Genomic DNA, 69,436 nt, shown 5'->3' on the forward strand with positions numbered 1-69,436 from the left:
GCACAGCAGTTTATCTCCAGCAGGACACTTCGGAGCTGTAGATCTCCACTAACTGAAGGCAGTTTGCCCAGTGATAGGTAATTTGGATTTATGGGTCTGAGCTGGGTGACTTTCCCTGACCTTCTGCACATTTCTTCCAGAAGAGGGATGATACAAGCCCCATCCTGGAAGGATTCTCAGGTGGAACTTGGAGTTTTTCAGGAGAAACCTCTTTATCCAGGTTAACAGAGGAGAGCCTGGGGACTCTTTAACTCAAGGGAGCATTTCTGAGCCCAAGTGTTGATGTCTTCAGGAATATCAAAACTCTCAGAAGTTGTTTTTTGTTTAAACAGCAGCAAAATAACTCCACAGTACTGAAGATCAAAGCCACCAGTTCTGGAATAACTCAAAAACTCTCCTCTCCCTCTGCTTGCTGAGGAGATGCAGGTGGTTGGGGAATATTCATGTGGCAGCACTCCAGGGTTAGGGAGGTTTGCAGGAGCTCACATCCTGCTCCATGGATGGCTGCAAGGAGCTGCTTGTCCTCACTGGGTGAGAGGAGCATCTCATGCCCTCATGGTCAAAAAGGTTTCCTGGAGTGAATGAAGAAGACTGTGGCCAGCAGGTTGAGGGAGGTTCTCCACCTCTACTCTGCCCTACTGAGGCCACATCTGGAGGACTGGGTCCAGTTCTGGGCTTCCCAATTGAAGAGAGACAGGCAACAACTGGAGAGAGTCCTGTGGAGGCTGTTGAAGATGCTGAGAGGCCGGGAGCATCTCTGTGAGGAGGAAAGGCTGAGAGCTCTGAGGTTGTTGAGCCTGGAGAAGAGCAGCCCCAGAGGGGATCTGCTTAATGCTCAGCAAGGGTTTGACTGGATGATCTTCAGAGCCCCCTTCCAACCCCTGCCTGTCTGAGACTCTGGCACTCTGCTCTCAGCAGGCTGCTCTCAACACATGTTGCTGCTTGGCTGGTGCACAGGATGAGGGTTGCCTGCTGGATTTCTTCCCAAAGCAAGGCACTCTGGAAGTGAGGGCAGCTCTGCAGGTCCTGGGAACTCCAGACAGCCAGTTCTCAGCTCTGGAGTTGAAGCCTTGTGCTACCAGCTGAGCAACATTGCCCCTTGCAGCCCCACCTCCCAGTCGCGTGAGAAACTCCGCTGCTGCTGCTGGTGCTGGTGCTGCTGGTGCTGGTGCTGCTGGTGCTGCTGGTGCTGCTGGTGCTGGTGCTGCTGGTGCTGGTGCTGCTGGTGCTGGTGCTGGTGCTGGTGCTGCTGGTGCTGCTGGTGGTGCTGCTGCTGCTTTAACTTTTCAGAGCAAATCTTCCCCCCAAGGCAGTGACCTGAGCAGTGATTCTTGGCCCACAGGTTTTGCTAGGAGAGAAAAGAAGCTGTGAACCAGCCCTTTGGGTAAGACAGCTGCTGGTGGCTTTGGGCTGGGTGTCCTTGGGGGGTCAGGGGGTGGAATCAGAGAATCTTGAAATGGTTTGGCTTGGAGGGACCTTCAAAGCTCATCTAGTTCAACCCTCTGCAGTCAGCAGGGACATCTGCCACCAGAGCAGGTTGCTCAGAGCCCCAAGCAACTTGACCTGCAGTGGTTCCAGGGATGGGGCAGCTCCCATCTCTCTGGGCAACCTGGGCCAGGCTGTCACCACCCTCAGTGTAAAACATTTATTCCTTCTCTCCAGTTTGATTCTACCCCTTTTAGCTTAAACTATCACCCACTCCTTGTCCTGTCTGGGCTGGGATTTTCCTGGAATCATCCCCAGCAAATCACTCCATGCTGGGAGGACTTGCCAGGCAAATCCCTTTGCAGAGGTGTCTTGCTTGCACTGCTGTTTGAGGAGGACTTGATGACAGGATCGATTTCTGAGCTTGTTAAACATGCTGTGCTTGCTGGAGAAGGTCCCCCTGTGACTATAGCATGTGCTGATTTAACCTCTTCACCACCAGGTGAAGAACAGAGACTCTGGAGCATTTGGACATTCCAAGAGTCTTGCTGTGGATTCATAGGGTAAAAGGGAGCATGGTGAGCATGGAGTGAGGTCCCCACCAACGTGCTGCTCTCAGCCCTCCAGAGTTATGTCACCAGCACCAGTACTGGGAAGGGACCTCAGCCCCAGGCATGGTGGTTCTGGATGGATGATGCTTGGTCCTGGAGCACTATAGGTTGAGATCTTGAAAGTACTGTAGAGAGTCCAGCAGAGGCTATTGAAGATGCTGAGGGGCTTGGAGCATCGCTGTGAGAGGAAAGGCTGAGAGCCCTGGGGCTGTTCAGCCTGGAGAAGAGCAGCCCCAGAGGGGATCTGAGCAATGCTCAGCAAGAGCTAAAGGAGCTGTGGGAGGCAAAAGTCTGGGGCCAGACTCCTGTCAGTGGTGCCCAGGGACAGGACGAGAGGCAATGGGCACAAACTGGAACCCAGGAGGTTCCATCTGAACAGGAGCTGAAACTTGTTTGGTGTGAGGGTGCTGGAGCCCTGGAGCAGGCTGCCCAGAGAGGTTGTGGAGTCTCCTTCTCTGGAAAGATTCCAAACCCACCTGAGCATTGTGATCCTGGACAAGCTGCTGTGGGTGACCCTGCTTGAGCAGGGGACTTGGACTGGATGATGCCCAGAGGTCCCTTCCAACCTCAACATGCTGGGATTCTGGGGGCTGTGAAGGGGCTGTGCAGCACACCCAGGGTGCGGGGAAATGATTGTCCTAAACATCAAAGGGAAGGGAAATAGTAACAAATGAACTCAAATGGGCAAGACCCAGCAGGCCCTGCCAAGGAATCCTTGGGTGGGAGAGTGACCAGGGGCCATGGTCACCACCACTGGAAAAGACCAAGAAATTGTGTACTGCTTTGATCTGTCTCAGGGAGAGTCACAGTGTGTCCTGTGTCTCAGTGAGAAGCTCTGTGGTGGCCTGGTGCTGCCATCCTCACCACCCCTTTCTTCTGCCTTTCTGCTTCCATCCTGTGGGTCTGTGTGTGATTCCCTTGTTGGGGAGGGATGGAGGAGCCACCAGCTGAAATCTGCTTCATTTTTTGGCAGGATGGGCAGATATTCTTGGAGGCAGGCTGGAAAGCCAGCAGACACCTGCAGGCTGCCATTCATTGCTGGGCTTCACTTTTCTTTCCTGGGGTAAAATTTCCATTTGGAAGCTGTTGGAGAGCGAGAGAAGAGCTGGGTGTTGCTTTTTTGACTTCAAAGCAGAGCAGCCCATTGCTCCACAGGAGAATGCTTCTAGGTTTCTGTCTCTGGCTGGAACATGCCTGCCTGCCTGCCTGGCCATCGCTCCTTGCTGGGAGCTAATGATTGTGGATTGAACAGAAACTGCTGCTGGAGGCTGCAGCTCCCAGCCTGGGCTGGGAGTTGGCATTTCTGTCTCCTTAGATAAGGCACAGGGGGGTTAACCTCACTCACCTGCTGGATCATGGAGGGTGAGACCTGGTGCCATGGGGATGGGCACCAGGTCCTTGTTGGTCCCTGCTGCACAGGGTGAGCTATATAAAGTGAAGGTTGAGAGCTGTCAGGGGGTACTGGTCCCCCAGCCCCAGAGCTGCAGCTAGGCACCCTTCTGTGGGCACCTCACAGCCCTGAGCACCATTCCCTTTGGCTTCAGAGGGACCCTTCCATGGACAAGCCATCAGCACCTCTTTGTCTTCAAAGGGGTCGAGAGATGAATAAATGGAGACTGCCCCCTAGCCCCCATGGGCACACCTTGCTGCACCCACCCCAACACCCTTGGAGTTGCTCATTTTGGGGGTGCAGTGTTGCCCCCCCCCCCCCCCGCCAAGCCCACCCTGTGTATTGCTGTGAGTGCCCAGAGGGGTGGCTATGGGGTGGGCACAGATTTGGGTTCACAGCCCCCTCCCCCCTGCCCTCCTTCCCCCTCGGCTGGCAGCTGCAGCATCCTGGGATGGCAGCCTACGGCCGTGGGAAATGGGAAGTGCAGAGACTCTATTTTAATGCACCGCTGTGGGTTGGTGACCTAGAAAAGCAGCTCGGAGAGCAAGAGTGTGAAGTCCAACCTCCCCCGCTGCCAGCGTGCCTGCCGAGCACAGCCTGACCTATATAAAGCAAGGCAAGAGGTGTCGGGGGGTGCTGGTCCCCCCAGCCCGGGGGCTGAAGCTCAGGACCCCTCTCTGGGCATCCTGTGATCCTGAGCATCCCTGCCCCGGGCTTCAAAGGGGGTGAGAGGTGGATAAATGCATAAATCCACTTGTTTGGGGAGGATGTGGCATAGCTGGGCATTGCCCCCTTCCCTGGAGCTGTTGCCCCCTTCCCTGGAGCTGTTGCCCCCTTCCCTGGAGGTTTTCAAGCCCAGGTTGGACAAGGTCTTGAGCAAGCTGGTCGGGTGGAAGTTGTCCCTGCCCATGGTTGGACCTAGATGATCTTTAAGTTGCCTTCCAGCCCAAACCATTCTAAGATAGGATTCTATGGTGGGATGCAGGAAAGTCCCTCTGACCACCAAGGGATGGAGTAGGTCCCTGGAATCAGCACCAGTGTGTGCTGGAGGATGGGACCACCAGTGACAGCTTGTGATTGGATATCTTGGGGTCTTTTCCAACCAGGCAATTCTATGATTCCAGGGTTTGAAGGGGGCTGCAGGAGAGCTGGAGAGGGACTTTATACAAGTGCATGGAGTGACAGCAGTGGGGATGGTGGCTTCAAAGTAGAAGAAGCTGGACTGAGATGAGACATGAGGAGGAAATTCTTTAACAGAAGGATGGTGAGGTACTGGAACAGGTTGCACAGAGAAGCTGTGGAGGCTCCAAGCCTGGAAGTGTTCAGAGCCAGGCTGGATGGGACCTTGAACAATCTGCTCTAGTAGGAGGGTCCCTGCCCATGGCAGGGGGTAGGAACTAGGTGATCTTTAAGTCACTCTTATGAAGGGCAACTGAAGGAGCTGGGACAGTTTAGTTTGAGGAAGAAGAGGCTGAGGGGAGACCTCCTTGCTGTCTACAACTACCTGAAAGGATGTTGTGGAGAGGCTGGTGCTGGTCTCTTCTCCCAGGTGATTAGTGATAGAACAAGAGGGAATGGTCTCAAGCTGTGACTGAGTAGGTTTAGACTGGACATTAGGAAACCTTTATTCATGGCAAGAGTGGTCAGGCATTGGAATGTGCTGCCCAGGGAGGTGGTTGGGTCACCAAGCCTGGCTGTGTTTAAAGGTAGTTTGGATGTGGTTCTTGAGGCTATGGTTTAGGGGTGAGCCTTGTAGAGCAGGGTTCTGGGCTGGACTTGTTGATCCTGAAGGTCTTTTCCAACCTGAATGTTTCTGTGGTTCTGTCCCATCCTCTGATTTTATGATTCTATCATTCTATGATTTATTGGCAATGCTGGGGCACAGCATTCATGGGTGGAAGGGCAGCTACAACTCCTTCCTCCCCTCACTCCAATGTGCCCTGTTGTAAAGAATTTCAATAATTCAGTCCTTCCAGGCAGATGCTTTTTTGCAGGCCCTGCAAAGCCCAGTTCTCCTCAGCCCAAACCAGTCAAGTCTCTGCAGCTCTGTGTTCAGCTGGCTGGAAGGCAGGGTGGTTAATTAAATCAGTAAATAAATTTCTACTAATCCCATTAACAAAAGAGGAGCTGGAGATTAAATCTTTTATGGCACTTACTGAAAAATTAATGCAGGCTGTCTTTTAGGGAAGAGATTCTTCCCCCTCACCTCACCAAGGATAATGGTGCAGTTATGTAGGACAGAGTGTTATCAGGAAGGGAAAATGGATGTAAAACCAGCACATAGCTTATTAAAAGAGTGTAATGAGCTGCCTACATCACTGAGCTGAGCCTGCTGAGCTCTGCATGGCTGCTGGGACCACAGGCTGAGCCCCCCAGCTTGGGCTGAGGGGGCAGGTCCTGCCTGTGCCACCACAAGCAATGTGAGAAGGGGAGACAGGGGTGCTGGTGAGGGATCTAGGGTCCCTGGGGGTTTTATCAGGGTTTGGGGGCTCTGGGGGTGAGGTGAGGAGTAGGTTGGGGAGAGGGATTTTCTCCTGGGGTTGCCAGTGCCTGGGATGGGTGGGATGTTGAAATGGCCTTGCTGCAGATGCTTTACTGTGTCCCCAGCAGGGATGGTGCCAGGATGGGGCTGGCACGCTGCAGAGAGGCACAGGGGATGGTGAAACATGTGCCAGCATCCTCACAAGGCACTTTTCCTCCTCTCTTTCTCTCCACTGCTTCTGCAAAAGAGAAAAATTCCCTGTTACCAGCTCCTGGAGCAGCTGGGTGTCCCTGGAACACCCCAGCACCCTAAGCAAGAGGGGAAATTTACTTTCCTTTCCCTTTTAAATTACATTTTTTCATGGCACTTGAATCAAGGGGAAGAGCATCCCCAGGGGCTTGGCTGCCCTAGACCAGCTTTTGGTAGCCCTAAACCACATCCTCTCTGCCTCAGCAGAGTCTTGGTGGAAGTGTGATCCATGGAGGTATCATCACTGTGGCACAACCATCACCTCAGGAGGGACTAGGAGCTTCTGGAGCTGCTGAAGCTTCTGGATGCTCAGCATCTTTGTAACCTCTGCTAGACTCTCTCCAGTAGTTTCTTGCCTCTCAAACTGGGGAGCCCAGGAGTGGTCCCAGTACTCCAGCTGTGGCCTCACCAGGGTAGGAGGGGAGGAGATCTCTCTTGTGTGTCAGGAAATTCAACCAGCTCTGAAGCCCTTGGGCTGAGCATGGTGTAGAGACCAAGGTTTGGTGGTTCGGGGTGAGCTCCAATGCAGGCAGTTGTGTTTCTTACCATCACATCCCAAGGAGCTCCTGGGCACATCCTTTGGGATCTGTGGCTAGGAGGGCTTGGTGGAGGAGCAGCTCAGGTTTTGGTCATTGAGAGAAGTGAAAAACACTCTCCTGGGTGTCTGAGCTGCCATCACTCAGTGTCATTGAGCTCAGGCAGCTGTGCTGGGAGGGTTTGACAGGCTTCTGGTTCATTGTTCCCAGTAGTGGAATCAGCAACACCAGCAGACTTGGGGGGGTTCAGATTTCCACTGGAATGCTTTTAATCTGAACTGAAAACAGAGAAAATCTATTATAAAGCCCACGTTCCTTTTCCCATGGAACTGCCTGACCCTGCAGATGCCTGAGGGATGGCTCCAGCAGGGCACTGTCTCACTGCTCCTGGTCTCCTTCACTAACTGGGCTGTGAAGTGAGGGGAGAGGTTTTATCCCAGAGCTTTCCTTTGCTGGTGTGGTTGTGTTTTCTGCACCCTGCCCACCAGAATGTGCTTGGGTGGCCATGCTGCCCCATGGGAAAGTGCTCCATCCTTGACTCCATTCCTGGCTCCATCCCTGCTCCATCCTTGTCTCCATCCCTGCTCCATCCACTGCTCCATCCTTGTCTCTGGCTCTGGCTGAATCCCTGTCTCCATCTTGAGCTCCATCCTTAGCTCCATCCCTGGCTCTATTCCTGGCTCCGTCCCTAGCTCCAATCCTGGTTCCACTCTTGACTCCAACCCTTGTCTCCATTCCTGGCTCCATTCCCAGTTTCATCCACAGGCTCCATCCCTGCCTCTGCACTTGAATTGAGTGTGTCTGGAGTCGTCTGAAGCCTCCTGGGACACCATCCTGGGCAGCCTGCTGTGGGTCAGTCAGGGATCATGGACTGGATGATCTCCAGAGGTCCCTTCCACCCCCCACCATGCTGGGACTGTGGGATTCTGTGAGTCTGTGTGGGCACAGTGCTGAGGTTGGATGCTCTGAGGTTGGACTGGGCAATTTTCTGGGTGCTGAGTGGGAAATCTAACAGATCCTTGAGAATCTGAGGGCTGGGGAACACCAAAATAAACCTGAGAGGAAATAAGGGAATAAACCTCCTGCTCTTTGATCTGCTGCAGGAGACACCAGCCTGCCAAAAAGTGTTTAAAATCCCCCAAGGATCCAGCCAGCTTCTTTTATTTTTAGAAGATGGGCTAAAAAAGGGGGAGCCCAAGTGCCAGGTACCCAGAGCAGAGAACTGCAGGTGTTGCTTTCTGCTCCCCCTTCTCCCCCCAGCTTCCTTCCCCTCTTCTGGAAAGGGTGGGTTTTTGTTTTTTTTTTTTTAGGTCTGATTTTTCCAATTTCTGCTCATGCTGCTGCTTTTTGTGACTCTCCAAGGAAGGTGTCAAGATACAGCAGCTTGGGAATCGCTCCTGTCTCCAGCTACTTTGCATAAGCATTCTTTCCTTAAATAAAAATGCATCCTTGAGCCTGGAAGAGGGAGAAAGTGTCCATCAAGCTTCTAAATGAATGCCAACCAACACTCAGTGGTGGAACACTTTGCTTGCTGGAGACAGGAATGTGATCTGTCCTGCCAGGATTTCTGTCTTTGGGGATTTCTTTTCTAAATCCTACCCCCCACCCCACCCCCAAAGTAGGATTTTCATGGGAGGTTTATTTGCTAGTGGTTAAAAAACTTTTCTCTAGGAATGATTAAGGACATGGAGCTGTGAGACATATTCCAGAGGAGGCCATGAAGATGATCAGGGGGCTGGAGCACTCCTGCTATGAAGACAGGCTGAGAGAGTTGGGGTTGTTCAGACTGGAGAAGAGAAGGGTCTGGGGAGATCTTAGAGCAACCTTACAATAGTTGAAAGGAACCCACAGGAGAGTTGGGGAGGGACTTTTCCCAAAGTCATGGAGTGACAGGACAAGAAGTAATGGCTTCAAACTCAAAGAAGCTTGACTGAGATTAGACATGAGGAAGAAATTCTTCCCCATGAGGGTGCTGAAGCACTGGAACAGGTTGCCTGGAGAATTTGTGGAGGCTCCAAAGCTGGAAGTGTTCACAGTCAGGCTGGATGGGTCTGGTAGGAGGTGTCCCTGCCCATGGCAGAGGGTTGGAACTAAATGATCTTTTAAAGTCCCTTCCAACCCAAACCATTCTGTGATTCTATGATGAAATCCAGCTTAAGGGATGAGAAACTCTCCTTCCTCCTGTCTCAGGTGTCACATCTTTGGCCATGGGTAAGTGTTGTTCAAAGCCTGTTGGTGTGCTGCCAGAGGCAGTTTGGAGCCATATCTCATCCCCTTGACTTCATCTCCCATCATCCTTTTATCAAACTCTCTGATTAACTTTCCCTCCTCACTGCCCATGCTGAGGTGTCAGCCCAGCTCTGATTTCCATCCCCCCTACCTCACTTCACCTGGTGAGAGATGACACAGGAGCAGCTGGCAGGAGATCTTCTGGGAAGTCATGAAAGCTGGATCCAGGGTGTCATGGTGCCCCACTGGAATATGGGAAGGGGGTAAAATGGGGGTGCTTGAGCTGCTGGACTTGACAGCAAAGCGTGGGGATGAGCTAGGCTCCATCTCAGCCTGGCTCTAGCTTGGTCCCTGACACGGGAGGAAGGACTCTGGACATCTCTGGCTGGATGTGCAAGGTCTTGGTTCAGTCTCTCCCAGGGTGTGTGTGCAAAAACCTCCTGAGTCCCCCGAGGATGGAAAGGGATGGGATGGGATGGGGGAGGAGGATGGAGATGAAAGGAGAGAGAGGGTTGGAGAGGAGAGAGAATGGGAAAGGGGGAGGCATAGAGAGGGGAAGGGAGCTGAGGATTGAGAAGGAGGAAGAATGGGAGAAGGATGGAAAGAGAATAGGAGAGGATTGGGGAGGAGGAAGAATGGGAGAGGGAGGGGGGGGAGGGATGGAGAAGGGCTAGGAGCTGGGGATGGGAGAGGGCTGAGGAGGAGGAGGATGAATGGGAGCGGGGGAGGGCCCGGGCTGTGCCCGGGGCGGGAGCAGCAGAGCGGGGCCGGTCCCGGTGCTGTCCCCGCCCCGCTCCGCAGTGCTGCCGCCGGAGCCGCTGAGCCGAGCCCAGCCCAGCGCGGGGGCACAGCCCGGGGCTGCCGCGGCCCCCGGCCTGCCCCGATCCCGGACAAGGTAAGAGGGGTCAGGGGGGTGCGTGTGTTTAGGGGGATTGGGGTCCCACAAGGCTCCGGAGCCAGGAATGGGAGCAGGGAGACGGGGTGGGGGGCGTCTCACTGTTCCTTTCCCCGGCTGGGCAGGGGAGAACGGCGGAGGGCAGGGGGTCCCCGCTCTGGAGGATCCTCATGAGATCCAGGGATACTCAGCAAACAGAATGCCCCGGCCGAGGAAACTTGCATCGTCCTGGAGCTGTGTGGGAGTTGGGGGACACCCCACCCCACCCCACTCCTGCCCCTGGTTCATGGCTGGGGACAGTGGCTAGAGCTGGCACCGGCTGGTACTTGGGACTGGCATCACCCCTGCGGTGTGTGGCTGCAGGTTGAGGATTGCTCTGGGTGTGCTTTGGCACTTTGTTGTGCTCGGGCAACTTTGAAGTGTGTTGGGGGCTTAAACCCCTCCAATTGTCCCTTGTCCCCGGTCCCGCTGTGTGGGCAGGGAGCTGAGCTCCATCCTTGGCCATATGGCAGTGCTGGGATGCAGGGAGTAGCCTGGTCCTGAGCACAGAGTGTGCTGTCAGGGTGCTTTGCCTTTTCTGCCCCCCAGGTTTGGGGTCTGGACAGGCATCACTGCTCAGCTCAGGGCTGACTCAGGGGCTTTAGCAGGTGCCTTTGCTGCTCCTTTCCTAGGACAGACAAAAGTGGCGTTAAGAAGCTGTTTGGAATCATAGCCTGAAACCTCCTGGAAGCAAACCCAGGCAGCTCAGACAATAGGCTGCAACCTCCAGGGTTGCTCCAGAGAAGGGACCTCATCATCTTGCTGGTGTCTTTCTATTAATTTAGGTTGCAGTTATAAATGGGAGCAGCAATTTGTCTTCGAGCAATTAATGCTTCTTCATTTCACTGCTGAAAAAGCTCAGAGCAGGGTGGCTGCCTGCAACGTGGCTCTGCTTTGAGCTTGGTCCATCCTACACCATCCCCAGGATGTAAAAAAGTCTGTGTGGATCATGCTGATGCCTCACCCCCCACTTCCCCCCCCACTACCCCTCCCCACTTCCTAGGAGGCTGCAATAAAGAGGGGGAAAAAAAAAAAAAGATAATACAGGGCTTCAAAACGCAGCCAGTTGGCTCCAGGGATGCAAATATGATAACAGATGAACCATTTGCTTTAATTACTGGTATCAAAAGCCCAGGCTGCAGCTTAGCCTGGAAATAAGTATCGTTGATGTTGTGATACTGGGCTTTGTTTGATGGTGCATCATTCATCTGGTTGGGATTTAGCGAGCTCTCAGCTTTTTGCTCAAGGGGCTGACTCAGGAGACGTGGCCAACCCTTCCACGGGGATCAGCCCAGGCTGTGTGGAGCTGTAGGGGCTGAGTTGGGAGTTGCTGTGGTACCCAGTGGGTGCTTTGCTGGGTACCCCCTCGGGAGATGGGGGTTGTGTGGGGTGGGTGATGCTCGTCTGCAGCAGCCCTGCAGCCGGGTGAGCGCTCGAGCAGAGCTGTGCCACATCCAGGAGATGCAGTGGGAGATGTTTCCATCACCCCTGTGTGTGGGCTGTGAGATGGGCTTCCAGTGGAGCCCCCCCTGCATCAGCCCCACCAATCCCCTTGGGAGTATCCCACCTGGGTGCAAGCACCATCCCCTGCTTGCTGCTGGCTGCAGCTTTCTCCTCTTTCCCAGTCTTGCATTTGCCGTGCCCTGGCTCCTGAGGAGAGCTGAAACGTGTGGGAAGAGTACAGTTTTTGGTGTCTGGAGCACCCTTTGCAGTGAGGGTGAAGCCCAGGAGTCCACTGCAGAACTCTGCTGCACCTCTGTGGCCGTGTGGGTCTGTGTGTGCTGGTGTTCTACATTCTCTGGTTTGGGGAAGGGTAAGGGGAGTAAAACTGAGGAAGGACGAGGGGACTTGCAGCTCTGGAAGGTCTTTTTTGTCCTTAAGTTTTAAGGGGCTTTCTCTAGGACCTGAAGAGGAGATGGTCCTCCATGCCCACAGTGGGTCCTGAGGGCTATGGTAGCAGCAGTGGCTCTCAGTGCTGCTGGTGGCCCCAGCCTGGTGCTCTCCTCCCGCCTGCAGGCATGTCACTGCAGTCATTGCCAATTAGTGATAACGGGTAATGAATCATTCCAGGTGGTCCCAGTGAGCATTCTGGGCAGGGAGGAGGGCTCTACTCGCAGTGGCCCTGTGGTCAGTCTGATTAAGTTGCCATCCTCCCCAAGCTGAGGCTGGGGTGAATGGTTTATAAGGTTCGTGTGCTGGCAGGTGCCCTGACTCCATCCCTGCTGCTGCTACCTGCATGGCTCTGAGCAGCATCGCTCTCCTGCAGCCTCAGGAGGTGGGTATGGGCTCTGCAGTTTGGGCATGATGTATGGTGATGGGGGGCATGAAACCGGACACTTGACGAGGGGCTGTGAGGAGAGGAAGAAGCTACCTTTAGTGACTGGGCAAGCTGGGAGCAGGGTGGTGCAGCTGCTGAGCTGGGTGGCTGTGTGCTCCTCATTGCCTGTAACTGGGCTCTTGGAGAGGGTTGGGCTGTGGTGGCGAGGGGACCTCCTCCTCTTTTGGGGTGCCTGGGTTCTTGTGGCTCCTCTGGTCCTGGCTGGGCAGCCCTGCTGCCCACCAGGGAGAATGGGTTTGCAGCCCTGAGCATCCCCCACCCAGGGTGTTGGTCTGGGGATGCAGCATGGGGCCATCCCCAGCCGTCACTCCTGCAGCACGGCCTGGCACTGTGGTCCTTGACTACTGCTGGGACATCTTGTGGGGACTGTCACCTCCTAGCATGCTTCTCATAACCACACTGCCAGGTACTTCCCAACCTTTTCCCATCCCTGAACTTCCTTTAGCTGCTCCTTGTGAGGGTCCTTGTGCCAGTGTCTCTGGTGAGGCTTTAAGCGACTTCACCTAGCAGGATGAGGCAGGGGGTTGGAACCAGATAATCTTGGAGGTCCCTTCCAACTCAAGCCATGCTATGATTCCATGGGGCTGGTTCCTGCTGCTGTTACTGGCCATGTGTCCTGTCCCTGCTGGTGTGCTGGGTAGGATTGGTGTGCCAGGTTGGATCAGTGTTCCAGGTGGGTCTGGTGTGGCCAGGGTGGGATTGGTGTCCCAGATGGGATCAGTGTGCCAGGACGGTGCCGCAATCTGTTGCTAAGCAGCCTTTGGAGCAGCTCTACCACGACAAGAGGAGAGATGGCAACGCTGCTGCTGAAGCTCTGGGTAGGCTTGGGATGCACTCAGGCATCACCCAGTTGAAGACCCCCTCCCGAGCTCCAGCAGCCATGGGTAAGTTGTATAAACCCAGAAGTGATTTGATTTGGGTTTGGGGTTTTGTTTTGGTTGGTTGGGTGTTTTTTTTTCACCATTGTCTTTTCCTGTAATTAATCAAGGGGAGTAAATCCTCATGACAGCGTCATAACAGTGTTTGGTTTGGGAAGGAGCTGCTGGAGGAAATGTCAACGTGCTGCTTAAATAAAATTGACTGTGCACCGCTCTCGGCTGCCTTGGGATGGATCTTTGTCAGGAGAATGGCAGGGAGCTGGGAATTAAGGAGGAGGGGAAGGAAGAAAAGGCATCTCTCAGCACCTTCTGTGGATTTAAAAGCAGAGAAGCCATTGGCCAAACCAAAGGCATGGCCATTCAGGAGGGCTTCCAGCCTGGTTGCTCTGGTATGCGGTGGGGTTTAGCTGGAGGATGGCAGAGGCAGGAGCAGCCCAGTGGGGTCCTATGTGCTGGGTTGTGGTGGTCCCATCCTGATGTGCCATGGGGCTGGGTGGATGGGTACTGTGGGCAGGGTGGGCTTGTAGGGGCAGCCATGGGACTGGGGACACCAGAGGGTGGTCAGGACTTTAATTGCTTTGCATTTTGTGTGCATTCTGCTCTGTGGATCAGAGTCATCTGTGGCCATCACCATTGGGGCCACATTTAGCCTTAATTAGCCAACTAGTGCCAGGCTGGCCTGGGATGCTGTGGGGCTTGTGTTCCCTGTAAGGGTGTTGGGTGAGGCTGATGGATGCAATGGCCAAAGGATGCAGCAATCCCAGGTGTAGGTCTTGCTGGTTCTGGGTCTTTCCTGAAAGCTGGATTTCCAGGACCCCTGGCCCTTGCTTTGCTGCATTGTGGGTGAAGGGCTCAGCATCTCCAGGTCTGATTCCACCTTGCACCAGAACAGCATTCCTGGGTGGCTGGGGTGCTCAGGACCTCACAGGAGCACGGGCAGCACATGCTGCTCCAGTTGTGGGTCACTCAGTGCTTCACCTGGAGTCACAGGGTGCCTGTCCTGCTGTCCTGTGCCCTGATGCCAGACTTGTCTGGGTGCTTACAGGTGGCTCCAGGCCAAGCAGCTCCACTTTGCCACTTCCACACACTTCTGCCAGCTGAGCTCTGCCTCTTCTTTCTTTTTTTAAAGGCAAGTCTCAAACGTGGGCTGTTTCCTGAAGCTCCATCCATGAAGCAGCTTGCCCAGTTTTGCCTGAACTTTCTAAAGCAATTTGCATCTAAGACAAGACAAGCCCAGGCCCTGGCTGCCCAGGAATGTCAGGATTTGAGGGAATTTCAGTGCACAGGACTCTCCAGAGTCCTCTTGTCCCCCTAGCTCTTGCGCTGATGATTTTGCAGCATTACACAGCAACTTTTTGGGGGCTATTTAAACCTTCCTGCCCCTCCCCAACCTCTGCAGGTAAATCCAAGTCCTCCCAACCTGGAGGGCAGTGAGCTTGGCCATCTCTCCATGGCCCTTGGAGCCATGGCATAGGGGATGCTGTGGGGTGTGCATGGGAAAACTTTCTGCTGGAATAAGAGGAGCCTGGGTGTTGTGAGATGCTTAGAAGAGATCCGGATGTGGCGTGCAGTGTCTCTGGTTCATTGGAACCAGCTTGCCCAGGGAAGTAGTGGAGTCCCCATCCCTGGAGGTGTTTAAGAGTGGTGGTGATGTCGTGCTGAGAGCTGTGGTTTAGTCAACACTTGGCAGTGGTAGCTAATGATTGGATTTTATGATCTTGAAGGCCTTTCCCAGTCTAGGCAGTTCTATGATTCTGTGGTCTGGTTGGGACTCCAAATCCCCTGTGGCTTGCACAGCTTTCCTGGTTGCTAGGCACTCAGGAGGCACATGGGGCATAGAGAGGACAGGATCTGGCCCTGAGGAACTTGTGAGTTGGTGACAGATGTCATCACTAGCTGGGAGAGAGATAAAAACGGTGTTTGGGGATGTGTGCATGGCATTTGGGGAGGCACAGTTCCCATCCTGGGGCTGCTGGCACATCCTGGTTTCTGCTCAGCCTCAGAGGTTCCCACTGGGATCTTGTGACCCCAAAACACTCACCTGGAGTGAGTTCTGTCAGGCAATCTCACCCTCATACTTTATTTTCCCCTCCCCATCTCCACCATCCAGCTGGGGAGTCAGTCATAGAATGTCTTGGATTGGAAGGGACCTTAAAGTTCCAAACCCCCCTGACATGGACAGGGGACACCTCCCACTAGACCAGGTTGCCATCCAACCTGGCCTTGAACACCTCCAGGGAGGGAGCATTCCCAGCCTCTCTGGGCAGTCAGCTGCTGTGCCTAGACTGGCCTTGGAGCTAGTGTGGAATCCCAGCATTGTGATGGGAAGGATGGTGTTTGGATCCATTGGAGTTCAGAACCTCCTGTTTGATGATGACTCACAGAAATAATCTCTCACTTGGCACCTGAGCAGCAGTTTTTGGGTGATTTGTTTGGGGTCTGGCTGCTGCTCTGTCTACAAGCTGGGTGAATGGCCAGGCTCTAAAATCTGCTTTTCCAAGCCCAGATTAATTGTGTTAGGGCTTTGTCAATGCAAAAATTACCTCATCATTGGCACTGGCAGGTGGTGGAGAGCAGCAGACTTATTCAATATTTAAGAAAGCTGCATTGCAGAGCTGAGAAGGCTGGAGAAATAGGTTGCCTGTGTCAGTGTCTTTCCTGGTGGAGCTGATCTCTGCAGGCACCGCCAAGTGTGAGATGTTGAGCTCACCACCACAACCTGACTCTTGCATCAGGAGCCTTCAAAACACTGATTTTTCTCTTTTCTACCCCAGGGATGTTATTTCCAGATGGCTAACCCCCGTGTGCCTGGGCAGCTCAGTGATGGGATCTCTTTGCAGGTGCTCAGCTGGTCGCAGCAGCGTGGGTCCCTCTGGTGGCTTTGGGTCCTGCGCCGTGCGCTTGCTGCCCCATGTCCCCTCCTGCTGTCCACGGAGCCGCTCCGTGGGGCTTCCACTGCCTTTTGCTGCCTGTCCAAGGCTGGTAGAGGGGGAAAGGGACTGGTTGATGCTGCTGCATCTGCCTCATTTTGGGTGCTGGCGTCGGGCCTGTGAGTTGGCACATCTCGGCCCGGAGCAAGCGGCTTCCACAGACGGGACGGCAGCGCCGGCGGCTCGGGGAGAGGCAGAGCCATTCACGCAGGGCCTTCGATCTCTTTTGGTCGGGGCATGGTCAAGTTCACAGCTTCCGTCATGCAGGAGCGATGGAGCAGTGTGATGAGAGTCATGTGGCTCTTCCTTAAGGCCAGAAATTAAGACCTTGCTTCTATTCCTGGCTCTGCCCAGGCTGCGCCGCGGTCCTGCCGGCGGGGAGCTGCCACCTCCTTCCCTCCTGCTCGGGGAACCTCGAGCAGCCAGCACGGGGATGAGATGATGCAGAAACGAGGGGAAGCAGATCCTGCGACCTTTTAGGGGCCAGCCAAACCCTGGTGGGTCTTGGCTTCTTCCTAGGATGGGATGTTTCCATTTCATTAACTAAATGCTGCTGCTGCATCCCATCGATCTCGACCTGAATTGCCACATCCTTTTATCCCAGCAGGGATTTGGCAGGAGGGAGAGGAGAAAAAAAAAAAAAGAAAAAAAGAAAAAAAATCCACTGTAAGTTGTTTTGTTCTTTGCTGTGTGCTAAAAATGCAGAAGGAAGCATTAGGACAAGGAAGAGTAGTTGCTGGAAGTAATGCAAAGATCTTCAAAATCTATTATTTATAGGCAGAGGGAAGGGCTTGAGTATTCCTTCTGGATCTGGCCCCGGGGCTCAGCTCCGTCTGCAACAAAGTGGCCAGGCTGGTGTTGGCAGAAAGTTCTAGCTGGGGAAGGAGTTGTCCTCCTCAAGCAGCTGAAGGGCTGCTGGTTGATCTACCCTCTTCCCTAGGGAAAACCAGAGCTTTTCCCCTGCTCTTCCCTCAGTTGCTGCTCATCTTCTTCCTTCCTCCCAGTTGCTGCTCTTCTTCTAGTGTAAGGTGTCCCTGTCCATGGCAGGTTGGAACTAGATGATCCTTGAGGTCCCTTCCAACCCTAATAATTCTATGATTATTCTTCTTCTTTCCCCCCAACTAGCTGCTGCTCTTATTATTCCCCCACAAGCTGCTGCTCCTCTTCTCCCCCTGCTAGTTGCTGCTTTTCTTCATCTTCTTTCCTCCCCTAGTTGCTGCTCTTCTTCTTCCCCTGCTAATTGCTGCTCTGATGGGACGCTGGAATGGGTTGCCCAGAGAATTTGTGAATGCCTCATCCCTGGAAGTGTTTAAGACCAGGCTGGATGAGGCATTGAGCAGCCTTGTTTAGTGGGAGGTGTCCCTGCCCATGGCAGGGGGGTTGTAACTAGATATCTTTAAGGTCCCTTCCAACTTAAGCCATTCTATGATTCTTATCCCTGGTGACCTTGGACAAGCACTTTATCCACCCACATCTCCCCAATCCTGGCTGCTGGTGGCATGGTGCTGCCCCTCCTCCTGGGACATCCCATTAAATCCATGTCCAGCCCAGTGAGACCCCCTCCATTCCCTACCTCCCTGGCAGGAGTGTGCTGCTGCAGTGCAGATCGGGGAGGTGACGATGGGGACTTAAAGGAACAATTTGCTTATTTAACTGACCTTGTCAATCACAACCTTCTGGTTTGGCACAGGAACAGTCACTGTAGGAAACCAGCAGAGCACTAATTACCCCATGTGCTTCCCTCCTTTTTCTTTTTATATAAATATATATTAAAAATATGCAATTTTGGAAGTTATCATTGAAGCAAAGGTGAGCCTCAAGCCACTGCTGACTCTTCAGGGAGTGGTGGAGAAACCTCTGCAACATTGCAGAGCAGAAAGTGGAAGATGGGGATTAAATTTGCATTTTCTCCCCTTCTCTTTTCTAGGAAATTTGTAATTTTATTTTTCCCGACTCTTGTGATTTTGGTGGAGTGGTTTGTCAGCTCCTGTTTTCCATCATCATCTCCTGGGGACAACCAGTGCCTCTGTTGGAGTTTTGCAGGGAGCTGAAGGTTCTTTCTGCCCTCCCAAGGGTCTTTCCCCAGTGCCTCTGTTGGAGCTCTGCCAGGAGTAGGAGGAGTTTTGTACCCCTGCCGAGGGGGCTGCTTTGTACCCCTGCCGAGGGGGCTGCTTTGTGCCCCTGCCAAGGTGCATTTGCCAGGTTTGGGTTTAGCTCCAATCCTCCTGGGACCCACTGGCAGCTCTGGGATGCTGGCTTTGGTCCTGCAACCCAGTGGGTTGTGGGTGTTTAAGCTGGGCAGGAATCTGAGGCAGCATCTTTCTGGGACAGCAGGTTTGGGAGGCTGGAGGGTCCTTGTTGGCTTCAGGCTGGGCTCTGCAGAAGGGTTTGGAATTCTGTGGGGTTTTGGTCATGCTGCAGACAGGAGGAAGTGATTCCAATCCAGGTGCTGCCAGCAATGCAGGCAGGAGGCTGCTGCAGTGGTGGGATCCCAGTGTGTACTGGGGGTGGGTGATCTGGGCAGAAGATGGGCAGGGAGGGAAAAAATCAAATCCATGAATAGATTTGGAAATAGTTGAGCTCCAAAACAACTTTCTCTGATGAAGGGGTGGTTTGTATCCTCCTCAGTGCCTTGGGCTCTCATCAGTGCTGCAGCAAAGTCAAGCCCTTGGAGGATGGGATGGGATGGATGGGATGGATAGTTTGATGGTCTTTCCCCATTTATTCCCACTGTAATGACTGTAACAGGAGGCTCAGCCTGAGCTTCTTTCTCTGCCATGGATATCTGATGGGTGATGCCATCCATGGACCTGCAAGCTGCTCTTGGGGATCGTGGTGATCCTGAGAGTGGTCCAGGTGTGACAGTGGCTTGTGTTGTAACCACAGGCAGGGGCCAAGTGGCTGGGCAGGAGCATGGATCCTGCCCTGCTCTACCTGTGGTGTTTACCCAGGGTAATAGCAATGGGTTCCCCCCCAAAGAGGTGATGAGATGGATGGATCTATCCCTGTCCCTTGGGTGATGCTGATCAGCATCAGCTTGGGCTTTGCAGTGAAGTCCCCATGGCCATGCAGTGGTAGGGTTGGAGGGATAAAACCCAGAAAATCCCCAGAAAATTCTCAGAACATTGGAAAAACCAGCAGTCAGGCTCTGAATTCCACAGCAGTTTGATGTTCAATGACAGCTGTTGGGTTTGCTGGAAGGAGAACGGTTTGCAACCCACTCTGGGGGAGTCTGCTGTAGCGGGGGTTGGACTAGCTGACCTCCAGAGGTTCCAACCCCCACCAAACTGGGATTCTGTGACGCTCTTTTGGAGATGAGTAGACAGAATATCTACTGTGGGTTGTGTTGCTGCATCCCCCAAAGCCTCTCTTGGTGTCATTGTGCGAAAAACTTTGGTGAACAAAACTGCAAAAGGAGAATTTTGCTCTGGAGGGGATGTGGCCTGGGGGGAGACCTGCTGGGTCTTTGGGGAGAAAGTTTCCTAGTTTGGAGATTTTTTTTTTTTTTTTTTTTTTTTTGCTCTGATAATGGAAACATTTTCTCCCCTCCCAGCTCTGAAGCCTCATAATAATTAATGGCAGGTTGGGTGCCTCATTAATCACATCTGTGCCAAGTGTGGCTGTGGTGCCCTCCTGGGAGGGTGGTGGTTGTAGGCTGCTGCATCGTCTGCATGCCATCAAGGCAGTGACTGAAGTGACACTCCTGTTCCTCTCCCTGCTCCCACTCCTCTTCCTGTCAAAACCCTATCCCTGCCCAGCGTGATTTGGGGGTTTTGGGGTTTATTTCCCTACAGCCTGGCTGGAAGCACTGAGCCACCTTCATCAGCATCACTGCTGCCTGAGAGCTCGGGCAGAGGAGCAGAGTGACCTCCCCAGCGTGCAGAGTTGGTGGAGCATTGGTGTGCCCAAACTCGGTCCCCTGGGCCGCCTGTGATGACTGACACAGTAGTGGGTGGCAGCTCTGACCGGTGGATGTGCCCTAGTGACAGAACCATGTCTCTTCGAGCCAGGTGAGAGGAGGGAGGCAGGGATGGTGGGATGCTGCTGGTCCTGGGGGGTGGGAGGTGTGGGTCCAGCCACCTCAGTTCTTCCTCTGGGGGCACTGGGAACTGGGTTTGTGCCAGTGGGATGGGGATGTCTTGCCACGTCGCCTCCTAAACCCCCCTGAGGAAGGTGGAGAGGACAGACCCCCTGGGGTTTAGGTGCCCATGTGAGGCAAAGGATGGGTGAAGCTTGTGTCTGGAGCTTGCTGTTCCATGCTGCTTTGGAGGAAGGTCTGTGGAGAGGGGCACACTGTCCCTGTGAAGCAGGGAGAGCACTGGTGGTTCTGTCCTTGTCCCTTCTCTCACCAAAGAACTGAGGGCTGGAGTGTGTCTGAAGGTCAATGAAGCTGGTGAAGGGTCAAGAGAACAGGTCTGGTGAGGAGCAGCAGAGGGAACTGGAGGTGTGCAGTGTGGAGAAGAGGAGGCTAAGGGGAGGAACAATCTCTTCCCCAAAATGGTTTGTCAAGGCCAGTCCCACGCTGCTCAGGAGCTGTGGTGGAGTCCCCATCCCATGGAGGGGTTTCACAGCTGTGGAGATGTGGTGCTGAGGGCCATGGTTTAGTGGTGGCCTGGCAGTGCTGGGTTAACTGTTGGTCTGGATAATCTTACAGATCTACAGCCAAAACAATTCCACCATTCTAATCCTTGTTCCCTCTCTTTCCCTGTCCCTCCCAGCAGCGAGAAGGAGCAGTAAGTATCTCACTTGGTTTGGTTTTTTTGCCTGCTGCTATCTTGAGAGAACCTTGCTCTGCATGCAAGAAAAAAAAAAAAGTTATTAATTTGAGGGAGCATTGCACAGGGTTTTAATGAATTTAAGGTTGAAGGCTGTTTGAGTCTGCTCAGCCTTGGAGAGAGGGAAACAACCCAGGAAAGGTCTTTAGACGTTGTGGTGTCACCATGTTAGAGCTGCCTGATGGCCAGGCTGTGCAAAAGGATCTTTGGAACTGATGTCAGGAGAGGAAAAACTCCTGTGTTTGGTGAAATGTTCACCAAAAATGTTCATTCCTGTGGTCACCACCATGGTCCCGTGCCTTGCTGGCAAGGCTGGTGTGACATGGCAGAGAGCAGGTGCAAAATGGACCATGTCCTTTGATGGTTAATGTGGAATTAATCAGAATATGCTTGAAAATAGGAGTTTTCCCTACATGAAACAAATGTTTCCATATGAAACCTCCCAAAAATGGAAATAAGAGTTCAGGGAGGAGGCTGTTTGCAGGCATCCTGCTAGAGGAGAGCTTGGAAGATCTCTTTTCCCAAGGAACAAGTGATAGGATGAGAGAAAATGATCTCAGGTTGCACTGGGGGAGGTTTATGTTGGGCATGAGGAAAAATTTCTTCCCCAAAAGGGTTGTCAAGGCTTGACCAAGGCTGCCCAGGGCAGTGGTGAAGTCCTCATCTCTGGAGGGGTTTCAACTGCTTCTCTGGAGGGGTTTCAAAGCTGTGGCAATGTGGTGCTGAGGGCCATGGTTTAGTGGTGACCTGGCAGTGCTGGGTTAAGGGTTGGTCTCAACGATCCTAAAGGTCTCTTCCAACCCAAAGCATCCTATGGGAGATGTTGTGTTCCTTCTTCCTGAGCTGGGGAATCAGTACTTGGTTAGTGCCCACACGCACAGGCGTGGTGGCACAGCCATGCACAGGGGCATGCACACGTGTGATCTGTGGGTGAAGCCTTGGTCCCCCTCTGCCCACAGGGTCCCAGGTGGCTGGGCAGCACGGGGTGGCCAGCCTGACCGTCAGCGGAAGGGTGAGGAGCTGACAGATGAAGAGAAGGAGATCATCAACAGAGTCATCGCCCGTGCCGAGAAGATGGAGGAGATGGAGCAGGAGCGCATCGGGTAAGGTGCTGCTCGTGGTGCTGCTGGTGGCATCAGCACCACCACGCTGGTGGGACCGGAGGGAGCTGGAGTCTGGCTGGTGCCTGTGGCTGGATAGTGCTCGGTTGGCTGCGTTCCTGGCCAGCAGCTACTGCACTGCAGTGTTTCTCCTGAAAGGAGCCTGCGGGGGATCTTCTTCAGCTGCGGTTGGTCCTTGGCCAGGAGGAACCTGTGAGCAGGGAGTGCTGCTGCTCGGTGTGCTGCTGCCACTTGGTTTGTTGCTGTGTTCTGGATTGAGGTTTCAGAGCCTCATCAGTTTTGGGGTTTGTTTTGTTGGTCCAGAAGGGGTCATTAATAACATCTCGTTGCGTGGCGTGAAGCTGCTTGCCCAGTCCTGAGCCCGAGCACCTGTGAGCGTGGGCAAAGCCAAGGTTCATTGAAAGGTGCTTTCATTTGGGAGCAGAGGTGGATCCACCATCCCCTCCAGCCATGTGGTTAATCCCTCCTGCCACCCAGAAATCAGCTGCCTGGGAGGCTGAATACATCTGAGTGATGCTCAGCCACAAGCTGAGACCACCTGCTCCTGAGTGGGCTGTAGGTGCTGGTTCTGCCCCAGCCACATTTGTGGGGGGTACCCATGATCACTGGTGAGTGCTGGGGCATCCCTAGTGCTGATGTATCTGGCATGGAGCAGAGGCTGAGAAGCGCCCATGTTTGCTTTTCTCAGGGCAGACCTCCTGGCTCTCTACATCTCCCTGTGAAAGGAGGCTGGAGCCAGGTGGGGATTGGTCAGTTCTCCCAAGGAACAAGCAGTAGGACGAGAGGAAATAGCATCAAGGGAGGTTTAGGTTGGACACAAGGAACAATTTCTTCCCCAAAACAGTTGTCAAGGCCTGTCCCAGGCTGTCCAGGACAGTGGTGGAGTCCCCATCCCTAGAGGGGTTTCAGAGCTGTGTAGGTGTGGTGCTGAGGGCCATGCTTTAGTGGTGACCTGGCAGTGCTGGGTTAAGGGTTGGGCTTGATCTTGGAGTTCTTTACAACCAAAGTAATTCCATGATTCTCCTCCATCTCCACCCTCCCTGGTCAACAGTGCCTGGCAAAATATCGCTGAGACTTGGCTGTGGCCTTGATCTGCTGGGGATGGTTTTCCAGAGGGAATCTCCCTAATCCCATTTGTCAGCCCTCATGCCTTTCTCAGTACAGCAGAGTGTTTGCTTCTTGCTGAGCTTAAGCATCCACTGCTTTTTAAATTTTGATTTGATTTCCCTTGCAGGGAAAATACTCAGGTCCAGGCAGGACTCTGCTCTCTATTGCCTGGAGAACCTCCAAGCCCTTCTTGTGGCTTGGGGACAGCTTTGCCTCGAGCCTTTAATCCATCACCCCAGCTGCTTCATGAGCCTTAAATATTGAGGGTGTGCTTGTGGTGCAGGCATGGGAAGCTCCAGCTGCAGCAGAGAGTCTTAGGGACTTCCCATCAGACAGTCACAGAATCATTTAGGTTGGAAAAGACCTCTAAGATCATCGACTCCAACTGTTAACCTATGACCACTATGGCCATTAAACCATGTCCTGAAGTGCTACGTCCCCATGCTTCCTGGGATGGTGACTCCCCATTTATAGCCTAGTAAGAATTCCTTTCAAATGTGCTGCTCTTTGGATTACACTTAAATTTGGGCTTGGCAGCGTTGGGTCAAGAGTTGGACTTTGTGGTTGTGGGGGTTGGTCTCTTTTCCCTAGTATCAGGTGACAGAAATGGCCTGAAATTGTGCCAGGGGAGGGTTAGTTTGCAAGAGTGGTCAGGGATTGGAACAGGCTGCCCTGGGAGGTGGTGGAGTCACCATCCCTGGAGGTGTTCAAAATGTGTGGCCATGGCACTTTGGGACATGGTTTAATGGCCACGGTGGTGTTGGGTTGGTGACTGGACTCTGTGATCTTAGAGGGCTTTTACCAACCCAAACGGTCCTATGACCTTAAAGGTCTTTTCCAACCAATTGTATGATTCTAAATCAACTTTAACAGTGGGGAGAGATATTTTTTTTGTCGTGCTGGCTGCATTCCTGCAGCTGTTTGCAGCCCTGCAAAAACCTCTCCCTCTTTGCTTTGTTAGCTGAGCTGGAGGAGCTTTTCTCCTCCTCATTCATGAAAAGAAAAGCCGGGTGGAGGACTCAGAGCTTGTCCTCAGAGGAGAGCAGGGAGAAGCTGGGATGTGCAGCGGCAGCTGATTTGCCTCCTGTGTGTAGGAGTAGCAGGAGCTTTGCCAGCTCCTTTGTGTTCGTTGGCCTGCACAAGAGGAGCTGTAGGAAGTGTAGATATGGAGACGTGGGACAGAGTCCGGCCGGCAGCATCGCCTGGCCCCCGGCCACTCACACCTTGTCTGGGAGAGCTCCTTGTATGCAACATGATGCACCATCAGAGTGGTGAGACCCTGGGATGGGTTGTCCAGGGAGGTGGTTGAGGCCCCATCCCTGGAGGTGTTTAAGGCCAGGCTGGATGAGGCTCTGGCCAGCCTGATGTAGTGTGAGGTGTTCCTGCCCACGGCAGAGGGGTTGGAACTGGCTGATCCTTGAGGTCCCTTCCAACCCTGACTGATTCTATGATTCTATAATCCAGGCTGGCCCCTGGCAGGGATGGCAGCAGTTGTGACTGTGTCCTTCCGTTGGACAGACTGCTCTAGGGAGGTGCTCCTGGATTTCTCCCAGTTTCTGGGATTTTCTGCTCCTGTAAAGGAGGAGAGGAAAAAAAAAAAAAAAAGGAAGATCCATTAAAAGAAAAAAAAAAAAAAGGAAGATCTGTTAAAAACCAGATTTGGGTTAATATGGTGAACAGTTTGGATCAATGGATGCACCTTCCAAAGGGAGAGCATGTGGGAAATACTTGGAATTGTCCTCATAAGTGGGTATTTGAGAGGGTGCTTTTGAGCTTTATTTCAGCAATCATGAGGTCTCCAGCTGGGTGCTGGCTGCAGATGAACCTCCTCAGGCCATGAAGTCCTGCCTGATTTAGAGCCATTCATTGCTTCCATCTCGTGTCCCGTCTCCTGCACCCACCATCCATCACCTCCATCTCATGTCTCCTTTTCTCTACCCACCACTCATCACCTCCATCTCATGTCCCCTCTCTTGTTCCCACTGTTCATCACCTTCTATCACCTTGTGTCCTCTCTCCTGTACCCACTGTCCATTGCCTTTTTCTTGTGTGCCCTCTCCTCTACCCACCACCCATCTCCTCCATCTCATGTCCCCTCTCCTCTACCCACCACCCATCTCCTCCATCTCATGTCCCCTCTCCTCTACCCACCATCACACCAGCCCTGTACCTCAGCCAGCTGGAGTGAGGTGGCTACAAATTGATGCTGCTTGTTGAGAAGATGTTTGTGGAATCGGACTTGGTGTCAAACCCAGCTCAGATGAATCTAGCAGAGGAGTATTTTTAGCACTGGGGGTGGATGGAGGCCTGCAGGAGGTGTGATCTGGATGCTGATGAGGCTGCAGGACAGGGATGCTTTGGTGTGTGAGGTGGATTTTTTTTTTTTTTGGCTGAGTGGTTGTCTTATGGCACAGAGAAGGATAATAGGAGCTGAAATCATCTGAAAGAGCAATAGAGCAAGAGTGCATCAGGTGTGAGTTGGAGAAGGACTTTACAACTGCCCGGGACTGGGAGACTCCATAGCCCAGAGAGATTGTGGAGCCTCCTTCTCTGGAGGCTTTTGAGACCTGTCTGAGTGCATTCCTGTGTGACCTGTAGCCAGGAGGGGTTTGGTCTCTTCTCCCAGGCAACCAGCACCAGAACAAGAGGACACAGTCTCAAGCTGCACCAGGGGAGGTTTAGGCTGGAGGTGAGGAGAAAGTTCTTCACAGAGAGAGTGGTTGGCCATTGGAATGGGGTGCCCAGGGAGGTGGTAGAGTCACCATCCCTGGAGGTGTTCAAGAGGGGATTGGATGTGGCACTTGGTGCCATGGCTTAGATAGTCATGAGGTTTAGGGTGACAGGTTGGACTCGATGATCCTTGAGGTCTCTTCCAACCTTCTTGATTCTATTCTATTCTATTCTATTCTATTCTATTCTATTCTATTCTATTCTATTCTATTCTATTCTATTCTATTCTATTCTATTCTATTCTATTCTATTCTATTCTATTCTATTCTATTCTATTCTATTCTATTCTATTCTATTCTATTCTATTCTATTCTATTCTATTCTATTCTATTCTATTCTATCTTGCTTTAGCAAGGGGCTTGGACTCGATCTCCAGAGGTCCCTTCCATCCACCACCAGTCTGTGATTCTATGATAATCCTTTGGGACCATTTAGAGGTGCAGGAGCTGAGAGCTGATAGGAATAGGGATTGGAGGGCAGAGCAGACCTGTGGCAGGGATGAATCTGGATGTGTTCTCATCCCTTCTCCTTCCTTGCTTGGCCTGGGCTCATAGTTGGCAGGTCTTCATGGCAGCTCTGTGCTCCGTGAGGAGCCTGTTCCGTGCAGGAGCATCTGAAAGCACTAATTGGCTCCATTATGCACCTCTAATTAGTTGTCATCAATAACCCACCAAGCCTGCTCTGCTGCCTAATGAGGTCCATCATGCTCTTGGCATCAAAGAAAATATTTAAGCTACCCAAAGTTTCTGGAGAGCACCTTGTGGCATGGAGCTTGTTCTCCTGGGGGGAAGATATGACCCATCTGTGACTCCTGAATCCAGCCATGCCCCTGCCTGGGTGCAGCTATGCCCTTCCCCCTGGTCTCCCCTCAAAAATGTGATGGTTAGACTGTCTGTCCATGGGTCAGAGCCTCTCACCTTTCCTCCCAGAGGACCATCTATGGAGCCTTTTAATTTGGCTGCTTATTGCTGGGCTGCCACGTGTGTGATGCTGGAGCAGATGGCTGAGGTCATGGGGGATTAAGTCATTAACCTCGGTGGCCAGCAGCAGGGATGCTCACTGGGGAGCACAGGCTCCTATTTTCTTCCTCATGTTCAGACAACACACAAATAAAAATAGGGGCTGGGAGGGGCAGAGTGGTGGCTGGAGGCAGATGGAAACGTCTCCTGAGGTGCCAGCTTCTAGACAAGCTGAGCTTCATTCGTAGCCTGAAGACTGCTCATGTGCTGCTTGGGTTTTGGTGGGGCTCAGGGGAAAACAAAACCACAGAAAAACCTCCCCTCTTGTTTCTGAGACTGGGATGAGCCTGCAAAATACCAACCCTTCTGTAGGATGTCATGGGAGGCATCACCTGGCGTGGTGCACATCACAGGAGGCATCACCTGGCGTGGTGCACGTCACAGTTAGTGATGCACCAACATGAAATGGGACACTTGGAAATGGCTGAGTGCCCCCTGGGCTCCTCGGGCATCTTCTCTCCATAGTGAGGGCTCACAGTGGAGGGTGAGCTTTGCAAGTTGGGCAATAAAAACTCAGAAGATGCTTTACTTTTAGTTACTTGTGTGCTTGTAAGGGGGAAAAAATAATTGCTTATAATTTTTCATCCTGATTTTAATTATGTTTTCTTTAATCTGCAGCTTGGCTTCTTTCCTTGCCTCTTTCATACCATTAAAATTAGCCTTAATTTAATATTCAGCCCTTTAAGGCACATGATTTCCCCATGGAGGCAAGTCAGTGCTTAATTCTGGAGGCACTTTGTTGACCTCCTTTGTGTCTTACTTGCATTTCTTTTTGCCACCTAAGTGGTGGCTAAAGTTCATCCTCACTGGAAAAAATTCTTAACTATGAGGGTGGTGGAACAGTGGAGCACGTTGCCCACGGAGGTAGTGGACACCCCACCCCTGGAGACATTCAAGGTCAGGTTTGATGAGCTCTGAGCAACCTGCTGTGGTTGCAGATGTCCCTGCTAACTGCAAGGAGCTTGGACTAGATGGCTTTGAAAGGTCCCTTCCAACCCAATGCATTCTATGATTCCCACATGGGGCTGAGGAGGATTCAGATCAAGACGCCCCAGAGCAGACCCTTCCTTGCAGGCCAGGTCCTTCTCCTGTCCCCATGCAGCAGTTCACTGTTTGCTGCATTAAATGTCCTCCCCAGCCTGATTCCAAACCCATTAGGCAGGTCTTTAGCCCCTTCACTTCTCCAGAGTGCCAATGAATGTCTAAACACAACCAACTCTTGTGTGCCTGCCCCACTGTCAGCTCTTGTTTCCAGAGATCATCACCCCTATGCCAGTGGCTTTCTGTCCTTCTCTGAATTGCTCTGGTCCTAAAGGAAGACCAAATGCTGATGCTGTAGCACTACTCTCCTGTGTAGGATTCAGCCCAGCTTCAGATGGTCCCTCAGCTTTTGCTGTGTCCCAGTGGGACCTTTGACTGCCTGAGATCCTGAGAGATGTTTGCAGGTCTTCTTGGGAATGCACACCCTTCCCCTGCCTGTGCTGGGCCTCTTGGGTGTGAGCAATGAAGGTCATCAACCAGCCCTCACTGCTTTTCTCTTCCAAACCATATCTGTGGGGTCAGGCAGGTAGTAGATGTGTCCAGGCTGGGTCAATGGGCTGAGGACAATGGGCTGAGGTTCAACAAAGCCAACTGCCTGGGTCCTGCACTTGGGTCACAACTCCATGAATGTCCCAGGACTGGTGCAGAGTAGCTGGAAACTGCCCAGTGGAGAAGGGTCTGGGAGGGCTGGTTGACAATGGCTGAAGACAAGCTATCAGTGTGCTCAGGTGGCCAAGAACACCTCCAGCATCCTGGCTTGGATAAGCAATAGTGTGGCCAGCAGGACCAGGGCAGTGATTGTCCCACTGTACTCGGCACTGGTGAGGACACTCCTCAAATCCTGGGTTCAGTTTTGGTCCCCTCATTCCAAGAAGGACATTAAGGTGCTGGAGAGCATTCCAGAGAAGATCAATGAAGCTGGTGAAGGGTCTGGACAACACGTTTGGGTGAGCAGCAGTTGAGGGAACTGGGGTTGTTCAGCCTGGAGAAAAGGGGGCTCAGGGCAGACCTTTTGGCTCTCTACAACTCCCTGAAGCCAGGGAGTTGGAGACAGGTGGGGGTTGGTCTCTTCTCCCAAGGAACAAGTGAGAGGGCAAGAAGAAATGGCCTCATGTGGCCCGAGGGGAAGTGTAGATTGGACATGAGAAACAATTTCTTCCCCAAAAGTGTTGTCAAGACCTGTCCCAGGCTGCCCAGGGCAGTGGTGGAGTCCCCATCCCTAGAGAAGGATGTCAAAGCTGTGCAGATGTGGTGCTGAGGACTATGGTCTAGTGGTGACCTGGCAGTGCTGGGTTAACTGTTGGCCTTGATGATTTAGAACATCTTTTCCAACCAAAAATTATTCTATGGCTCTGTGTTTTCAGGGGGCTGTTTTTCCTGCTGGTATCTCAGGTGCAAGTGAAGCATTTTGATACCTGGCTCTTCTCTCCTGCTCCCACCAGTCATTAATAAATACTTCTTTGGTAGATGATGGATTCTCTCCATCTCCACAGGGCTGGCTCTGGGATCAAGGACTCTCTGGGTGCAGCCAGCTCCCTGCTACCACTGCCAATTACTCCTCTCTTGGGTTTTTTTCCCCCTATTTGAACAATTTGAAGCACATTTCCTGCTCTTTGAAGCTCACCTCAGAGAGGCCAGAGGGATGGACACTTTGAAGTGAGCGTAATGGTGAGGAAGATGTTGCTGCAGTCCTAGAGATGTGTGAGGGAGAGTGGTGACCTGGATGGGGATTTTATGTGCCCTCAAAAAAAAAGAAATATAACTGAGACTGAGGGGAGAGGGAGGGGAAAAGCTTTTTAGGAAGGCAGAAAGCTCCCTCCTGGAAAGGAGAAGAACATCTCACCTGGTCTAGTAAAAGGTGTCCCTGCCCATGGCAATGGGGTTGGAACTGGATGGTCTTTAAAGCTGCCTTCCAACCCAGCCCATTCTATGATCTCTTCAGGGAGAACAGCTTTTTTTTTTGTTTTGGGGGAGGGTTTGGGGGCTTTTTTCTCCCAGTTATTACCTTAATCAGGAGCTGTCCCAGTGCAATACCCTCTCCCCCAGCTCCTCTCCTCTTTTTGCCAGGTTCACCCCAGGACTTTACATTTTAATTTTTAATTTTTAATTTTTTTTTTTTTTAAAACCAGTCCTTTCATTGCAGCATTTGGATTGAGCAAGGGGAAAAAAAAAAAAAAAGGCCAATTTCTGCATCTTGAATGGTTGGGTTTAATTAGGCAAATGTGCTTCTTTTGATACTGGTGCCACAGGTGCATGTACTGGCTGCTGAAGCTCTTCCACCAGTTCAAAACAACCTCTTAAGGAGCTGCTTCTGGTAAATGAGAGACTGGGAGAGATTTTTCTTTATTTTTTTCTCTTTTTTTGTGGCTAAATAATGAATCTCTTGAAATGCAAAAAGCTTTTTTTCTTTCCCTCCCCTCACCCCCCCTGTCTTCTTCTCTCTTTGATTGTGCCATTTGTTCTAGTTTCTATAATAAGTTTGTTTGGGCTTGCAGATTTCCAACTGGAAGCTGCTTCTCTTGGAGCAAAGCTCTGGAAGCACAGTGGGAGGGGAAGCTGTAGAGGAGGATGGGTTTGTACATGCCCTTCACTGCTAGGAAAAGAAAGATTTTACCCCCCTCCAAAATGTTCTGAGGTGGGAGCAATGTGCTGGGATGTTGGTGGTTATTTGCTGTTGGGGGCTCTTCACGTAGACCTTGCATTGCATGTGGTGGGATGTGGGCTGGGAACAACCATGGTGTGACTCATATCATTTAAATAAGAAATGGTGGAGGAACAGCCAGTTTCCAGGTTCAGTTGGAATGCTGCTGGTTGCTGGCAGTTAGGGGATGATGCAGATCTCTTGAGATCCTTGGGATCTCTGTGTTTGCAACAGGGTATGTTGGCCATGGAGCTCGGGAAGGGACCAAGGGTGTGTGGTGGATCTAGCAGCTCTAGGAAGACATCACCTCTGGGTCGTCTGCAAAGCCAAAAGCAGATGCTGAAGAGCAGGGATGGACAGCCACTTTCCTTGGGAATAACACTGGAGCAGGGAGTTAGGCTACCAGAGCAAAGTGGCAAGGCACTAAAGCAGCTCACTGAGCTCTGAGGATGTTGTTTTTCAACAGAGGGCTGAGAAGCAGAATTGCTCTACTTAGAGAGGTCACTGCTGAAACTTCAGGTGGTGAAGACCCAAGGAACTTGTGAGCACAGCCAGCTGCTGTCTGGGGACACTGCAGCTGTGAACATGGTGGTTTCCAGCACTCAGGTAGATGTGAACATAGTGCTTGGTCAAGAAGGCCAATGGTCTCCTAGAGTGTTTTAAGAAGAGTGGGGTGAGCAGGACAAGGGAGGTTTTCCTCCACCTCTACTCTGCCCTAGTGAGGACACATCCAGAGGACTGGGCCCAGGTCTGGGTTCTCTAGTTCATGAGAGACAGGGAACTACTGGAGAGAGTCCAGTCAAGGCTACAAAGATGCTGAAGGGCCTCAAGCATCTCTGTGAGGAGGAAAGGCTGAGAGACCTGAGGCTGATTAGCCTGGAGAAGAGCAGGAGGGGATCTGCTCAATGCTCAGCAAGAGCTAAAGGACCTGTGGGGGGCAAGAGGCTGGGGCCAGACTCCTGTCAGTGGTGCCCAGGGACAGTACAAGGGGCAGCAGGCACAAACTGGAACCCAGGAAGTTCCATCTGAACAGGAGGAGAAATATCTTTGGTGTGAGAGTGCTGGAGCCCTGGAGTAGGCTGCCCAGAGAGGTTGTGGAGTCTCCTTCTTTGCAGAGCTTCCAAACCCACCTGGGCATTGAACAGTCTGCAGGTTCAATAACCATCTGAAAGCATCTGCCCATCAGAAGCCCTGAGCATTCTCAAGCCTGGGGAGGTCAGCCCCTGTGTGTGGAGCAGTGGGAAATTCACCAGTGGGTTTTAGCAAGGCTGACATCTTCCACCTAAAGGTGGTGTGGCAATTCTGTGGCTTTGGTCGGATCCTGTGTGCTGAGTCACGGAGCTGCATCTCCACACTGGACTTGACTCATGAAGTGGTTTGAGATGTTCCCTTTAACTGCAGCAGCTTTGCAGTGGGGGCATCCTATGACCTGTAGTCAGCTGTGTGCTCCACAGTGCTTCCTTCTTCCTCTTGTGCTGCTATTCCTTGATCAAAAGCCCATGCGCAGCAATGGAGTTGTGTTTCCACGTGTGGTCCACACCATGCTGGCCATCCTGGAGACCAACCACAGAAGGAGGCACCCTATGGAGAGGAGAGCTCCTAGAGCTGCTTAGCCAGCAGGTGGAGGGAGGTGATTCTCCCCCTCTACTCCACTCTGGTGAGACCCCAGCTGGAGTACTGCATCCAGTTCTGGAGTCCCGTTACAACAAGGATCTGGATGTGCCGGAACATGTCCAGACAAGGGCCACAGGGATGATCAGAGGGCTGGAGCTGCTCTCCTATGAGGACAGATGGAAGAAGTTAGGGCTGTTCAGGCTGGAGAAGAGAAGGCTCTGAGGAGACCTTATGGTGACCTTCCAATATTGAAAGGGGGCCTTCAAGAAAGCTGGGGAGGGACTTTTTAGGATGTCAGGTTGTGATAGGACTAGGGGGAATGGAGCAAAACTAGAAGTGGATAGATTCAGATTGGATGTTAGGAAGAAGTTCTTCCCCGTGAGGGTGGTGAGACACTGGCACAGGTTGCCCAGGGAGGTGGTGGAAGCCTCATCCCTGGAGGTTTTTGCATCCAGGCTGGACGTGGCTGTGAGCAACCTGATGTAGTGTGAGGTGTCCCTGCTCATGGCAGGGAGGTTGGAACTGGCTGAGCCTTGAGGTCCCTTCCAAGCCTAACAATTCTACGATTCTATGATTTGTTTCTGAGTGATTCAGAGGTGCTGGCAGCCCAGCCACCATGGATCTGAAGCTGCAATCAGCCAGGTGGGAAAATGTCTTTTAAAGGTCAGGTGCTTTTCCTGACCTGCCCTGTAGCAGCTCTGTCAGATTTGGGGCAGGCTGTCCTGGGGGCTGCTGTTCTCCCTGGTGGGCTTGGGTCTCCTCCTCCTCTTCCTCCTCCTCTTCGTTCCTTCTCCTTCCTCGCTGAATGGCATAAATAATGCATCATTTTTCCCTTCTAGAGCTATTTTTAGGGGCAGGATTCTGGGTTATGGGAGTGTACAGCTCTCCAGCAGCTCTCTCCTGCCTTTGCTCTGTGAACTGCTGCTGCCAGCGCTGATTTATCTTCTAGAAGTTGCTTAACTGGGATTTTTTTTCCCCCTCTTCGTCTTCTTTTTGAAGTAAACAGATGTGTTTTATAGCCTGTTCTCCAGCAGGCCTTTAGCATCTCACAGGGCTGAAAATTTTCATAAAGTAAATGACATGCAGTATCATTAGTTCATGGGATCATAGCATTGCTTTGGTTGGAGAAGAACTCTCAGATCTTCAAGTCTAACAGTCATCCTAACACCACCATGGCCATTAAACCATGTCCCAAAGTGCCATGTCTATATCTTTCTAACACCCCCTGGGATGGTGACTTCACCACCTCCCTGGGCAGCCTGCTCCAATGCCTGACCACTCTTGCAGCAAAGAAATTTTTCCTAACCTGCCCTGGCACAATTTCAGGCCATTTCCTCTCATTCTGTCACCTGATACCAGGGAGAAGAGACCAATCCCTATGATCATCAAGTCCAACCATCAACCTACCTCCACCACAGCCATTAAACCATGTCACGAAGTGCCATGCCTGCATGTTTCTTGAGCACCTCCATGGAATCCTCACCAGAGGATCCTTCCATCATCTCCTCTTGCAGCTCTTCCATGGTCACTGGGACTAAGGGAAAAAAAGGGCTTTTTTTTGGGTGGGGGAAGCTGCTTCACTGATGCCAAACCTCATTGTGCTGACTTGGATGGGGTTTATGTATGTGTATGTGGGAGCTGGGGATGGGATCTGCTCTCTGACACCATTACAGACAGTGTGATCTAGAGCTGTAGGGGAATAGAACACTCCAACATGTCCCCTAGGATGAGTCTTGTCCTCTGGGATGTGGCTTGCTGGAAACTGCACCAGGAAAAGGAGCTGCTGGAGCAAAGGCAGCATCTGTCCCTTGGGAGCAGGACCTTTATGTCCTGCCCATGCAGTGCCTGTCCTGACTGTGCCTGTCCCCTTCCTGCAGGCGACTGATGACCCGGCTGGAGGACATGCGCCGGAGCGTGCTGGGGGATGGGGTGAACCGCTGCATCCTCTGCGGGGAGCAGCTGGGCCCACGGGGCTCTGCCTGTGTTGTCTGTGAGGACTGCAAGAAGGTGAGACAGCTCCCTGTGCCCTGCCCCCACACAGCCCACCCCGGATGGTGAAACGGGCACCTTGGCCTTTCAGCGCGTGTTTGATTGCCCAGCATCCCTCTGCAGGTGGCACAAGGGCACAGCGTGGGCAGCAGGGGGAGGGAGGGGATTCTGCCCCTCTGCTCCATTCTGCTGAGACCCCACCTGCAGTGCTGGGGGCAGCTCTGGAGCCCTCAGCATAGCAGAGACATGGACCTGTTGGAGTGGGGACAGAGGAGGTCACAGCAATGATAGGAGGGCTGGAAGCCCTCTGCTGTGAGGCCAGGCTGAGAGAGCTGGGGTTGTTCAGCCTGGAGAAGAGAAGGCTCCAGGGAGACCTTCTGGTGGCCTTTCAGTGCTTAAAGAGGCTGAGCAGAAAGCTGGGGACAGACTTTTGAGCAGGGCCTGTCCTGTTTGGATGGGATAAGGGGTGATGGTTTGAAACTAAAAGAGGGAGATTCAGACTGGAGAGAAGGAAGAAATGTTTGACACTGAGGGTAGTGAGAGCCTGGCCCAGGTTGCCCAGGCAGGTGATAGATGCCCCATGCCTGGAACCATCCCAGGTTGTTTAGAGTTCTGAGCAACCTGCTCTCTAGTTGCAGATGTCCCTGCAGGGGGCTGGACCAGATGAGTCCCTTCCCACCCAAACCAGTCTGATTCTATGCTCACTGACGTTATTGTTAGGAGACCTCTCATTAACCATCTCTCATCAGCCAACTCTCATTAACCTCACACTCCCAAGGGGTGATGCTGGTGCTGTGAGACTTTTTTTGGTGGCCGTCGTGTCCCCACCTGGTGCTTTGCTTTCTCTTGCAGAATGTCTGCACCAAGTGTGGGGTGCAGACCACCAACAACCGGCCCCACACTATCTGGCTCTGCAAGATCTGCAGTGAGCAGCGAGAGGTGAGTGTGGCATCCTCCCCTGCCCTGGGGGTTCCTCATGCTGGAGTGAGGACACATCCCTACCCTTGGTTTCACCTTGGTCTGTTCCCACCTCAGACCTCTGAGATGGGGTGAGCTCCAGACTGGTGAATGCTCTCATGGAGCGTTAAGTCTTGGCCAGCAAGTTTGGCTCTTGTAGGATGAGCTCCATTTTCCAGGTAAAATGGAATCGAAGAGACTTTTGGGGCCAAAGATGGGCTCCCTGACACCTACAGAGTCCAAAAGCTGAAGAGTTAATTAATTAACAGGACAGATGAGAGGTAATGGGCACAAAATTGACCATGGGTTTCATCTAAACATGAGGAGGAACTTTTGTATGTTGAGGATGCTGGAGCATTGGAATAGGCTGCCCTGAGGAATGGTGGACTTTCTGTCTTGGGAGAGATTCCAAACCTACCTGGATGCTGTCCTGTGCAACCTGCTGTGGGTGCCCCTGCTTTAGCAGGTGGGTTGGACTGGATGATCTCCAGAGGTCCCTTCCAGCCTCCATGACTCTGGGATTCTGTGATTGTGGGACAGAGTGGGTGCAGTCCTCAGTATTGCTTGCTAGAGAAGGACCCTGATGATGCAGGAGGGGTTGGAGGCTGTCAGGTCTGTACCCAGCATCCCCCCAACTCATGGCTATCACCCTTCTACCTGCACCCCCAGGTGTGGAAGCGCTCTGGTGCCTGGTTCTTCAAGGGTTTGCCCAAGCAGATGCTGCCCCAGCCGATGCCTGTCAGCAAGAACAAGGGACCCCAAGCCCCGAGTGAGCCCAGCCCAGCAGAGCCACCAGCCCAGGACCAAAAACTCCCCTCCCGTGCACCCGCCCGAGGTAGGTGACAGCAGGGGCTGGGCCCCTCCCTCACTGCAAGGGATGGGGGGGTCCCATCAGCAAGGTGTTGGGTCTTCTCCCCATCATTTGCAAGGGTGTACCCTAGTAAAGAGCATCCAGAGCAGTCATGTACCTGCTGCCTGGTTTCTAAAGGGTCCAGTTCTGGACTCCCCAGTTAAAGAGAGACAGGGAGATACTGGAAAGAGTCCAGTAGAGGCTATTGAAGATGCTGGGAGGACTGAATCATTTCTCTGTGAGGAGGAAACGCTGAGAGACTTGAGGCTGTTGAGCCTGGAGAAGAGCAGCCCCAGAGGGGATCTGATCAAAGCTCAGCAAGAGCTAAAGGAGCTGTGGGGGCAAGAGGCTGGGGCCAGACTCCTGTCAGTGGTGCTCAGTGATGGGACAAGGGGCAATGGGCACAAAGTGGAACCCAGGAGGCTCCATCTGAACAGGAGGAGAAACATCTTTGGTGAGCGTGCTGGAGCCCTGCAGCAGGCTGCCCAGAAAGGTTGTGGAGTCTCCTTCTCTGGAGAGCTTCCAAACCCACCTGGCTACTGTGATCCTGGGCAAGCTGCTGTGGGTGCCCCTGCTTGAGCAGGGAGGGTTGGATTGGGTGATCTGCAGAGGTCCCTTCCAACCCCACCATGCTGGGATTCTGGGATTCTGTAAAAGAGTGGCAGCACATCCCAGACTGGTGCTGGTGGGGTGGGTGAGCTGCAGCTTTACCACTTCTCGCTCTGTTTGTGCCCCCCAAGGCCAGGCAGACCCCAGGCCCCCAGCCGAGCAGGACTCTGATGGTAAGCACTGACCCTCACACCTCGCTCAGCCCCCTCTCTCCTTCCCTCTTTTCCCCTCTGTGTTTTCCTGGGAGGTGACAGAGGCAGGACCTCTCCTGGCTGCTGCCACCCCCTCTGCGGGGACCAGAGTTATTCTGGGGCTTCCCCACCCACGGCTGACGCCTGGGCTGGTGTGAAGACGCTGAGTGGAGCTGCCTCTGGGGGCGTTTGGTTTCCCACTGTTGATTGGCAGCTGTTTTTCTGGATATTTAATGGAAATCCCTAGAAAAACTCCTGGGAACGCTTTTAGAAGGCTTGTGGGGGCAGAGGGAGCTTGTGCATGTCTGCAAGGGGTGGAGCAGCTGATGTTCTGCCCTCTGACCTGGTCATGTTCCTCACATCAAAGCTTTGCTCTGTGCATGGTCACCAGAGCAAAGGGAGGATGTTGTGGTCGTTTTGATGGTTATACCTGGTTCCTTCCAGCACTTGCAGCCCCCCTCCTAGGCTTACTGCAGGGGGGTTGGACAAGATGAACTTTGAGGGTCTCTTCCAGCCTGATGCATTCTATGATTCTATGTCTTTAATGATGCTGGTGGATGGGGTTGCACTGAGGGACAGCAATCGGTGCCCCCTTCTCCCAGGGTCAAAGTCATGTTCCTCACCAGGGGTCACCAATTTCTGTCCTTATAGAATCATTTTGATTGTTAAAAAAACCCCAACTCTTAAAGATCATTGAATCCAACCATCAACTATATCCCACGCTGCTCTGGACCCACGTCTTCAGGACCTACATTTCCTAGCTGCTGCTGGCACCAACATAATCCAGGGTTGGGGCTTCTGCTGCTCCTGGATGAGTTGTGCTGCTGGGCATTAATTTTTAATTAATCCCCATTTTTCCAGTTCAGCATCACAGCACCAAGGTGATAAGGTTACCTGAGCCATCTTGGTGATGATCAGCCTGCGAGCAGTCCAGTGACTGCAAACCCTCCTCTCCCTCTGCCCTTCTTCAGCTGTATGGAGGAGGCAATGAGGGGCTGAGGACACCATCCCTTGGAGTGGTCCTCTTCATCCCATCCTTCCTTTAGCTCAGGATCTGTTCTGGTGGCCATAACCTGGTTGGCAGACGGTTGTAGGTGCTAAGGGGATGCTAAGGGCTGTCTCCTGGGGCTGTGTTGTGTTCCCCAATTGCAGCTGCCTGGGGCTTTGCCCTGTGTTGGGCAAGCTTGTAGGTAGGGCTGTGTGCAGGCAGCATCTCAGTGAGCAGGGTGGGTGGCACAGCCTTGTACCTTCTCCACACTACAGCACCACTCACCATGGGGATGCATCCTTGTAACAGTGTGAGAGCTGAAATCCCCCTCCCACACTGACAATAGCCAGGCTAGCTCAGCCTGGAAGCAAATGCAAGCTGTATTTACAAGCAAAACTACAAGCAATGACGAAATGCAATGAATATGTACAAAGAGACACTATTCACAACATTTACAAATATGTATAATCAACAGAAAAACACAACCAAGCTCCCTTTGCTTCCCCCTCCCCTCGAGGGGCTGTGCTTCTTCCTCAAGGGATCTCCTCCCCCAGCCAGAAGGACTCCCCCCAGACCCCCCTGGCAGAAGGCAGAGAGTCAAGAAGCAGAGAGAGGCTGTTAGATTTAGCTTGTCAAGGTCAGTATGTGTGTTATCTTCAGCCAGAAAAGAAGAAGCAGGCAGACAGAAGCTGAGCAAGCTGAGACTTGGGCGACTTTGTTTTTAGTAGTAGTTCTTAAACATTTTCTCTCTCTCCAATGAAAGTGTTTAGAATAATTACTATTTTGCTTTCTTACACCCAATAGTGATTTATTTACGTTCTTTCACTTTCTCTGCTCGTGCTTTGTGAAGAAAAATTAAAAAGACACAAGCCTACACATTGGGATGGGATCCCTCCACAGCAGGAGGGGATCCAGGCTCCGGCACATCCCCATACTGCAGCTCACGGCGCCGGCGGGAAGCTCCGGCTGAGCCTTGGCAAGGCTGTGCCCAGCCAAGTGATGATCTTCATCTTCCCACGCAGCAGCAGTTGGGGAAACCACTTAATTAAGACTATTTAATCGTGCTGGTAACTGGTGCCGTTAAGCTTCCTTGGCCCCACAACAGGCTGCTGTTGGGAAGGCACCGACTCGCCCGCGCAGTCGCTGGGGCTCCCCAGCTCCTCCCTGGCGATCAGCATGCAGGCGGTGACGTCTCCGTCGTTTTCCTAAAGCTCCTTTGGAAAATTAATTCTTGCTTCGCTATTTCTGCACCACGGGGCTCAGGGTTGTGGATGCTCATTTCCTCTCCCCTACCCTCCTCTTTGTCATTCCCCACCCTCCACTCCCCCCAACCCCCCCGCCCCAGCCACAATCTGTTGCATTTTGCTTTCTCCTTCTGCCTGGTGACCCTGAGAGCCCAGCCAAGGAGAAACAACCCATTTATGTCACAGCAAAGATTTATATCTGGTGTCACCAGCACAAGCCAGGTGAGCTCCCAGACCTTTTTTCATCACGTCCATGGGTTGCAATTCATCACCACAGAGCAGCCTGGGCACCCTGGCGCGTGTGACTGGGATTTATCCGCCGGGATGGTCGCTGCTGGGTGATGGAAGTGAGAGGCGAAGGCAGCTGTCGCTGCTGTCTCTCTGATAAATGGAAGATGATCAGCAGAAAGAAAATATGATCCTCCCACCCCAGGGAGCATGGAGCTGGGATGTCGTTAGGGGTTTGATGGGTGCTGAGGACCGGGTGATGGATACCTCTGGCCTCGTTTTCCCTGTGGGTCTCTTCTGTCCCCGTAGTTTTCTGTGTCCTTTGGGATGTCCTTTGTGCTTTCCCAACCACTGTGTGCAGGGTGGATAGTGCAGAGCCCTCCTGCCGCCCCACAGGTGCTGGATGGCTGATGGTGCCCAGTGCTCTGATGATGCTGCCATGGCCTTACCCATCCTCCTTGCACCCAGGCTGGGCATTGCCCAGGTGACAGTTTGGGGATGGATGGGTGGTCAGGGTGTGAGGCTTACCACTGCCTTTATCCTTGTCCCTGCAGGCAGTGATGTGACAGCCGGTGTCCGGGGCAGCTCCGCGGTGCCCGGTCGCAAGCCAGCGGAGGGCAGAGCAGATCCATGTGGCAGTGAGGTCACCGAGGGGGGCACTGATAGCCGCGACTACGCTGCTGAGAGTGGGGTCAGCAGGAGCCCTGGTGAGAGCTGTGCTTGAGGGGTGCCTGGCAGGAGAGGGTGGGGGGCATGGAGCTGCCAGGTGTACAAGGGTTGTCTCTGCTCAATGTGCAGCACCTGGCAGCGTTGAGGGACTTCACATTGTGTGAGTGTTGAGATGTGGCCACCTCCACCTGTAGACCAAGCTTCTCTTTCTCCACTGCCTTTGACTGCCCTTCTCTGCCTGTTCTGGCTGCAGCCCCATGCTTGACACAGGGAGAGCCCCCACAGTGTTGTTGCTGATGCTCCCTTCTCCTTGCAGCTCTGAAGAGAACCAACTCTGTGCAAGGCTCGCGGCCACCCCCACCAGCTGCTGCCAGCCCTGCTCCTGCTGCTGCTGCTGGTCCAGCAGCATCCCCAGGTAGGATGCAATGGGGATGGCAGCCAGGATGCTCAGTTTATGGGGGTGACACCTCGATGCCCTGCCGTGGGCAGACAACTCTCTGCCTGTGGTAGTGCTGGGATGGGAATGGAATGGAGAGCATCATTCCGGGGAATGGCCCAGTAATGCATCATCCTGGCTTGGATCAGCAACAGTGTGGCCAGCAGGACCAGGGCAGGGATCATCCCCCTGTACGGGGCACTGGTGAGGCCACACCTTTAATCCTGGGTTCTGTTTTGGAGCTCTGACTTCAAGAAGGATACTGAGGGGCTGGAGTGGGTAGAGAGAAAGGCAATGAGGCAGGTGAAGGATCTGGAGAACAGGTTTGGTGAGGAGCAGCTGAGGGAACTGGGGTTGTTCAGCCTGGAGAAAAGGAGGCTGAGGGGAGACCTCAATGCTCTCCACAACTCCCTGAAAGGTTAGTTGAACTAATGTGGGGGTTGGTCTCTTCTCGCAGGGAGCAAGTGATCGGACAAGAGGAAACAGTCTCAAGTGGCCCCAGGGGAGATTTAGCTTAGACATGAGGACCAATTTCTTCCTCTTGTCTTTACACCTAAATTGATTCTGTGATCTGTTCCCAGCAGCTCCTGCAGCAGGAAGAGCAGGTCCTGGGGCAGCTGGCCGGTTCCCAGAGAGACAAGGTAAAGTCCAGCTGCTTGCAAGGGGCTGGGGGGCAGAGTGTGCTGGGGGCTAACGGGGTCCCTCCTGCAGCGAGCCCACCGCTGGGACCCTCAGAGCCAGCCCGTGCCACCGCCAAGGAGGAGCGAGGAGGGGGCTACGCCATGCCCCCTGCCAGAGAGGAGAGGCCAGCCCGGCAGCCCCCTGCCTTCCAGCAGCCCCCTGCTGTCCCACCGGCACCTGCTGCCCCAGTGCGGCAGCAGCCCCGCGAGGAGGAGGAGGAAGATGCCAACAGCTACGACTCTGATGAAGGCAGTACGTACCCGAGGCACGCGGCTGGGGGGCAGGGGGTGGGGTTTTTGGGAAATCGGGAATTGTGAAAGGGTGGTCACTGTGGAGCTGTGACTCCCAGCATAAGGCTGCCCAGGACAGTGGTGGAGTCCCCATCCCGGCAGGGGTTTCAAAGCTGTGGAGATGTGGTGCTGAGGGCCATGGCTTAGTGGTGCCCTGGCAGTGCTGGGTTAAGGGTTGGACTGGATGATTTTGGAGGACTCTTCCAACCAAAATGATTGTGTGATTCTAAGGTTGTGGGTCTCTGGTGGTAAGATCCTTGGGGAATGTTGCTCTGGAGCTGGGGTAGGTTCTTGCTTGCTGCCCCTGCTCAGTCAGTTGAGAGCAGGTCATGGGATCTTCAGTTGGTGTTGCACCAGATTACTGAGCTCTGGCAGGTCATGATTTAGTCTCAGTGCTCACACCACCTTCCCACTTCTTCCAAATTCAACTCATGAAGGCAGCTGCCTCTTTCCATCAGAGCTCTGATGGACCTGTCTGTAGGACAGGCTTGCTGGCTTCAGTACCGTGAGATCACAGAATCATAGAATTGTCAGGGTTGGAAGGGACCTCAAGGATCAGCCAGTTCCAACACCCCTGCCATGGGCAGGGACACCTCACACTATATCAGGTTGCTCACAGCCACATCCAGCCTGGCCTTAAAAACTTCCAGGGATGAGGCTTCTACCACCTCCCTGGGCAACCTGTTCCAGTGTCTCACCACCCTCATGGGGAAGAATTTCTTTCTGGCATCTACAATCTGAATCTACCCATTTCTATTTTTGTTCCATTCCCCCTAGTCCTATCATTACTTGACACCCTAAAAAGTCAGTCTTGGTCTTCAGCTCTTGGTATTCAGGGGATTTGCTGCATGAGGAGAAGGATCCTTGGCAGGGCAGTGCTTTGCCTGTCCAGTCTGTTCCCACCCAGGATGGGAAGTGCTTTTCTGGGCCAGGAGTGGGTGTGGAAATCATGCTCAGATAGGAGCAGCTGGACCTAGCTGAGGTTCTGTACTAAGCCTTCATCCTTGTGATCTTTTCCTGGTGAGCACACAAAGGCAAGCAGGAGCTGGTCTCCAAACAGGTCAAAATGGGGACCAAACACTGAGTCCCAAGTCTTGGGAGGACATACTGTCCACCTGAGCTGAAACACCTTCTCCGTGTGGTTCTGGGCTGGCATTGCCCTAAGAAGGAGGGTTTGTAGGGTTGGTTACATCCTCCTTTGCCTGATGAACCTTAAAGTCACCTCAAAAGCTCCTAACTCTCTTCCCCTGGCAGTTCCAGCTTTGTAAAGCTGTGATGTCCAGCGGTGGATTTGCGTGTGGCAGTTTGGCCGCTGCTGGCGCGGTCCCACGTGCCTTGAATGGCTCTTACGTTTCAGCCACGAATCTGCCTCATTATTACTAATCACAGCTGATTAAACAGTAACTGGTCCTTTTTCCAACTCCTTTCTCTGTCAGCCACGCTGGGAGCACTGGAGTTCAGCCTGCTCTACGACCAGGAGAACAGCTCCCTGCACTGCACCCTCATCAAGGCCAAAGTAAGTGGTCCTCTTTTTCTCCTTCTTTCACCAATTTATGTCCCTCTGGCTCCCAGTTCCCCCAGTGTGATGAGCTAGAAGGAATGTGGATGCTGGTAGAGGCTGCCCATCAGCAGACCCAGTCCAGATCCACTGTTCCTGACTGGGAAGGTCTGTGGGGCTTGTCCTGGAGTGGGTCTGGAAGGCCTGTGGGGCTTGTCCTGGAGTGGGTCTGGAAGATCTGTGGGGCTTGTCCTGGAGTGGGTCAGGAAGGTCTGTGGGGCTTGTCCTGGAGTGGGTCTGGAAGGCCTGTGGGGCTTGTCCTGGAGTGGGTCTGGAAGATCTGTGGGGCTTGTCCTGGAGTGGGTCTGGAAGGCCTGTGGGGCTTGTCCTGGAGTGGGTCTGGAAGATCTGTGGGGCTTGTCCTGGAGTGGGTCTGGAAGGTCTGTGGGGCTTTTCTTCAAATGGATCCAACAGATCTCTGGAGCTTTTCCTCAAGTAGGTCTGGGAGGTCTGTGGGACATCTTGAGTGGGCTGATATTTCAGCACATCATGGCACCCCCACCTGCTTGGAGCAGAGGTTCTTGGCTTGCTGAACATGTTTTCTCTTTGTTGAATTGCTTCACAGGCAGCTTTCTGTCTTCCCTGCCTTATCTTAAGGAGGATCCCTGCGCTACATTTTCTTTATTATCTTTCAGGGCTTAAAACCAATGGACTCAAATGGCCTGGCAGATCCCTATGTCAAGCTGCACCTCTTGCCTGGAGCCAGCAAGGTGAGGTTTTGCCTGGTTTGGGTGTGCTTGGGAGATGGAGCAGAGGTCCCTCAAAGCCCCCTGAGGTCCTTGCTTTGTGTCCAGCTTCCTCTCCTTGATTTCTCCATGCTGTCATTCGCTGCTGCTGTGTTACCCAGGAGGTATCTCTGAGAAGTGCTGATGCTTGCAGATGCTCTCCCCTACCCAAAGAACAGCTCATCCTGCAGACAGGGATGGAGGGGAGCTTCAGAGGAGGTGACACTGTTCATGCATCACAAAGCATCTGACACACACTCTAATTATTCCTGGGGTTTGAACCATCCATTTGATGCTGCAGCATGTTCTCATTAGAGTGGTGGAGAAATAACCACTGAGCAAACGCTGACTCCCTCCACCAAAGCAACCCTTGCAGATCTCCTTCCCCAGCCCAGCTAAGCTGGTCTTGGTGGGGAAACCTTTGGTGAAGGGCTGACCACCGCTGGCCTGGTGCCCAAGGAGACTTTCTGGAGGCCTTCAGAAGAGGAAGTGTAAAACAGTGAGAAGCTGAAAGTAAACCTTCTGGGTTGATATCTCCAGGTTTGCTTCATGTGTGGGGGTGTCCTGGTCTTGTGCAGGGTCTGTCAAGGTGTCATGATCCTGGGGATATGATTTTGCTTAGTCTCATTTGTTGATCTTTCTTCTAGTTGTTTTCTTTTACATACGTGTTTATGAAGGACACATGGCCAGGTGACAGAGCTCCTCATTTCCCATGCTGTCATCTCCTTTAGACCCCCAAGCCCTGTACAGCCTGCCCTGGGTGACTTCTTGCATAGATGTCCTTGGGGGACTAGACCCCAGACAGTGACAAAAGCCAGGTGGTGAAGTCTACCCTGGTGACTGCAGGCAGCTGAGCCCTTGGTGCTTGCATAAAGCTCCACCTTGTCAGGTCGGTGATGCTCACCTGGAGCTGGTGGCTCACAGCCTCAGCGGGCAGCCATGACGTCCTTCAGGGCCCAGTCAGAGCTACTCTTGTGAGGCAGAAGTGATGGAGCATCTAATTTACACTCCTCTGCCAGGAGCCTACATGGAGGTGGGGAGGAGCTGAAGGGTCTGATGATGCCTCCTTCTGTTTTGATGCTGCAGTCAAACAAGCTGAGGACGAAGACGCTGCGCAACACTCGCAACCCCGTGTGGAACGAGACCCTGGTGTACCATGGCATCACGGATGAGGACATGCAGAGGAAAACCCTCAGGTAAGCAGAGTAGCTGGGCTAACTCCACGTGGGGTGGTGGGGACTGTGGGTCTCCTTGCATGGAGTATCTCAAGCCAGCCTTCCTCAGGAGGAGGAATTGCAGAGGTTCGGTCAGACCCAACACGCTCCACATGAACGTGCTGATGTCGATGGTCCTTCTAAAAGAGATAAAGGCATTTGAGAACCATAGAACTGTTGAGGTTTCAAGAGACCTTTGAGATCATCAAGCCCAGCTGCTTGCCTAGAGCTCACAATCCCACTGGTGCTGCTAAGCAACTACCACTAATCCATGTCCCTCAGCACCCCACAGCCAAGCATCTTTTAAGTATCTGCAGGGAGGATCACTCTAGCTCCTCCCTGGGCAGCCTGGTCCAGGGCTTGACAACCCTTTCGGTGAAGAAATTTGCTGATAGAATTTTGGCCTTGTCATTTAAGATTATTTGCTTTGCTATAACCCTTCTCAATGTAGATGTTTGTGTCTTTCATAGCTGCACATGCTTGGACAGTGTCCCAGCAGAACATTTAGATGCCTCTAAAAGGCTTTCCTTCCTAGAGGGAATTTCCACTTCTTGGTTTCTTGCCCCTTCACAAAGCATGCCTTAAAAATGGTGATTTTTTTTTTTTTTTGGTGGCACAAGAGAAGATCATCTTTCTGACTGCTTTTGGTCAGAGCAGAACCAGATGGATGGAGGCTTTGGTGGTGCTTTGTGTTGTCCACCCTCTACCAGTGCCCTTGCAGGAGAAGGTTTGTGTTCTGGGGTCAGGTGCTGCTCCAGTCTGGTTGATGTTCATCTTTCCTGTTCCCTTCAGGATCTCTGTGTGTGATGAAGACAAATTTGGCCACAATGAGTTTATTGGAGAAACTAGAGTGTCCTTGAAAAAAATCAAAGCCAACCAGAAAAAGAATTTCAACATCTGCTTGGAGAGAGTAATACCAGTGAGTTCCTGTGACATTTCCTTCTGCTGCCCTTGACGTTGAGGTTGGTTTCCACCAAGTAGTACATGAGGGAGGTAGTGGTGAGCTTGGAGCTGGAACCAGTCAGGAGCTGTAGGTGCCTGACTTCACAGCATCTTTAGGAGCTGGATTCCCATCCATGTCTGAGCTGATGTGGCACATCAGGGCCAGGAGATAAGAGCACGGTGGGAATCCAGGAGAAGTGTCTCTGGTGACCTCTGCAGTGGCTGCAGATCTGCTGGTGTTATAGGATCATGGAATGAGTTGGGTTGGAAAGGACCTTTAAAGCTCTTCTAGTCCAACCCTCTTGCCATGGACAGGGACATCTATGACTAGATTAGGTTTCTCAGACCTTTCTCCAACCTGACCTTGTGGTGGAGAATGTGTTGCCAGCCTATGCTAATGGACGTCACTGTGGAGGAGAGGTCAGGGTACTGCATCCCTGAACTCTGCTCCCCAGTGCTGAGGGGGAGGTTGGTGGAGCAAATGAACATACCTGAGCCACCTTCCACTCCCAAAGCCAGCAAAAGATCTGGGTGGGCTCTTGGGGGTGTTTGTCTTGGAGGACACTACACTACTGTCACCCACGGAAGTCTCTTTTTCCCTTCTCCATCCAAGATGAAGCGCACTGGAACAAGCGGCACATCCCGTGGGATGGCACTGTATGAAGAGGAGGTAAGAGGCCTTGGAGGACACCACGCTCCATGCATGTTTCACCCCTCATCCCTCGTGGACAAACCCCTTTTTTCCCCTCATGGAGATGATGCAAGCTTCCCTTGTACCCATCTGGTCTCATCTGCTCTGCAGTTGAGTTTTCCTCACGCAACCCCTGTGTGTCCACATCTCTGCTTGCTTCCTCTTGAAGGTAGATCGTGGTGGGGATGTGGAGGAGCGTGGGAAGATCCTGGTGTCCCTCATGTACAGCACCCAGCAGGGAGGCCTGATCGTGGGCATCGTGCGCTGCGTGCACTTGGCAGCCATGGATGCCAACGGCTACTCCGACCCCTTCGTCAAGCTGTAAGTGGCAGCTGGGGAGGGCTCAACAAAACCAGAAATGGGGAGATCCAGGCTGGATGTCAGGAAGAAACTCTTCCCCATGAGGGTGGTGAGACACTGGCACAGGTTGCCCAGGGAGGTGGTAGAAGCCTCATCCCTGGAGGTTTTTAAGGCCAGGCTGGATGTGGCTCTGAGAAACCTGATGTAGTGTGAGGTGTCCCTGCCCATGGCAGGGGGGTTGGAACTGGCTGATCCTTGAGGTCCCTTCCAACCCTGACAATTCTATGATTCTGTGATTCCATGTGGTTGTGGAGCCACCCACTGTCCTTGGGCAGTAACTGGTGGGCTAAGAGCTCCTTCTAAAGCCACAGGAGAGAGGAGAGCATTTCTCCAGCTGCCTTGAGACCTCATGCAGGAGTGAGATGCCCACCAGAGTTGACTGTGCAAGGTGGTAATGTGCTGCTTGGGTGCTGCTGCCATGGCTGAAGCTAGGGGAGACTGTCCCAACAGAGTCACAGAATCACAGAAACATTCAAGTTGGAAAAGACCTTCAGGATCAACAAGTCCAACCCACAACCCTACTCTACAAGGTTCACCCCTAAACCATAGCCCCCAGCACCACATCCAAAACACCTTTAAACACATCCAGGCTTGGTGACCCAACCACCTCCCTGGGCAGCACATTCCAATGCCTGACCACTCTTGCTGGGAAAAACTTCTTCCTCATGTCCAACCCAAACCTACTCAGTGGCAGCTTGAGGCCATTCCCTCTTATTCTATCACTAATCACCTGTGAGAAGAGACCAGCACCAGCCTCTCCACAACATCCTTTCAGGTAGTTGTAGACAGCAAGGAGGTCTCCCCTCAGCCTCTTCTTCCTCAGACTAAACTGTCCCAGCTCCCTCAGTCATTCCTCGTAAGATTTATTCTAACCCTTAGGCCCTTCCAGTTCTTTTAGGTTAGAATCATAGAATCACCAAATGATCTAGGTTGGAAATGACCTTTAAGGTCATCAGGTCCAACCATGAATCCAGCACAGCCAACTCCATCACTCCATCCATGTCCCTCAGCACCACATCTACAGATCTTTTAGATCCCTCCAGGGATGGGGGCTCCACCACTGCCCTGAGCAGCCTGTTGAAGGCACAGGTTCCCAAATGCACAGCCTCAGAGCTGCAGAGCTGGAGAACAAGAGGTCCTTTCTTTTCTTGGGTGAGGAAAAGAAGACTTGGGACCAGTGTATTGTCTGGAAGGACATCAAAAGTTGTGTGCAGGACTCACTGCTTTCTGGTGTCTGAGCATTTCCCAGCAAGGGATGCTCCTCCAGAGAGGCTCCTGCTGAGGTCTTTATGGTTTCCTGTGTCTCATCTGGGAATCCAGGGGGGGAAAGAAAAAGAATAATCAGGATTTTACTGATTTTATGTTTATTTTAGAAGGTGGGAAGAGCCTGGCCAACACATTTCTTTGCTCTAGAAGCCTTCAGTTGATGTTTTCTAGCCCCAAACCTCAGTTTTGCTCAGTCAATAAACCCAGGCTGGTCTCACACTTGAGTTTTGAGCTGTTTTCTGTTGCCCCCAGCTGGCTGAAACCTGACATGGGAAAAAAGGCCAAGCACAAGACACAGATTAAGAAGAAAACCTTGAATCCTGAGTTTAACGAGGTAAGGACAGATGTGATTGATGCATTATTAAATCAGTTTAGCTAATTAATGTGTTGTGCCAAGGAGACAGAAGGCAAACTACCCAAAGTTTGGTTCCTTTCTCAGAGTTCCAGCTCCTTTTCCCCTTCTGTGCCCAGGAATATGTCAGGAAGCACTTTGCTCTGGGTGATCTCACCAGTGCAGTGCTGGGCAGCACCAGTACACCCTAAAACCTCCCTGCTGCCTGTGCTGCCAACCCTGTGTCACCTCAGCCTGGGCTATGGGTGGGATGAGCATCCTCAAGGTGGTGCTGTTTTGGTGGGACAGCTGCAAAGTGCTCAGTTATAGAGACAAGGGGTGAGCTCAGCTTATAGGTCAGTGAATGCCAGCATGATGGGATTTGGAAGGGACCTCTGTGGATCATCCAATCCAACCCCCCCTGCTCAAGCAGGGGCACCCACAGCAGCTTGCCCAGGAACACAATGGCCAGGAGGGTTTGGAATCTCTTCAGAGAAGACTCTACAACCTCTCTGGGCAGCCTGCTCCAGGGCTCCAGCACCCTCACACCAAAGAATTTTCTCCTCCTGTTCAGGTGGAACCTCCTGGATTCCAGTTTGTGCCTATTGCCCCTTGTCCTGTCACTTGGCACCACTGCCAGCCTCCACTGGACTCTCTCCAGTAGTTCCCTGTCTCTCTTGAACTGAGGACCTCGGAACTGGACCCAGTCCTCCCAGTCCTCACCAGGTCAGATTAGAGTAGAGGGGGAGGAGAACCTCCCTCGACCTGCTGGACACACTCTTCGTAATGCAGCCAGGAGACCATTGGCCTTCTTGCTCATGAAGGTGTTATTGTTGGCTCATGATGTCCTCCCAGGTCCTTCTCCACAGAGCTGCTTTCCAGCAGATCACCCTCTCACCTGTGCTGGTGCAGAAGGTTATTCCTCCCCAGATGCAGGGCTCTACACTTGCCCTTGTTGAACTTCATGAGGTTCTTTTCTCTGAACTCTCCAACCTGTCCAGGTCTGGCTGAATGGCACCGCAGCCTGATGGTGTGCCAGCCACTCCTCCCAGTTTGGTATCATCATCTGAGCACCATCCTGTGATCCTGGAAGGAGAGGTGCTGCAAGGCACAGGGAGCATTTGCTCCCTGTTGGTGTATTTTAAGTATCCTGGGAATATGCTGGGTTTTGTATTCAGGCTCTCCAGGGATCATCTGCAAGTCCTTAAATGCAATTTCTGGGTGCATTTTCTTGGGGTGACATAGGTGTTCTCCTTCTGCAGGAGTTCTTCTATGATATAAAACACAACGACCTGGCCAAGAAGTCACTGGACATTTCTGTCTGGGATTATGACATCGGAAAATCCAATGATTACATCGGTGAGCTGCAAGTCTCTGTGCTCTGGGATGTGCTTTCAGTGCCCAGTGCAGTGCTTGCCCTCTGCAGGAGGGATGTGTAGGTCACCAGCCCCCTAGGAACCCCAGGCTGGGCTTTGAGATGGGACCGTGCAGGTTGGTTGGGTGCTTGTGTCAGTCCATCAGGTACTGTACTGCTCCATCTCCAGCATCATGGCAGGGGGGGATCTTCAGTGCAAGAGGAGCAGCTCTAGTTGTTTCCACTGCATTTTAAACCCAGGAGGGGAAGAGAAATGCTCCAAATGTGAGCTCTTTCCCCACAGAAGTGGTTGGCTCTCATGCCAGCCTCATCTCTGACTGTGCTGTGCCTTCTCCTCTCGTTCCCCCCAGGCGGCTGTCAGCTGGGCATCACGGCTAAGGGGGAGCGCTTGAAACACTGGTACGAGTGCCTGAAGAACAAGGACAAGAAGATTGAGCGCTGGCACACCCTCCAGAACGAGAACCACGTTGCCAGTGATTAAAAGCAGCTGCTTGCCTGAACCTCCCCGAGCAGCACACCCTCTGCCAAGCCCCTGTAGATCCCCTGATGTCCGTCTTCCAGCGCAGTCATGCCTTGCTACACGCCTCTGGTCACAGGGCAGCAACCTTCTCCTCTCTTCTCCAAGCATCCTCTGTGCCCAGTCCTTATCTCCACCTGAAAACGAACCCACATCTTTTGTATTCACTTCCTTTTGGGTTGTTTTTTTTTTTTTTTTTTTTTTGATTCTATGATTCTAAAACAAAGAAAGAATCATAGAATTGTCAGGGTTGGAAGGGACCTCAAGGATCAGCTAGTTCCAATCTCCTGCCATGGGCAGGGACACTGCACACTGGAACAGGTTGCTCAGAGCCACATCCAGCCTGGCTGCAAAAACCTCCAGGGATGATGCTTCTACCACCTCCCTGGGCAACCTGTGCCAGTGTCTCACCACCCTCATGGTGAAAAACTTCTTCCTTGTTTGTGTTTGGTTTGGTTTGGTTTTTGATTGTTGGTTTGTTTATGGGTTGTTTTGTTCGCTTTTTTTTTGGGGGGGGGAGGGTTGTGGATTTTTTTTTTTTTTTTTTTTTTTTTTTGGCGGGGGGAAGTCCTTGATTTATCCTGGTGTGTAATTTTGCCAAGCAATAGTTGCCCCCTCCCTGTTCCTCTTTCTCACTAGTCTCACGCAGGCTGTGGTTAGCGTTCCTGGGGGGGGTGTGTGATGCTCTGTGTTCCTCCAGCCTCCGCTCCTGTGGCTCCTCCCATCGCCACCAGCTGGTGGCACCTGGATCTCCCAGCGTGGGGCTGCATGGCCACCAGCCTGGCTGTGCTCTCCTCCAGCCTCGGGGTGGGTTGGAGCAGCGGGCGTGGGTGGGGGGGAGCGTCGGCTCGTTCGGCTTGCCTGGTATCGATACCTCAAAGCTCTTTTAGCTTCCGTGTGGGTCGTGATCTCAGCCTGGCATCTGTGTCGTCATGATTAGGCTAAAGCCTGCCTCACTGCTGTAACCCTGCCAGTCCTGCTTGAGCTTTAGTTCTGACCTGGTACACCTGAGCAATATCCTGACGTGTCCCTTGCTGGGACAGATCCACCTGGAATAAGCTAAGGAGAAACGGGAGCCGCTCTGCACTCGCAGGGAAACAGAGGTTTGGGTTCGTTTGTGTTCCTTGCTCCAGCAGCCTGCTCATGTTTCAAGCTTGTGGCTACCTCCTCTTCACCTCCTAGCTGCGTAGTAGTGACTAGCTGGACCCCCAGGGCAGTTCCTCGGTCCTCCTCAGACTGCCCTTTCTGTTTTCCATACCACGTGAAGGAGGGAAGCTGAAGGAGAAGGCGCTTCCCACCAGCTAGCTGATGTGTGCAAGGATTATTGCTTTACCAGACCACAAGGACTGGAATAAGCTGGAACAGTTAGAGTCTTCCAAACTTTGGGGTGGTTTGGGTTTGTTTGAAGTGTGCACAAGAACCATTGTCTCCAGCCTGTGCTTGGAGGATCACCTGGAGATGTTTGATGTGCTCTCAGTAGCAGGAGAGTCGAACTGCTCTCAGGCTTGATGCTGATCAGGTTGGGTACCATTGGCTGTCTCTGGACAACCTCAAGCACAGAGGTGTCACTTACACTACAATAAGCACATCTGGAATATATCAATGGTCAGCTACACACTGTGCATGTCCTGTGCCCCCTAGGCCCCAGCCCCTTGTCCCATCACTGCCCTTGCAACCTGCTGCTGTGGTCTGCTGGCCTCTCATGTGGTCTCAATGTAGCTGTACTGCAGAGCTTGCGCTCTTCAATTGGATGAATTGTTGTCCTGTTCTTGATTATTTTACCACCACTCCTCCCCCAGCAGAATTTGCTCTGAGTGCTGACTTGCAACGAGCATCTCTGCAGGGCTGCATGAGCTTCACGTCGTTGCGTGATGTCCACGTTGCTTGTGTGATGCTGATGCCTTAGAGAAGCCCTTCCCCAGCCCAGCTCAGACCTTGCACATGCAAGGAGGTCCTTTTTCCTCCCTCCAGCCCCAGCTGGGTGCTGCAAGTTCTCTGTTGCCATCTCTCCACCAGGAGACCACCCTTGGACCACAGATGGAGAAACCTAAAGCAGCATGTGCATGCTCTGCTCCATCACCCTAGACTTTGTCCAGTGACATGGCTCCCAAGAGGGGAACTGCTCAGGTCATAGTGCATAGAAGTGTGCAATGGGAAAGGACACTCCAAAGTGGCTTTCCCCTCCTTTTCAGGCAGTTCTCAATTCTGTGTAAGAAACCCTGAGCCCTGTTACCCTCACCATGGGCTGCATGGAGGACCCAGATGGGAATGACCTGGTTCTTTTGGATCATTTCCTTCTGCATCCTGTGCTCCTCAGTGCAGCCATTCCCAAATCCTCCCTGCTCTGGACAGAGCTGGTTTGGCTGTAGGATGATGTCATCCTTCCAAGGTGATGGACCTGCCCCAAACTTTCGCTGGCCCTTCCCTAACCTCTTGGAGCAGCAGTTGGCCACTGTGTCCTTCTGAGCTGTGCTGGGGAAATGGGTGGGGATGAATTTACCTTTAAAAACTACCCCAAATATGAGCCCTGCAGCAGCCCAGCCTCTTTTTTTTCACGTGTGCAGAGCAATTAAGGTTGCCTTTCCCCCCACTTCCTGTCTTGCCCTTCTCTCCTCAGCCTCCTTTCCCTTTGGGCAAACAAGGCTCAAATCATCTCTTTGCACCCGTAAAATTAAAGCCACACAACTTGCTGGTCCCCCCTTGTCCCAACTCATCCTTCTTTGTCTCCATTTGCCACCTTCTTCTCGGTTTCTTTTTGTTGTTGTTGTTGTTTGTTTCTGATGATAATCTCTGCCCTGAATGACTCCTTTTGCATTGTAAATAAAGCATGCAGATATGGATTGGGAACGGTGCAAGAAAATAATAAAACCACAACAACAACAACAAAAAAGCGAAAAAAAAAGGGGGGGGGGAGGGGGAATAGCAAAACAAACAAACAAACAAACAAACAAAAGCCTCTTCTACTGCTGTTTGCATTCTGAGTTGCATGCAGTGATTTTTTGCAGCAAAATATTCCGTTGACAACTCTTAAGAGACAAAGAAAAATGTTGCACAGGAACTAGAAACCCTCCAGTCTTCCGCTGCATGCAGCACAATGTCCTCTCTTGATGTGGTACCTAATAAAGTGAGACTATTGGAAAAGGACAAAAAAAACCCACACCCCAACCTCCAATGTGATGCTTTATTGCTTGGTGGGTTATTTATTTTTGTGTGTTTGTTTCCTTCCCTGGGGGGAATATCAACCCCATGGGGTTGGTAGAGGTGGGTAGTTTAGGTTTTGTTGTTTGTGGGGTTTGTTTTTTCTGGTGGTGGGGGGTGGAATATGTGGGGTTGGGTGGAAGGATGTTGAGGAGTTGTTGGGGATGGAGCTGTTTCTCTGCAGGGAGAGGTCCCAGCATAGAAGATTATAGAGTTGTAGAATCATTTTGGTTGGAAGAGATCTTTCAGGTCTTCAAGTCCAACCATTAACCCAGGGGAGTGTCATAGAAGATCATAGAACCATAGACTTATTTTACTTGGAAGAGACCTTTCAGGTCTTCAAGTCCAACCATTAACCCAGGGGAGTGTCATAGAAGATCATAGAACCATAGACTTATTTTACTTGGAAGAGACCTTTCAGGTCATCAAGTCCAACCATTAACCCAGCACTGCCAGGTCACCACTTAAACCATGGCCTTCAGCACCACATCTCCATGGCTTTGAGACCCCTCCAGGGATAGGGACTCCACCACTGCCCTGGGCAGCCTGTTGGGTAATGGGTATGCTGTGTGTGTGTGTTGGGTTAATGGTTGGGGCATCATGGACAGTGATCCTTCATGCAGGGGCATCATGGACACTGACCTGACCCTTCATGCACAGCCAGGATGTTGTGGGCTCTGCTCACATTCTGCCTGGTTGGGAACAAACACAACAGGCATACACTGAGGGGAAAGACCACAGCATGCATGGTGGTCCATGCACCACTTTCCTCTGGTGCTTCTGTGGGTCCCCTTGAAACACAGATCCAGCCTACAAGAAATGAAATTCCTGGTGGCCTTCTTCAGGGCCCAGATGTTCTCCTCAGGTGAGGGGAGAAGGAGCTGTTCCCCATGTAGCTGCAGCTCATGTTGCTGCACTGCAGGACCCTCTGCTCCAGCTGCTGTGCCACCCAAGCACACTTTTTCTTCATTTTTGAAAATTTTGATCTTTTTAGGCTCGCTATGCAGATGAAGACCACAAGGATGAGCACAGCAGGATGGTGACAGCTCGTGGAACAAGAGTGAGCGGTGGTTCCGCGGTGGCTATGCCCCATCCCTTGGCAGGGGGACGTGGGTGGTGGCCTCACCCCTCCGGGGACCCCCGCAGCCTCCTAGGAAGGACCTATGGGGACAGAGCTGAGCCCTGGAGGGTGGCTGCGTGGTGGTTCCTGCGCCCATGCCCAAAGAGAGCAGCAGATGTCACTGGTGCTCCACGTATGGCTGGGAATTAGGGGCGGGAGGTGCCGGAAGGATGCTGACAGCTGGTGTCCTCTTAGCATCTCCCATCCTAGTGGTAGGACCCCCTCAAGATCACCCATCTTGGTGGTGGGACCAGACCCCTTCAGGAGCCCCCACTGTGGTGGTAGCCCCCCACATGCAAATCTTCACAGAAGCTGTTGCTGAGCTTCGGCAGGTGACAAACTCAGAGGGGTGGTGGAGCTGCCCAAAGCCCGTGAGTGCTTCCATGCACCACAGGTTTGACCTGTGGGTTCAATGAGGCTAGGCCCTGGGTGGTTCTTCAGGAGGGATCTGTGAGCAATTAGCTTTTGAGGTGTCTGCACTGATGAGATGCCATCATAGTGCACTGCAATTGGCTTGGAAATGATTGCCCAGAAGACACCTGGAGACCAAAGACCAACTTTCCCAGAACTGCTGTCAGTCAGCTGGACTCATCCTGGAGCCAAATGATCCAAGTGGTGAGTTAGATGCTGCTTTATGGTAATCAGGGTGTTTGTGCAAGAGCCACCAGCAACGACTGAGGTTGAAAATCTCCAAGATGTTGAAAATTGTTGAGTGGTGCTGCCTGCGTCTACTACACTTAATGAGCACCCTGCAACCTCCTAGCAGTCAGGAGAAGACTTTGTGTTCTCATGCAGTGCCAGGAAAACAACCAGAGGTCGAACAACCCACCAGAGACTGAACTGTCCATGGCGATCTCCTCTTCGGGGACAAACTCCCAAGGAAAAGAGGAAAAATTCCTCTAGCTCCTGGTGAGCTGCAGGATGTGTTGGCAGGTCCTCAGAGGACAAAGAGAAGGGTGGCTTGTGAGGACAATGAGCACAAAGCTCTTTGGTTATGTCATGCTGGATGCTAAGAGGCTTGAGCAGAGAAAATAGGTCATTTGTCCAGAGGGCGAGGAGCTCTCCATGTGCTCGCTCCCAGGGGTGGCATTTCAGGTGAAGTGGATACAAGAGAGAGCAAACCTTCACCCCAGGTGAGCTGAGAGCGGCAGGACCAAGCCCATCTCCCTCTTTCTGCTGCTAAATCTTGTTCTCTTCCAAACCTTTTAATGACAAGAGACAGTTGGGTCTTTGTCCTCTGAAAAACTTGTTCCCAGAGATGTCCTTCAGCCTTAAAATTGAGCTTTAATTTCCTTTTATTAGTGGTGTTTTGTTTTGTTTTTTTTTCACCAGGAGAGCTTGGTGAGAGATGATCCTTGAGGTTCCTTCCAATCTGGCATTCTGTGATTCATTGATTTTTTTTTTCCTCTCTGCTGCTGCCTGGTGTTGGTGTGGACAGTGGGGATGTCCCAGCTGAGTGGTCCCAGATAAAAAGTCCCAGCAGAGAGGTCATCCAAGCTCTGACCAAGAACAGGGACAAGCATCCCCTGTGTCACAGGATCACAGGAATCTTTAAGTTGGAAGGGCCCTTTCCAGCTCATCTAGTCCAATGCTCTGCAGTCAGCAGGGTCTTCTGCAGCTACATCAGGCTGCTCACAGCCCCAGACAACCTGACCTGAATTGATTTCATGGACAGATCATCTCCACCTCTCTGGGCAACCTGAGATGGGGTCTCACCAGCCTCAGGTTAAAATTTTTTACCTTCTCTTCAGTCTGAACTTACCTTTTTCTGTTCAAACCACCACCCTTTGTCCTGTCACAGCAGGCCCTGCTCAAAAGTCTGTCCCCAGCTTTATGACTGGCCCCTTTAAGCTTGGAAAGGCCACCAGGAGGTCTCCCTGGAGCCTTCTTTTCTCCAGGCTGAACAACCCTAACTCTCTCAGCCTGGCCTCCCAGCCCTCCTTGAATCATTGCTGTGACCTCCTCTGTCCCCACTCCAACAGGTCCATGTCTTTCCCATGCTGAGTGCTCCAAAGCTGCCCCCCAGCACTGCAGATGGGGTCTCAGCAGAGCAGAGCAGAGGAGCAGAATCCTCTCCTTCCACCGGCTGCCCACACTGCTGGGGATCAGCCCAGGACAGGGTTGTCTCTGGGCTGTGAGCACAGGGTGCTGGCTCCTGTCCAGCTTTTCATCTTCCAAAAAGTTTCCCCTGTGACTAAGGTGCCCCTGGTTTAATTGCAGACAAAGCAGCTGTGGTGGGCTGTGAAGTCCTGGTTGAAAAGTGCTTTAAAACCAGAGAAAGAGGCATTTGGGGCACACCCATGGAGCCAAGAGAGGGTCCTTTGTTCCCCTTGATTGATATTTCTGCTCCCCTTTTCTTCTCAGCCTCTCTGGAGAGGAAGCCCTGGGACTGCAAACTGCACTTGGTCAGGACCATTATTTGCATGTGCTGCTTTTTGGAGGTAGCTTTACAGTTTTAATTACATCTCAGAACATCTGAATTGTTCTGCTGTTCCAACCAGTTTCCTTTGGTGCTAATTAGATTTAGACCTTGGGTGTGATCAATAGATTCTCATCTGGCCAAACCAGTCATGACCAGTAATTTACAGCTCTGGTTGTTCTGAAATCAATACAGATTTGCTCTTCATTGAGAGGGCTGTAAAGCACAGGTGACAGCAGGCAGGCTAAGCAGCTGACATGGAAGGAGGTCCTTTTCTGGTCTTGGTGAATGGCCAGGGTAAGAGGAAAAGCTACAGGACTGGTGAGTGGAGCAGCTGAACAAGCACCAGGCTGAAGATGTTGATGAATTGCTAGGCTCTTGCTCACTCTCTTGGAGTGAGAGATGCAAAACTCAGCACATGGCCAAACAACTCCTTTCCAAGAGGCACATTGCTCCAGAAGGTCATGGCAGCATCCTGGAGTGCTCTCTTCTGTCTTTCTGGGGTGGAAATAACAGAAAGAAGAATAATAGAATAGTTTGGGTTGGAAAGGCCCTTTAAGATCATCCAGCCCCACCATTCTCTAACTTTACCAAGGCTGGGGCTAAACCATGGCCCTCAGCACCACATCTCTGCCTCTTTGAAAGACCTCCAGCAATGGGGATTCAACCACCTCCCTGAGGAGCCTCTTCCAGTCTTTGAGAACCCTTTCAGTGAAGAAATTTCTTCTATTATCCAACCCAAACCTCCCCTGTGTGACTTGAGGCCATTTCCTCTTAACATGGTCTTCATCAGCTGAGGCCATCAGGAGCGTGCTGAGGCTCTTCTGGGCAGGAGAGAAACTTTCCATATTCTGGGGGGGTGGGGAAAAAGAAAGAAAGAAAGAAAAAAGAAAGAAAGAAAAAAGAAAGAAAAAAGAAAGAAAGAAAGAAGAAAAAAGAAAGAAAAAGAAAGAAGAAAAAAGAAAGAAAGAAGAAAAAAAGAAAGAAAAAGGAAGAAGAAAAAGAAAGAAGAAAAAGAAAGAAGAAAAAAGAAAGAAAGAAGAAAAAAGAAAAAAGAAGAAAAAAGAAAAAAGAAAGAAAGAAGAAAAAAGAAAAAAGAAAGAAAAAAGAAAGAAAAAGAAAAAAGAAAGAAAAAAGAAAGAAAAAAGAAAAAAGAAAGAAAAAGAAAGAAGAAAAAAGAAAGAAAGAAGAAAAAAAGAAAGAAAAAGAAAGAAGAAAAAAGAAAGAAAAAGAAAGAAGAAAAAAGAAAGAAAAAGAAAGAAGAAAAAAGAAAGAAAGAAGAAAAAAGAAAGAAAGAAGAAAAAAGAAAGAAAAAGAAAGAAGAAAAAAGAAAGAAAATGTAAGAAGAAAAAAGAAAGAAAGAAGAAAAAAGAAAGAAAGAAGAAAAAAGAAAAAAGAAAGAAAAAAGAAAGAAAAAGAAAAAAGAAAGAAAAAAGAAAGAAAAAGAAAGAAGAAAGAAAAAAGAAAGAAAAAGAAAGAAGAAAAAAGAAAAAAGAAAAAAGAAAGAAAAGAAAAAAGAAAAAAGAAAGAAAAGAAAGAAGAAAAAAGAAAAAAAGAAAAAAGAAAGAAAAGAAAGAAAAAAAGAAAAAAAGAAAAAAGAAAGAAAAGAAAGAAAAAAGAAAAAAGAAAAAAGAAAGAAAAGAAAGAAAGAAGAAAAAAGAAAAAAGAAAGAAAAGAAAGAAAGAAGAAAAAAGAAAAAAGAAAGAAAAGAAAGAAAGAAGAAAAAAGAAAAAAGAAAGAAAAGAAAAAAAAGAAAAAAGAAAAAAGAAAAAAGAAAAAAGAAAGAAAAGAAAGAAAGAAGAAAAAAGAAAAAAGAAAAAAGAAAGAAAAGAAAGAAAGAAGAAAAAAAGAAAAAAGAAAGAAAAGAAAGAAAGAAGAAAAAAGAAAAAAGAAAAGAAAGAAAAGAAAGAAAGAAGAAAAAAGAAAAAAGAAAAGAAAGAAAGAAGAAAGAAAAAAAAGAAAAAAAAGAAAAAAGAAAAAAGAAAGAAAAGAAAGAAAGAAAAGAAAGAAAGAAAGAAAAAGGAAAGAAAGAAAAAAGGAAAGAAAAAAAAGAAAAAAGAAAAAGAAAAGAAGAAAAAAGAAAAAGGAAAGAAGAAAAAAGAAAGAAGAAAAAAAAAGAAAGAAAAAGAAAAAAGAAAAGAAAAAGAAAAGAAAGAAAAAAGAAAAGAAAGAAAAAAAGAAAAAAGAAAGAAAAGAAAAAAAAGAAAGAAAAAAAAAAAGAAAAGAAAAAAAGAAAAGAAAAAAGAAAAAAGAAAAAGAAAGAAAAAAAAAGAAAGAAAAAGAAAAGAAAGAAAAAAGAAAGAAGAAAAAAGAAAAAAGAAAGAAAAAAAAGAAAAAAGAAAGAAAAAAAAGAAAGAAAAAGAAAGAAAAGAAAAAAAGAAAAAAGAAAAAGAAAGAAGAAAAAAGAAAAGAAAAAGAAAAGAAAAAAAAAGAAAAGAAAAAAAGAAAAAAAAGAAAGAAAAAAGAAAAAAAAGAAAGAAAAAGAAAGAAAGAAAAAAGAAAAGAGAAAAAAGAAAAAAAGAAAGAAGAAAAAAGAAAAAAAAAGAAAAGAAAAAAAGAAAAGAAAAAAGAAAAAAGAAAAAGAAAAGAAGAAAAAAGAAAAAAAAGAAAGAAAGAAAAAAGAAAAGAAAGAAAAAAGAAAAAAGAAAGAAAAAAGAAAAAAAAGAAAAAAGAAAAGAAAGAAAAAAAGAAAAGAAGAAAAAAAAAGAAAGAAGAAAGAAAAAAAGAAAGAAAAAGAAAGAAAGAAAAAAGAAAAGAAAAAAAAGAAAAAAGAAAGAAAAGAAAAAAAAGAAAGAAAAAAGAAAAGAAAGAAAAAAGAAAGAGAAAAAAAAGAAAAAAGAAAGAAAAAAAGAAGAAAAGAAAAAAAAGAAAGAAAGAAAAAAGAAAAGAAAAAAAGAAAAAAGAAAAAAGAAAAAAGAAAAAAAGAAAAAAGAAAGAAAAGAAAGAAAAAAGAAAGAAGAAAAAAGAAAAAGAAAGAGAAAAAAGAAAAAAGAAAGAAAAAAGAAAGAAAGAAAAAAAGAAAAGAAGAAAAAAAGAAAAAAAGAAAGAAGAAAGAAGAAAAAAGAAAGAAAAAAGAAAGAAAGAAAAAAAGAAAGAAAGAAAAAAAGAAAAAAGAAAGAAGAAAGAAGAAAAAAAGAAAAAAAAAGGAAAGAAAGAAAAAAGGAAAGAGAGAAATAAGGAAAAAAGAAAGAAGAAAAAAGAAAAAAGAAAGAAAAAAGGAAAGAAATAAAGAAAAAAGAAAAGAAAGAAGAAAAAAGAAAAAAGAAAGAAAGAAAAAAGGAAAGAGAGAAATAAAGAAAAAAGAAAGAAGAAAGAAAAAAAAAGAAAAAGAAAGAAAAAAAAAAAGAAAAAAAGAAAAAGAAAAAGAAAAGAAAGAAAAAAGAAAGAAAAAAGAAAGAAAGAAAAAAGGAAAAGAGAAAAAAAGAAAAAAAGAAAGAAGAAAGAAGAAAAAAGAAAGAAAAAGAAAAGAAAGAAAAAAAGGAAAGAGAGAAATAAAGAAAAAAGAAAGAAGAAAGAAGAAAAAAGAAAGAAAAAGGAAAGAAAGAAAAAAGGAAAGAGAGAAATAAAGGAAAAAGAAAGAAGAAAGAAGAAAAAAGAAAGAAAAAGGAAAGAAAGAAAAAAGGAAAGAGAGAAATAAAGAAAAAAGAAAGAAGAAAGAAGAAAAAAGAAAGAAAAAGGAAAGAAAGAAAAAAGGAAAGAGAGAAATAAAGGAAAAAGAAAGAAGAAAGAAGAAAAAAGAAAGAAAAAGGAAAGAAAGAAAAAAGGAAAGAGAGAAATAAAGAAAAAAGAAAGAAGAAAAAGAAAAAAGAAAGAAAAAGGAAAGAAAAAAGGAAAGAGAGAAATAAAGAAAAAAGAAAGAAGAAAGAAGAAAAAAGAATAAAAAAGGAAAGAAAGAAAAAAGGAAAGAGAGAAATAAAGAAAAAAGAAAGAAGAAAAAAGTAAAAAGAAAGAAAAAGGAAAGAAAGAAAAAAAGACAATAAATAAAAGCAAACATTTGCTATTTAACATTTTGCTTAAAAACTAGAGAAGCTCAACTAAACAAATCCCTCTTCTGTCTGCTTCCAAGCCCAGCTTTTCAGAGAGCCTGCAGCTAGCAATCTCTTTATCTCACAGGGGAGAGGTAAGTGATTATGAGCTCAGATCAATGGCTTTCACCTCAGCGGGGTCAGCCTAGAAATAAACCATTCTCCTTTCACTCAGATGCACAGACCTGGGGCTGCCATCTCCTCTGGGCTACTGGCCCACTGCAGAGCCATTGATAAGTGGCCACGGGGCTGGAGGCAGTTTGTGGTAGGGTCTGGAGGCTCCACAGAGCTTTTCCTTGGGGGAAATGGATGTGGAGATGTGGTGCTGAGGGGAATAGGTTGTTGTTCAGGGAGGTGGTGGAGGCACCATCCCTGGGGGTGTTCAGAAAAGACCTCCTGTAGGCATGGCACTTTGGGACATGGTTTAGTAGCCATGGTGGTGTTGGGCTGATGGTTGGATGTGATCATCTTAGAGGGCTTTTCCAACCCAAATGAATTCTATGATGCTATGATTCTGTGACATGGTTGGGTAGTAACCTGGCAGTGCTGGGTTACTGGTTGGACTTGAGGATCTGAAAGGTCTCTTCCAACCAAAATGATTCTGTGACTCTATGATTTTTATGCCTCTGACTCTGGTGTTGTGATTCTATGATTCTCCTGAGTTGTCTCACTTCTACAGGGTGATGTTGAGCCCTGAGCAGGAAAGACCAGCAAAGACACTTCAGGAGACCACCCTCTGGAGCCACCACTACACCCCCATTGTGCTGGTGGCTGTGGTGACATCTCCTGTGAAATGCAGAGCCACATTTTAGTGGCTGTATGAATTTAATGAATAAACAGCAGCCTATTTTATGGCTTGCTGCATAATAGGAATAGAACTTCTTGCTCTTGGAGAGCAGAGTGGTTGGCAACCACCATAAATCCCTTACCTCCAGCAGACTCTGCCTGCACTCAGACAGAACCAACAGAGGCTGTACAGGCACCAGGGAGTGTAATTGGAGCAGGGACTGGAGGAGTCTGATTGATCACAGCTTGAATATTAACAGGGCATAATGTTGGGTTTCTTGCATAAGCAGAAACCCCAGAAGGTGTTCCCATCTCCAGCTGACAGCCTTGGAGTGGTGAATGCACTAAATGTTGTGGCATTTCTGCTAGCTGGAGATGGGGTGGTCTGGCACAGCACCAGAATCCCCAGCAACTGGGAACTGGATGGATGCCAGGCTCCTTTAAAAAAAGCTTTAGCAGGGGGGTTGGACTAGATGACCTCCAGAGATCTTTTCCAACCCCCATCCCCAGCATGCTGGGATCCTGTGAAAATTGTGTACCTGCTAATTGCACATCCAACCTGTTAATTGCACACCCAACTTGCTAATTGCACACCCAACCTGCCCATCCACCCTGGCCAATGTCACCCAGCTGGGAGGGGACAGCAGTGTTTCATGAGGAGCACACAGAGCTGATCTTACATTCATGGAAGCCTTTTGATTGGAAAAGACCTTTAAGATCATGGCTTCAGGTCCATGGTTTTGCCATTTCCCAACCAACAGTGTTAAGTCTTGGGCCCCTTGCTCCAAGAATGTGCTGGAGGATATCTAGAGAAGGGTGACAAAGCTGGGGAAGGGTCTGGTGAGGAGCAGCTGAGGGAACTGGGGTTGTTCAGCCTGGAGAAAAGGAGGCTGAGGGGAGACCTCATTGTTCTCTATAACTCCCTGAAAGGAGGTTAGAACTAGGTGAGGGTTTGGTCTCTTCTCCCAAGGAACAAGTGATAAGACAAGAGGAAATGGCCTCAGGTTGTGCCAGGGAAGGTTTGGTTTGGACCTAAACCATGTCCCAGAGTGTCATATCTACATGTGTTTTGAACAACTTCAGGGATGGGGACACCCCCACACTGCCCTGGGCAGCCTGTTCCAGGGCTTGACAACCCTTTTGGGGAAGAAATTGTTCCTCATGTCCAACTTAAACCTGCCCTGGTGCAAGTTGAGGCCGTTTCCTCTTGCCCTATCACTTGCTCCTTAGGAGACCAACCCCCATCTCACTGCAACCTCCTTTTTGGGAGCTGTGCATCATAGAGGCTTTGTCAGGGTCTCACCACTATGGAGGATGTTACAAACCATTTGGGCAGCACCCAGAAAGTACCTTCTGGGTACATTTTGTGTGTGTGGGGGGGGTGCTGGCATGAACCAAAGCCCATCACTGAAGGTCATGGCTGACCATGGTATTGTCTTCTCCTCTGGTCAAGTGAGCTGCCGTGCTGCCCCAGGGTGGATCAGGCAGTGGGAGCCCAGTGCCTGCCTTCTGACCTGAGCTAAGTAGCTGGAGTCAAGATGGAAACTGCATTTGTCTGGTTTTGGAGAGCTGTGTTGATCAGGGTGGCAGAGATAACTGATTTCTCACACTGGCTGTGAAAAAAGATATCTCTGCAAACCAGCTCCTTCCAAAAACTGTCAAAACAAACCAACAAAAAGAGACTCATCTTGATCAGGTCAGCACTGGAAAGAAAAGATCTTGGCACAGGGAAAGCAGAAAATAAAATAAAAAGAGGTGGTTTTGGGTCAAAGGGAATTGGCATTGAGGAGAAGCATTCAGGAGGTTTGTAAACAGTTTGAATTTGAGTGGGAAGGAGCCTGAGAAACCCTTGGGTGTCTCTGTCATTCCTCTTTGTTCCCATGATGAGGGTCAGCATTATTAATTGAGGGCCAGCTAGGCAGAGCTGAATGGCTGCTCCTTATCTATCTGATAAGAGCCTGATAAGAGTGGAAACCTTGAGTGCTACAGCCAAGATCTCAAGAGCCTCAACAAATCAGGGCTTCCTTCAGCCTGGGAACAAAGAGTATTTCCCTTTCAAAATCCAAATTATTCTGGCTGGGCATGACTCCTGTGAAAGGCAGGTGTGATCTCCAGGGGTTGCATCCAGCAATGTGCCTTATCTCCAAAGTTCTGCCAGCCCCAAGGACAAGGTGTCAATGAGCTCCCAGTTGTGTCCTCACCTTGCTGGGGCTCCTGCATGGGCATTGTTTCATCCCCAGCTGGTTGCTGCTCCCAGTGTGGATGTAATGGTCTGGCCTTGGAAACTTTGCTGTGGTGGGATGTTTTCAGAGACACAAGCATTTGAGCTGGTGAGGCAGGAGAAAGGGGTGGGAAAGCCTGCCTGGGTGAAAGATGTTCTGCCAAGTGCAGATCAAAATGTGCTCAGGCATTGGGTCAGGTTGCCCAGGGAAGTGGTGGAGTCACCATCCCTGGAGGTGCACAAGAAATGTGTGGCCATGGCACCTGGGGACGTGGTGGGGACGTGGTGTGATGGCCATGGGGGTCTTAGGTTGATGTTGGGCTCAATGCTCTTGGAAGTCTTTTCCAACCAAAACAGTTCTCTGATTCTATGAGTATGGGAAACTTTGCAGCACCCTTGGCTGCTACAGGACCATGAGATAGAATCATAGAATCAGTAAGGTTGGAAAAGGCCTCTAAGGTCCAACCATCAACTGCCAGGCACCAGGACAGTGTGGGGTGGCCAACGCAGTCCTCCATGCAGCACCTCCTCAGCCTCACGCAGGTCCCCAGCCTGTGGCTGAGCATCTCCCTGCTCCACCAGCAGCACCATCTGACAGGTATGCAGATTGCCAGGGCACAGATGCCTTTCCTGGGTCATTTTTCAAACGATTAAATATGAAAGGGCTCAAGTGCAGCTCATATTTCAGTGGTAATGGCACTGCCAAATACGATCACGTCAGCACCGCTTGTACCCAAAAGCAATCGATGAGGTTTGATCTCTGGGAGAGCTGCCCTGGCACAGGGCAATCCTCATCTGCACCCAGGCAATGCCACCTGAGACCAACACCAGAGCTTCACTGTGGCAGGGACCTTCTGCACCGTGACCATCAAACCATGACCCGAAGTGCCATGGCCACAGGTGTCTTGAACAAAACTTCCAGGGATGGGAACTCCACCACCTCCCTGGGCAGCCTGTTCCCATCCCTGACCACTCTTGCAGCAAAGAAAGTTTTCCTCATCTCCAGCCTAACCTTTCCCTGGCACAATTTCAGGCTGTTTGCTTTCCTTCTATCACCTGATACCAGGGAGAAGAGACCAACCCCCACCTCACTGCAACTTCCTTTCAGGCAGTTGTAGAGAGCAAGGAGGTCTCCTCTCAGCCTCCTCTTTTCCCAGACTAAACAATCCCAGTTCCCTCAGCTGCTCCTGGTAAGGCTTGTTCTCTAGATCCTTCACCACTGGGCTTGGGCTGGGGCAGTACACGATGGGGATGGCACTGGGAGGTGGGCACAGTGGTTGCATTGGGGCCACCTATCCATAGGGACAGCTGGTGATGGTGGTGCAAGGTTTTTTCACCCCAGTTTCTCTCCCTTTCCCCCCCCAATTAGCTGAAAATGCTCATTAACATCCTAGCTGGAGAGAGCTGGGGAGAAAGGCACCGGGAGGAGCTTGCTGGCATTTCATCCAGTGAAGGATTTATCCGAAATAGAATCAAAAATTCCTGTCCTGTTGCCAGCCAGCTGAGTCAAGAGCATGGGAGAGCCACATTCAGGGGCATGTTGGCCTGTTCCTGGAACGTGGAGGGAAGGTTCACCCTGGCAGTGTGGTACCCCCAGGGGGCCAGGACTTGCTTTTAAAAAGGCATCTGGGGATGGGGAGGAGCAAATGTGACGTAGATGATGTGGTACAGGTCAAGCCAAAAGCTTGACCCTCGTGTGTGCTTCCAGCCCTGGGGTGCAGGAGACCTCCTTGTCTCCTCCTTGTGTGCCCAGGGGTTGGCATTTGTTCACATCTGAGCTGGAGCTGGCACCCGGCACCCGGCAGGATGGGGCTGTAAAGGTTGTTGGCAGCAGGTTGATTTAATCATCAAATTGCAGGGGAGAGGAGATGTGGCAGGTCACCTTGGCTGGGCAGCCATCTGTCACATGCCCTTCCCCCGACCGAATCAAAACTGTCCCCTCTGGGGTTTTTTCAGTGGTGCCCAGTGACAGCGCAAGAGGTAATGGGCACAAACTTCAACATAGGAAGCTCCATCTAAACATGAAGAGGAACATCTTTACTTTCTGGGTGGTGGAGTCTCCATCTCTGGGGTCATTCATAACTCACCTGGATGCCGTCCTGTGCAACCTGCTCTAGGTGACCCTGCTCTGGCTGGGGAGGGGGGGAGGAGGGGACTGGACTGGATGATCTCCAGGGGTCCCTTCCAATCCCTATTATCCTGTCATTCTGTGATTCAGCACCATCTCTGCTTCCTGCTCTGTCAGTCTGCATCTTTGCTCCAGCAGCTCAGGGACACCCCCCCCCCCCCACTTATCCCCCTGACCTCCAAGCTCTCTTTAGCTTCCACTGCCACCAGCACTTGCAGAGCAGCTCCCTCCCTTCCTCCACTTCAACTTTATCTTTGTTTTTTGCCCCTGAGATGTCCAATCCACGGTGCTTTTATGATGCTCCTTCAAGAAAGCCTTGCAGCATAAATCAGAGGCCACCAGTTCCTTCCATGGCTCCCCACTGAGCTCCCTGCACTTGCTCAGCCCTGTCTGGAAAGCAGCAGCAGCAGATCTGCAAATCTGGGGACCAAAACCAGCAGGAGCATTTGGTACCCCCCAAATTTTGGCAGATATGTGGAGGTGCAGTCTCCCCAGCATCATGTAGGTTTGGGGAGCAGGCTGTCCCCAGCTGCACGCTGTCTCCAGGGGAGGGGATGGTGTCCCCAGGGTGGCAGCAGAGGTGACAACAGCTGAGTCACCAACTTGGACCTTCCATGAATGCAGACCCAGGAGCACCCAACTCCATTTCCAAAGCAAGGTGAGCCAGAAGCATCACCATGGGACAAGAGGTAATGGGCATAAACATGAACATAGGAAGTGCCACCTAAACTTCTTCACTTTGGGGGTAGCAGAGCACTGGTGCAGGTTGCCCAGAGAGGTGGTGGAGTCTCCATCTCTGGACACTTTCAAGGCCCATCTGTACTTGTTCCTGTGTGACTTTCTCTAGGTGGCCCTGCCTTGGCAGGGGGGTGGGACCGGATGATCTCCAGAGCTCCCTTCCAACCCCTACTATAGTGTGATTCTGTGGTTGTTGGGAGACGACAGGAAAGGCTCAGGGACACCTCCAAGCACAGAGGAACTGTCTTCTGCAAGCCAGGACTTGCCAGCCACCCTCTAGGGACTTGGGAACAACCAGGGTGCCAAGGATACACGTGCCCCAGCGGGGACCACTGGCAGCTGGGGCCAGGCTTGGCTGCTGCTGTGCCTTCCCAGGCATTTTAATAGCATTAGGCTGACAAAAATGAGTTTCAAAGCCTCTCCTGCCAGCTGCAGCAGCTCCAGCTCCATCGGGCCAGGGTGACGTCCTCCTGGCACTTCAGCAATGGGGTGAATTAGCAGCTCAGGCTGGCTGCTGGCAGATGCCTGGATTGATTTTTCAGCCCTTTCATGCCATCCATGGTGGGCACGTCCCAGCAAATCCCTGAGGATGGCTGAGAGGGTTTTGTCAGCGCCGAGACTTAGCCACCCGGTACGTGCCAAGGTGCCACCAAGGCCACCTTCAGCTTCAGGATTGCTACTGGAAGTGTGAAAGCAGCATCAAGGAGCCAGAGCAGGTCTCTCTCCACTGGGGAGCAGCAGGTCTGGGCTATCAGGTGGAGACGATTGATGTGGGGTTTGGATCATGGGGTTTGTGGGGACCATGTGTCAGTTCCTGGATGCTGCAGTCCTGGGGCCAGGTGGTGACGCTGCTCTTGGCACTGCTGGTGACAGACCCACACCAGGGGCTGGGTGAGACATGAAACCTCTTGGACATCCCCTCCCAGACACAGAGGATCAAACCCAAGGGGTAAGTCCTATGGTGCCGTAGGAATCCACCACCCTGTGTCAGGTCATGGCAAGGTCAGCGGGAAGAGAACTCCAAGAGCATTGAGTCCAACCTTCAACCTAAGACCACCATGGCCATCAAACCATGTCCCCAGGTGCTATGTCCACACATTTCTTGAACACCTCCAGGGGTGGTGACTCCACCACCTCCTCTGGGCAGCCTGTTCCACTCCTTCAGAATGTGGTGACCTAAAGCTGTGCCTTCTTAAGGGCTGATGAGTTTGAGAAAGGGAAGAAGGCAAATATCTGGGGGGTGGATTTTTAAGCATTAAGCATGGGAAGGGACATTTTTAAGCACAGCAACTTACTTAGGTCACTACTTTTTTTTTTTTTTTTTTCCCCTCCCCTCTCCCCAGCTCTTTATTTCCATATTTTAGATGGATACATCTCAGGACAAGGTGTGCCTGCTGCCTTGGATCTGTTGCTGCTGAGATCATGACAGCAGCACCCAGCCAGCAGGTTTTCTCCCACATCATACCAGTGCCATGGAGCAGCTCAGAGGCCAGGGACTGGGATGTGTGCCAGTCCCTCATGGTACAGGGATGGAGGGAGGCAGGGCACTGCCGCAGGAGCTCGCCCAAGGAAGGAGAGCTGCCTGACACAGCTGAGCACTCCGTGCTGCTCACAAGTCCTCACTTGCTCCATCAGCAAATGGACCTTGCTTGAGCTGAATAATTCAGGCTCTGCAGCAGCTGCTGGTCCCCAGGGGTGTGCAGCACCGCCGGAGAATGCCAACGAGGCCAGTGCTGCAGAGCAGCAGCACCACCACCACTATTTGGGCCCCAAAAGCTTACAACTGAATAATTTTCCCCCAACCCACCCCCTCAGACCTGTTCTCATCCCAGAAGGACCAAACTGCATTTTGAAGCCCTGGGAGCCAAGCTGCACTGTCCAGGATGTGATGCTGGCTGGCACAGCAGGTCTGCTTCTGACTGCGATTGATGTCGTGGCCTTGGGGACAGGAGTGATGACACCAGGTTGTTTCAGGACAAGGTGCACCCAGGAGGCTGGTGAGCAAATAGATCTTGTCCCCAGGTGCTGCAGTCTAAGAGATGACCTCAATGCTGGAGGAGAGCCAAGCCACCCTGGGTTGTCCTTGCACCATCCCTGCCTTTCATCTCCTCCTGCTCTCCCAGAGCTGCTCCTGGAGCTGGGTCTTTGCTGGGAGGGAACGGGAGGGGATGGTCCCAGCATTGCAGAGGCAGATGTCACATCCTTGTGGAGAACCAGCAGCCGTGGGAGAGCTGGTGGGTTGGCCACAGCTTGGGAAGCAGGAGTGTGCAGGCTGCAGCTGGAGCAAATCTGCTTCATGCTTCCCATTTCGCAGGGTCCCCACCCTGCGTGCAATGCTCCCATGAAGATGCAGGAGTGGTGGTTTCACAAAGCCCCATTGTCAGCTCCAGGCACCCCTGAGGCATCAAACAGAGCTGAATGCTTCTGAATCTGATGAATAAGTTGTGTGCTGGGATGGAAGGAGATGAGTGCCTCTACTCAGCACTGGGGAGGCCACATCTCGAATCCTGGCTTCAATTTTGGGCCCCTCACTCCAAGAAGGACATTTTGAGGGGCTGGAGCAGGTCCAGAGAAGGTCAGTGAAGCTGGTGAAAGGTCTGGTGAGGAGCAGCTGAGGGAAATGGGGTTCATCAGCCTGGA

The 69,436-nt window shown here is 51.0% G+C and overlaps 1 protein-coding gene across 1 annotated transcript; it reads left to right on the forward strand.

The window, feature by feature from the left end:
• The first annotated feature begins 19,898 nt into the window (after nt 1-19,898).
• RPH3A (rabphilin 3A) lies at nt 19,899-50,125 on the forward strand. Its single transcript, XM_054392679.1, has 20 exons — nt 19,899-20,012; nt 20,721-20,735; nt 21,737-21,880; nt 33,928-34,057; nt 34,892-34,978; nt 35,666-35,831; nt 36,587-36,628; nt 39,661-39,813; nt 40,092-40,190; nt 40,793-40,852; nt 40,923-41,144; nt 42,619-42,698; nt 43,376-43,450; nt 44,552-44,661; nt 45,472-45,598; nt 46,235-46,291; nt 46,482-46,633; nt 48,191-48,272; nt 49,532-49,628; nt 49,995-50,125. The coding sequence occupies exons 1-20, from the start codon at nt 19,936-19,938 to the stop codon at nt 50,123-50,125; spliced, it is 2,106 nt and encodes a 701-aa protein (XP_054248654.1). The 5' UTR covers nt 19,899-19,935.
• The last annotated feature ends 19,311 nt before the right edge of the window (nt 50,126-69,436 follow it).

Source organism: Indicator indicator, chromosome 26 (genome assembly GCF_027791375.1).
Source record: "Indicator indicator isolate 239-I01 chromosome 26, UM_Iind_1.1, whole genome shotgun sequence".
Lineage (NCBI taxonomy): Eukaryota > Metazoa > Chordata > Aves > Piciformes > Indicatoridae > Indicator > Indicator indicator.

What these genes read in the sequence shown, in the direction of transcription:
- RPH3A (XM_054392679.1), top strand. Translation starts at nt 19,936, where the DNA reads ATGACTGACACAGTAGTGGGTGGCAGCTCTGACCGGTGGATGTGCCCT. An exon ending in TGGTCCAGCAGCATCCCCAG is followed by an intron (nt 40,191 to 40,792) that starts GTAGGATGCAAT and finishes ATCTGTTCCCAG; the next exon opens with CAGCTCCTGCAGCAGGAAGA. An exon ending in TCTTGCCTGGAGCCAGCAAG is followed by an intron (nt 43,451 to 44,551) that starts GTGAGGTTTTGC and finishes TTGATGCTGCAG; the next exon opens with TCAAACAAGCTGAGGACGAA.